General features: G+C 40.7%; 1 long non-coding RNA gene across 4 annotated transcripts; it reads left to right on the forward strand.

The window, feature by feature from the left end:
• Positions 1-4,415: 4,415 nt before the first annotated feature.
• On the forward strand, positions 4,416-60,611 carry LOC139619215 (uncharacterized). 4 transcript variants are annotated; one of them, XR_011690239.1, is made up of 5 exons: positions 4,416-4,781; positions 9,268-9,395; positions 47,955-48,092; positions 50,505-50,592; positions 51,528-59,010. It is a non-coding gene; the product is annotated as an uncharacterized lncRNA (long non-coding RNA). The 4 variants fall into 4 exon arrangements; XR_011690233.1 differs by lacking the exons at positions 50,505-50,592; positions 51,528-59,010 and adding an exon at positions 59,388-60,611 and having other exon boundaries at positions 4,424-4,781; XR_011690227.1 differs by lacking the exon at positions 50,505-50,592 and having other exon boundaries at positions 4,425-4,781.
• Positions 60,612-65,784: the final 5,173 nt, after the last annotated feature.

Here is a 65,784-nt window from a genome sequence, read left to right on the forward strand (position 1 = left end):
AACCCTTCTGTGCTGTCTGCGATACTCAGCTCTCAGCACTTTACATAATTATATTAGTCTTCTGCTACACCACGAAATTGATTGCCCAGGAAAATGAACCTGGCTTTGCTATAAATTTCACCTATGGATCATAAGAAATGTGTTATTTTGTTTAAAATAGTACCTAATATAATTAGAGCTCTAATTCATGGCAAGCTACAAGTGTGCCTATTACAGTAACAGGGTTTGGAATTTAATCTGTCTGCTGGATAAAGAATGATCCTGTGTGGTTTTCATTTGTAATCCCAGACACATTATTTCAGTAAAATAGTCTAGGACTTTTAGATATGAGAGATGGATCGTTGAATGAATAACTATATTCATAAGTTTCAGTATTAAAGTTAACAATTCATCCATGAAAGGAAGTTTCAACATTTAGCCCACAGCCCGTCCCGTAGAACTTTTCTTTTACAGTTAACAGCAGCACTGAAACTGGATCCTGCTTCACTGGAGGTCTTACCTCCGCTGAGGATGTGCGGTAGATCCCAATCAGTGTGACGTACAGGACCTTTACACAAAGACTTACAACAGAATCATTATCTCACTAAAGGAAAAATGATATCTGAGATGAAGACAAAGTCATTTTCAAAATCAGCTGGGCACTGTGGTTTTTAGCAAACGTTACTCAAGTTTGTATAAATATTGCATTTGTTTGGGACTATTTTCATTGACGGATTAATGCACACTAGTGAGGTAGCAGGACTGACTCAGAAAACAACAACAACAACAACAACAAAAACACACACACACACACACACAAATAAGCAAACAAAATACAACAACAACAACAAAAATCAAACTGAAACAACATGTCACCTGGTATTTTTAATAGCAAAATATTATTTTTATGTTATTACTGTATTTTAATCTTAAAAGATAGCCTTGTACCAAAATTCATCTTTGGTCTTAATCCTCTCTGCAAACTGCAAAGTATAGATTGAGTTTGACATCTTTTGCATAGTTAGCAACTTGATACAAATGTAATGTCAGTATCCATTACAGCTCTTTAGAGTTTCACATTTCAACTAGTAGATGGTTGCATAAAGAGGACATAGAGGGAATTTCCCAAGGGCACATTTCTTGGTCAGAATAGAACAGAGTATCATTTATGTACTATTTAACATGAACTTATGTTATTTTATGTAATTATGTTTTTTTCTGTTTATTATCAAATGTACCTTGCTGAGGTTCCAATTCACCTGTTAGGGTGGGTTCGTGCAGACCTTATGCTCATTTTTGAGATCAAATTTCTGGACAGCATGTGAACTGTTTTCTGTTGGTGCCAATCATCATTCTAAGACTGAAATCTCCGTGTGTTAAGCCACAATGTGAAGCCACATTTTTAAAGCACCTCAATTGCAAGGCACATTTCCTACCTCCATTGTTCTCCTTACCTACACACCTCTGCATTGCAATCTCGAATCCAAGAGCTCTGTGGCAGTGTGCGGGGTTAAGTAATTCTGCACCACTGAGAAAGACATTTGATTTCATTTGTAGCATGTCTTGCAGTAGGTGGAGGTGAGCCCACCTTTGGCTGCGGGAGGAGTGAAGCGGCACACATATCTAGTGCTGGGAGACACAAAATTGACAATGCATTTATCTTTGAATAATGTAAATGTCCTGAGAATACGGTGGCAGTGGTCCTGGTGTGTCCACTGAGGGCGCAGGCCTGTCAGACTCTGAGCTCTCTGGCCCTGCTGCAGCATAATGTGGCCTCCGGCTCCCCTGGAGCATCCCGCTGCTCTGCTCCGCTCGGCTCTGCTCTGCCTCAGGCCCACATTCCTGCTTCGGCACACTGCACTAGCTCCCCACTTAATTTACGCTCTGGTAGGAGAGGGAGTTAATGCAGAAAAGCCTGCCAAGAAGAATCTTATCTGCTCTCCCTCTTTAAAGGTGAGGTCGTTTAGAGCACAATATATCGAATAGAGGTGTGGAAGGTGATGGTATTTTTCCAACACATCCTCCCTCCTCATTGGATCTATGCTTTGATCATTACGCATACAATGAAATCAGACATCTGTGTGATGAGAATACACATTTCCAGTCTTGAAATTGCTTTTATTATCTTAAGTAGCTGGCATAATTTAAATGCCCCTTTGAATACCATGAGTTATTGTGTCCAAGAAATGTGCAGCTCAGTGACTAAAACATGTATTGTTTAAAATGGATGGTTCCTGGCAGGCTGACAGTGTTGTTCAGTGAAGCAAAGTGCCAGTAAATTGTTTGTCTTCTGCAGTGCTGCCCTATAATTCTTCTGGGAACCAGTGGCATTGTGTTTGCCAAAGAGAATAATGATAGATGGGACAAAATCAAACTAAAGGATTTTGGGATGCACTCTGACCACCAGGCATAATCTGAATACATTTGTGTCTCTGGGAGCGACGCTGCCAGTTGTTATCCTTGTGTCTTCCCTGCATCTTGTCTGTCCTCAGCCGAAGAGCTGATTTTATATGGGTAATTTTGAGTTTGTGTGATTTGAAAGTAATGATTAATATCCTCACTAATACAATCATTCCTGTTTTGATCTGTTTAATGCCTAGGCTGATGCATTAGCACATCTGTACATTCATGCATTGACAGCTACAGTCTAAGCTGCATCTGTCCTGGACTAAATATGCTGGATGCAACAATGTATGTTATTCTGTGCTGGCTCATAATGTCTCCAGCTCTCAGGCACAAATGTAAATGTGCAATCTGCTTGTTCAAGTGTCCTGTTGGCCCAACAACAGGAGTGCGTCCCCATCTGTTCTCTCTCTGTGGAGTGTGCAGACAATACATTTCCCCCCGCCAGACCTTCCCATTTGCTCGAGCAGAGGTTTCCCAGCCATTTCTAAGGTTACAGGGAGGGTAAGTGCCTCTACCATGTGCTCACAGTTTTCTGATCGGAACAAGTTGGTCCATGCTTGCAGGTAGAATTGGGCTAAATTTTTCTGATGCTGAGTAATATTTAAATGTGCTGTCCTCGGCTTTCAGATTCTTTTGTTGCTGTTGCTGCAGTTCCACAGGAAGCGAGCAGTGAAAAGACAAGCGTGGCTGTCAGTGGAGTGTGATTTGTTGCAAGCCCAGCCTTGCCAACTGTGAGGCACTGAGGTGTGACCACAGAGATGCCTAACATCTCCAGTTGCCTCAGGGCCAGCTAGTCAATTACACTATACTGTCTACCCTGAGCAATGACATGTGCTCAATAATGGACCAAAGGCAAATACACATCTCAGAGCTTTATATGGCCACACCATTATCAGAATAGTGTTGGTCAAATATTTTCTCATTATGTCACATAGTACTGTGGTCAGCTGTGAAAAAGCACAAATATGTGCATCTGTTTGCAAACTAGTGAGATTTTGCATCTGCACTGTAATACACACGTGATAATTTTGTTGCAACTGTACTTGCATAAATATATATATTTTTTCAACAGTTTACCTCAGAAGAGTAACATTTTGGTTAAGTCTGGAGCTCAACTGTTTATGAGGACCATGTGTGGGAAACTCCGAAAGGGTCCTTGTTCAAAGAAAGCTGCCTCTCCTTTGTGAAACACTTTATCGTGTGGATGCAGATGTGCTTTTTGTTGGAACCTTGCACCTCATCCATTACCCTCGGCCTGCCAGAGAGATAGTGGAGAGTGAATCCATTCAAACGGACCATGACAGAGCCTGCTGCTCAGCTGAACTCTCCATGAACTAGGCTCAACAGCGGGATCCATGCATCAAAAAAATAAGTAATTTCTCTTGTGTGCTGCTCTGGCCTGTGTTTCATACAGATTGCTACTATCAACACGTCTGGGATCCTCATGTATCAATCTGTCAATCTGATATTCACTTGAGCGCTGTATTTGTCTCAGAAGATCCAAGTGAGTAGAGACTAGGAACTGGGAATTTTGTGACTATCTTGTCTTGTTGGATCAAGATTTCACTGCACAGCCAGATTGTGTACAGATTTATTTAAAAAAAATATACAGACACAATGATACACAGTGGTTTCAGTGATCTGGAAAAGAGAGTAAAAACAGCTGTGCATTATTATTTTAATTTAAAAACTGAAACCACACATTTTTTTTATAAATACACTGTAATTTTTAGATACTCAAACAGTATGAATGGTCGTTCAATCACAGAAACTGTTTTGTTTTTGCTTTTGGCAAGATTTATTGTTCTACAAGATCATATAAATAAAATGAAAAAACACAAACATTTTAGTAGCTCTGTCCTAAAGCTTTCATTCCCAAATTCAAACACACTTACCCGTTTAAATCAGTCAAAGTAATTCACATCTGAGAGAATTCATTGTGTCATGTTTTAATGAAGACACAATAATACTTAACTCATGATAAAATGTTGTCTTCCCCATTACGTGAAAAGCACATGCTTTCAATTTATTATGTTTTATGCTCGTTTAAGTGTAGTTTCAGTTACAGTTGGTCTCCAGACATGTTTTAAACAATGTTCTGTGATTGATATTTTGTTTTACATGGGTTTCTTCTTAAAAAAAAAAAAAAATAAATAAATAAAATAAAACTGAGATATGAAGCACATCTACACTTCCTCATTGAGAAATTCTGGATTAGGCCTTGTGCCCCGCCCACCACCGCTGATCGCTCTTGTTGCCAGGTGAACGAGAGGCGCTTATCAAGATGGTTAAACATTGGAGAAACTCTGCTACACATTTGAGACCCAGACTGAGGAGTTTGCTTAGGAGTGAAGAGTTGTGCATCAACGTCGACGGCTAGAAAACGTCTCAGAAAGGTAAGCTAGTTTTTTGTTTATGTTTTTTGTGTTAGCTTGGAACTGGCAGCTGCTAACACGGTGTTGGTTGCTGTGCTAATGCAAACTCTTGCTCTGTGCTGACAAGGTTGCAGCGACCTGTGGAAGTGTGTGTCAAGTTGGTTAGTGTTAGAGAAAACACACATTTGAGCCGCAGTCAGACCTAGACTCAGATGAGGAGTCTGTTCTGCACAGATATATCAGAATGGTTAGTGTTGTTAGCATCTTTTGTTTGTTTATGTTGTTTGTCAGCTTGTAACCGGCAGTGGCTGACACAGTGTTAGTGGTTGTGCTAATGCAAACGCTTGTTCTCTGCACTGACAAGTTTTTTTGTTTTTTTTTTCCCGCTTCCCCTCCCCGGTTGGTTCTTCAGGTTGGTGACGTATGAAGCTGTGTGAAGCTGTTTTTGTGAGACTGTCATTGGTTCATTGCAGTTCCAAGGTAGACATAAACAGTCATGGTGTTGACTGTTTATTTAGATCAATATATGTCATGTATGACATAAAAAAGACCATATGGACATGTTATCAAGGTTAAAAACTAGATTTTTATTGGAATGGGTCTTTAACTAGCTATCTACGGCTAGTATTATTTTAATATGCTCACACGTTCTAATGTGTTTAATTCACAAAACCATTCTAATAGAGCGCTACCTTTGGAAACTGACTTAAATAACATACTGTTGTAAGTCTGACTTTGCATTATTAACAGAAATTGTATTGTATTGTGGCCTTCATTATCTTTTAGAGAATAGGCATGTGAAGTGTAAACCTACATTGTAGTATATATCATCCTAATTTACTGAATGCCATTCATATTGAAAGGGTGCAGAAACACACCCTGTAAAATTTGATTGTTGTAAGGCAACTAACATTTTAATTTCACCCATGTGAAAAGACAAGACAAAAATGTGTGCATCATTTTAAAGCCACAGGATGTCATAGCTGGTTGTGACTGGTAGGATTTTTCAGAAAAAGCGAGCAGGTTGAAAAAGACGCAACGTGAGATCAATTTACTTAAATTTCTAATATTACGGTTATTTCATTAGCTTCACAGAAATACATGACATGCCATGTTTTTCTAGCAGATTTACTGACAAAATTAACTTGCTGCTGATGTATGTTCTTACTCTTCATGGGGTCACAAAGAGCTGTTAAAACTGCGAAAGATGCACACTACATACACAGGTACCTTTATTACTAACAACTCAGTGTTAATACAAAGGCTGTTATGTTGATTGTCCTTATGTGATATTTCACAGCTGAAATTGTGCTCTTCTTTTATTAGAAATTGCTCAAGTGTGAGAGTAAGATAAAGGAAACTGAAAGGTTGACATTTGGAGTACAGGCAGAAAGGCTTTTTTTGCCTGCTCAGTAATGGCATTGAGACTCTGGCACTATTGACAAAGACCTTGGGTTGCTATATGAAAAGTCAGTGGACACAATTTAATTTCTGTCAGCAGTCAGGCTCCACAGCCACAATGGATTTTTTTTTTTTTTTTTTTTAATGCCCCAGCCTCTGACTCTCAGCGAGCATCTGTGTGAGCGGGAAACACAGATTCTGTTGAACCCCTTCCTCTCCTCCACCCACTGCCTCTGCCCTTAAGGTGCATTTCATCCACATAGAAAATGAAGTTATATCTGAACTTCAACCAATGGTCTTGCTTGCCCTGGGGAAAGCACTGTAAGGAGCTCGCCTAAGTATGAGCAGGCAGCACAGACCACATAGGGCTGCACAAGTTCATCAATCTCCTTCAGTTCTACAGAATCTCTAATGACTGCATGCATAGCATAACCTCCCCCTCTATCTGAAAACTTTTGCTGATATGTAATGGGCTATGCTTTAGAAAAAAGGTAGAAATTATGTTAATTTTTTCTAGACTTACTGTGTATAGATTGCTTTACCTATTGCTGTAAATGCTTCTAGCTTTCTATTTTCACAGCTGCAATAACTTAAGTCATAAGGTTCCCACATGGTGTTACATCCTCAGACCTCTTGTCCTAAAGCCACATGTTGAAGGCTTGGATTATCTCCAGAAGGCTGCGAGTACAGCTCCCTCATGAAAAATATGTTGCTAACAACCTGGGCGCAGCACTAACTCTAGAAAATGTGACTGTTTCCGATCTTAATGGTATGTAGCAGAGCAGTGTGTTCATAGCTCTCTTGCTCATGGTGACTGACAGCACTCTCGTCGTGTCTGACTGACAGGAAAATAAATGACATGATTTTCTTCTTGGGAAGCGCTGACATTAGACTTCTTTTGTCAAGGGCTGGAGGAATGGGATTTTTCTACTAATGTGACTCAGAGCTGTTCCCTCATCGTCACTATGTGCACAGAGCAAAGCCACATAATATTTTGTCTCATTGAGCATAAGTATATCACATGCAGTGTATTGAGAATCTGACCTGCTTATATTCCCAAAGAGGCCAACCGAGTGTGTGTCTCTGGCTTTTTACATATGAAATCAGCAAAAAACACTACTTAGTAAAAGTATGCAAGAAGCATTTTTAACATCTTCATAACTGTTTTTTTTTACTTAAAGCAGCTGTAATTCATATTTTTTACATGGACAATGACTCAGGTGACTGCATGTGATGTGAAGGGGTCGCTCGTAGTGAACTCTGAAGATCCCCTCAGGTCTGCTAAGCTTTAGGCTGGAGACACACTGGATGTGTCGCCTGTGCGTGGTGGCTGTGGAACGTCTTGGTTGTCATTCTGGCGCCCAGCGGGTTAGACCATAAACACTGTCTGCGTGAGTCTCTAGTATCGCGACTGCATCGTGTGATCTACAAGTTCGGCGTCTTGCCTATTTTTCATGTGACACAAGCGGCATGCAGCAAAAACAGACAGTGTCTAGGAGTCTCTGTCTAGGCTGAATTTGAACATGTCATTGACATGAAAAAATATAAATATATATTTTTATTTATAACCATTTTAGCAGTTGCATGTGGAGACAGTGGCATTCTAGAGGCATTTTCTGTCAAAAATAAATAAAAAATTAATTAAAAATGAAGAGAAATCCAAGATTCAAGTATCCTGCAAACTCTGTGTAGACCGATAGAGCTGGCAGCAGCAGCAACGGAGCCGACATGCAGCTGGTGTGAACACACATGCCTGTTTTTCCACAGTAGATCACGGCACACACACCATGGATCCAGTGTGTCTCTGGCGTTAGAGCGCCTTTCAGCTCATTGTTTTGGTTTTATGCCTGTCGACTTTACTGTTTTAGTTCACTCTCACTGCTCTCGTGTTGTTTACTGAGGCAGCAAGAAGGAGTTTTCAGTGAACTAGCTCGGATAAACCCACTATGCACTTACTGACAGCACCAAACAGCAGACAGATAAAGTGAGCAACAGGCTGCTGAGCATAGTGGAGCATTTAGCAGCTAAAGAGACAGACTTTCCCCTCAGGAGTTGGTGCAGAGTAAACCAGAGGCAAAAGGAGAATGAATATTGAACTTACATTCATCAGATGGCCACAAGAGATGAGTTATACAAGAAAAGAACTGTTTCACTTTATGCAATGATATATCAGCATGTACAGCTTGTTGCCCTTGACCCAAAATGACCGAAAGAGTTTTCAGTATCACTCTCATGTGATGCAAGCTATTGATGATCAATATAAAGATATTACTGAAGTAATATATAAACTGGGAATAACAACATAGGGTGCCTATTTACTGTGGCACTGTGAAGTCTCATTAAGGACATGATGCTAACCTTTTCTCATTCCCATCATTAATCACACCACCTGCCAGCATGCTGTTACCTCACACAACTATTACAACCACCCCAGTTTTTGCTGTTTTAGTTTGAGGTGTCTTTATGTACAGCTCAGTGAGAAACAAATTTATTGCCATCCATTAGCAGGTCAGCAGCATTTCCTCCCTCTCTCTGTGTCCAGCTGGTTGTCATGTGATGTGGGAAAGCAACCTAAGAGATAGTATACTCTCTCAGATCGTTTGTCTTTGTTAAATTTTAATGAAACGTGGCTCTCTGTACCATCGTGTCTTGCAGCTCATAAATGAAACATTTTACTTTGTAGCATTACTCACACAGTGCTCTGCACATTGTTCATTTTAGCCTGTTACAACAAATGCTAAAGCCACTACAGTAGCATAAGGGCTTTATCAATACCTTTGAAAACAGCGCTGGCTGTATTAATGAAGCTTTTGAAATCAAGGGATAATAGTTTTTTAGGACTGTTGCACTGTGGTAGTAATGAATTATGTAGGCTATTTTGATACTATATTTGTTTTTGTCACAAGTTTCTTTTGTTCTCTGGTACCCAAGCACGCAGACAGACACAGCCCAAATTTAGTTTGAAGATAGTAACAGTTTATTACTACAAGATTTGGTTTAAAATCAACAGCTCAGCTGGAGTTAGGGAACACAGTTAGTAGAGTCTTTTAATTGCAGACCAAAACACAGTCTTTAATAGTGTCTGAATCCCCTCTTTTCACATTAGTTACAGGGGTGATGTCTGGGAGAGGAGGATGCGCGTGGAGGGAGCCAGCTGCAACCCTCTTAATGCACTGACACAGGCTGCTTGGTCCAACAAGCCGGCTCTGGGTTTACCTCAGGGGGAAGGAGAAGGTAAAACACAGACACTACCCACACAGCAGGGCATTAAACAAATCCATCCAGAGTTTTTCTTGCCTCCCATCCTTGAGCATGACGCTCCACCCAGCAATCGGGTCTTTCCTCTGTCTGGAGCGCCATTCCGCATCTGTTCTTTCTCCACTGGGCCTGCTCCTCTGCAGCCCTGCTCTGGGCCAGTCCTACCAAATGCTGCTTGGAAATATTTTTATTACCTTGTTGCTGGTGTGCTAGGTCCATGCAGGGGAGGTCCTGTAGACACTCAGGAGATAAACACTTCAATCTAGTGAACTGAATTAACACACAACCACTGCAAACACTGAAGCAATATCATGCAACTGTGTAAAACCAATATCTCTTGGTCACTTTCTGACATTGTCTCCCATACTTTAAACAACCACTCTTATTGCCTCAGATGTGCAACTAAGGGTCACTTAGGGTCATTCTGTCACTTTGAACACACTGCTGAGGATGACCATCACTGCTGTTGTTAAATAGAGAGCCTTCAGCTTCAGGCAAGCTAGTTCCACTAGCCTCTGCAACTCACTGAGTATTTCTTTTATTTGTCTTTCTGAAAAAACTGAAAGGTTTTCCTGAGGTTTCTATCCATATTATTGATAAATTAGCTTAATTATTAGTTAATACGAAGTTAATACCGTTGTCATTTTAACAAAGTTAAGTGACAGTTAATTAGTTAGCATGTTAACATACAACAAAAACAAACAAACAAAAAATGCTAGAACTGCCTAAAAAATTAACCAGTATGCCAGCACAGGTACTTACTGCCTTTGCAACTTGGTTTCTTCCATATCTATAATATCCATCAACACTCTGTTACCTTTCCAACTCTTTAATCTCTGCTGTGTAAAAAACATCGTCCAGCCTGTTATTACATACATGTAGACATGCCCACTATAATCAAACTTATACCATGAGCACTCTCCATGGGCAAAACAGTAACTGTGCTAAAATTGTAAGTAATTTATTTTCAGTCATTTAAACCCTTTATTTATCTTTATTATTTTTTTCACTGGTAAAGGTTTGTTCAGTATGCTGAATGAAGATGATCACTGAGGTGTCTGTGCAGGCTATTTGCAGATTTGTTGCCCCAGTCAGCCAATGTACAGACCGTACATCTGTAGTGATCTACATACATACTAGATACACGTTGACCGAGTGTCAGCGTGTGCAGAGTGGCTGTATTTGTATTTGTATGTGAAAGATGAGAACTTACCAGTACTTTCTATTCTCTGCTGTTTTACTCCAGCTTCTCTCCTTTTTCCTGTTGTCCCTGAAATGTCATGATGTGGATTCACACAGCCTCAGGACAGGCACAGATTTTTCTCTCATACACTGTGAAAAAACAACATTGTTTTAACTTAAAAAGTTAGTGTCCAGGCTGTCTTAAAATTTTATGTTGACTGAATCTGAGAAGACAAGTTGAGGTAATTTCGAAACAATTCAAAGCAAATAAACTTTTCTAGTTAAATTTACTTCACTCATTCAACTCATCATTTCAACTAAAAGACCTCAAGTTGGAAAAACTCATGTTTTTACTGTAAGTTCAAAGATAAGATAAGATCGCCTTTATTAGTCCCACAGTAGGGAAATTCACAGTGTTACAGCAGCAAAGTGGCAGTGCAGAGAAACGAAAGCTGCAAAGAAACTGCAATAACAGATATTTAAGAAAGATAAATAATAAGAATATAATAATATACAAATTATATATAGTGTACAAAATTACATATTACATACCAAAACATTTGGTCTGAATATATTATGAGAAAAGATTCATGCCATTAAAGTCCTGTATGATTTTTAATACAGTGTATTGTTAATTTCTTTAATTTCTTTCTGTTTGCCTCTAATTGATAATAACCTGGTAAGTCTACATGCCTTTAAATTCACTTCATGTGTATCTAAATGCACCTTAAGAGTCATCTAAACCCTTAGAAAGCAGAAACTGTAGGAAGTACTGTTGCTATGGATACTGGCACACACGGGAGAGGGGCGGTAGAAAACAGGAAAAAACAAGAGTGACTCCTGGTGAGGAGGTTATTAGGAGGAGTTATTCTTGTGCTGCAAACTGCCCAAAAATAGTTTGTGGCATCTTGAAAATGTTGAAGATCCCACAAAGAAAATCTCTCTGCCAGCTCAAAGTGCTTTCATAGACATTAGCTGCTAGTGATGTGGTCAGTGTCGCAGATTAGATAAAGTAGGGGATAGTTTTTCTCTTGAAATGGGTGATGAAGAAACTCCTGTGTTAAGGTGAGGCACCTCATACTGTTACACTGTGTCTTTGGTGGTTTGATAAATACTGTGATGGCTCATCAGACTCTGTGATCAGTGCTCTCGCAATCAGTTTGACATTAGTTTCACACTTTGTGTCACAATGTGTGACTTAGTAACAGCTGCGGCAGATTGGATGTAACATATATCATGCTGTTATGCTTCTAACATTTCAGAAAAAAAACAACCTGTGTAGGTAATAAATGAAATACTTCACTTCCTGCTCTGACACAGTTTGTTATGAGTCAGTCTCTGCCTCTGTACACAGTACTCTACATGATGGGAGTGCATTGTTCACTGTAGCTAACTTTAATAAAGCTTCTGGAGATGCACACATACTTTATCAGTAATGCCAGGCTCTTTTCACCTCGGTCTGACATTAGCATGAGCCTCAGATAACTTGTTAAAGTGGCCTGAAATTTTCACAGCTTTATGCTGCATTGTTCATCAATAGAGCAGTAAAAGCCACACTGCGACTAATTTCTTGTTTGGATGGCGAAGATGAGTTTGTTTCATAATGTGCGCAGCCCTTACGGGTGGTCAGCAAAAATGTGTAACTCCATCTGATTTAACTGTAAGAAACCACCTAGTAGCACAGCTGGGTACTTCAGGCACGTGCACTGCACATCCTCATCTTCTGCATTGTCAGTCAGCAATTAATCAATAATCCATTAATCACTGACATCCCTAGTAGATATACTACTTACCAGCATGTTGCTTCATTTCTAAATGCTGACAATGTCCATATAATAGCTGTCATGACATTGTGGCTGTGTGTTTTTGTCTGTCTGTTCGCCTACTGATTTAGAGCAGTGGTAAAACAGCTAAGCAGAACTATGTTTGAGGAGTGACATATTAATCAGACAGCATTATCCATGACCATTGGGGTATATAATTTATAAGATTTTAATGTTTTCATATATTCTATTCAAGTGTTTTACATGACAAATTACAAATGTTTATGGACCAACACTCACTCACTCTCATTTTTACTGTAGTTTTAAATTCATCGATGTAACCTAAGATGATGAATTCTCAGATGGAAGAACTTTTATGAGGTGCAAATTACAGGTGAGGGTCATTAGGGATGATTAAGGTTGATCTAATGAGTTTAATCCCCACCTTTGTCTAATATTGGGCTTTTACCTTCCTCCCAACTAGCTTTTTAATGTTCTTGCCTTAGAGCTTTTAACACAAATTAGCTAAACTTAACCTGACCTCAATATCTCTGTGTTCCTGCTTTAATTTGCAGTTGACAGACCTTCAACGAATAGCTGTGCACAATAGCTGCTAGCTGGTTCACAGCACTGTTGTATGCTTGTAACATGCACACATCAGGTCTACCATTTGCTCTAACTTTGTGGATAACATTAATACAGCATCTGAACTCTTTTACCTTCATTTTATACTATCCTGATTTTTTATTATAGATTACATATTTGTGCATTTGTTTGTATCTAAAAAAGTGACACTTTTTGGAGATGTGAAAAAGTTGTTAGTACAGCTGAACCAACTGGAAATCAACACATGCAGATTGTTTTGTTTTGTGATTATTCAGATCCCCTAGTCCTCAGAAATCACTGTCTGTAGATTTAAGTAAACCAGATGTCAGACACCAGATACCATCTTCAGCAGTTTATAGTGAATCATGTCTCTGTTACAGACTGATTTGGGCATAGTGTTGAAGAAACACAGCCATGTCAATTGTACACTTCAACATTTGCTGTACCACTCCTAGTAATGGCTCACTCACATAAGAACGACTTCCATGTGTGTTTGAAAGTTGTTAATGTGTTTCAAACCTGGTACAGTCATGTTTCCACTGTACAAAACAGGCTTAGCTGTTGTGATAGCATGCAGGAAGTAACCATTGCTAAAGAGCATCCATGAGTTAAACTGAGGTGTGAAGTGGAATTATCACTGTTTACCTTTATTGAATAGAAATATGCAACAGAAATTTCAACATTTACAGATGAAATCATCTACACTGTATATTTTAAATACAAGAGCCAGTGGTGTCTTTGTCACTTGTTGCTGAAATGTTGCCAGATTTGCCTTTTTAAGGTAATTGTAATGAAGTCAATATCAATAGTGAGTTATTAACAATAAGTTGATGTAGACTTATAAGTCCAAGCATGATATGGCCTTGGTGGTAAATCATCATCATTTTAACTGTGCTGCCTTGCAGCTGAAGGGCGATCAGTTGATATGAGTCACAAGGAATACTTTATATGACATGTCCACTGTCTACTGATACTGTTGTCATGTTTTTTTGGACAATGGCATAAAGGAGGTGGAACCAAAAGGCAGCTTTCATGTCTGTCCTCTTTGAGTTTCATGGCACATGATGAACTGGGCGGAGATCCCCCCTTTGAAGTGCATCAGCTGTGTCTTAGTGCTTTCTTATGCACAGTGGCAGCAGACACGACCTCAGGAGTAGATCCCTTGTTCCTTCATTTCATTTACTTTCAGGAAGGGTGAAGGGTAAAGCCACCGGAATGATGAAATACGGCTACCCAACTCTCATTGTTTTTAAGGGGAGCCTGTATGCATTCACGTTTCTCTTTAACTCTGAGCGCAGGGGGAAATTATAATTAATCTGTTAATGACAGTCGGGGCTGTCATAAGCTCAGGGAGTGTATAATAAATTGCTGTAATAAAAATTAAGATTGCATGCATCATTGAGGCCTTCAGAGGGTTTGTTTAATGTAGTTACAAAAATGGTAGCAGCTGATGTGGCGTCCACTGCTCTACCAGGAGAACGCTAATTTCTGAGTGACACTTAACCTGCTGTAGCTCAACCACGGCTGAGGGAGGTGAGGGGAAACCTAATGAGTTTTTCCTTCGTCCCATTTTGAGAACCACTGAACTGGATGGCCTGGTTTGTTTCCGAAAGGCAAAAAAAAAAAAAAAAGAACTTGCATTGTTCATGGGAAATTAATTACACCCTCTGAAAATCTACCCAATTCCAAATTCAAGTAAAAGAATTCATTATGGTCCACTGCTCTGGACAGTGATTGGTCATCATTTCTGAGGGCACAAACTTTAGACAAATCACCACATGCTCTGAGAAGTCATGTGCGGGTTAAAGGTTGAGTTGTTCACTCGTCCCTCTTCCCCTTAGCTGGAACATGAAAGATGCTGCATCGTGTGTAACATGCATTCAGAGGGGCTTGACGTCGTTACAGCAGCAGAGGACTTCCTTCTCTTTGATGAGAGACAAAGCTTCCTCTGTGGTGCAGTGTCCCATTAGGAGAGAGCCCTCGACTTCTGCCCTGGAGGAACAAAAGGAGCAAATCTTAAGCGTCGTCGTGCATTAGAGGATTATCACTTCAGCTGATGTACTCCTAGTGGTAGAACTGCCTAACAAGGATACTCCTTCAAGTGTCTTTTCTGCTTTCCCATGTTCATGCACGCTCTCCACTTCAACTGTGATCTGCTGCTGTACAGGGCAGAGGCCGACGGACTGGTTTCCTGTCTAGTCACCATGGCTGTGTCACCTCTTCTGGCCCTTTCAACCAGAAATATTTGTCAAGGAGGAGACTTGGAACCTTATCTTTGGTTGTGCTGTTTGGGACACAAGGGGCCTCGTTTGAGCTTTAGCCTGCGGGCAAGCTGGTATATTGCACTCGTAGCCTGACACCAGTTGACACAGCATAGTTGCCCAGGTCACCCTACAAAAACATTGCTCTCTCTCTGGATGAAGCCACCGAACAATGGAGATATTTTTGTTGACAGACAGCCCATGGTGCTCTAATTGAGACTAAGCTCACTTGGCTGGATTTTGTGGTGAACTTTAAAGCAATGACATCCTTCCTGTCCTGATGTTCAACTCAGAAAAAGCCCCGTTCGGTGAGAAGATTTGTCAGGTCACATTGTCTCTTCATAGGAGCTCAGTTATTCGACAGAAGTAGTTGGATGAGTAAATAAAAATTACACTATAATATTTTTTAAATATGCTCAGCGAAGGTCAGTTTAATTTGAAATATCTGTCACGGTTGAAGTCTGGGCTTTCTCAGCTGTAACCAGGAGTCTGTGGCTGAAACATAAAGCTTGTGAGCCAAGTCTAATAGGGCCTCAGTGGAAACTAGACTGCAGCAGCCGATCCTCCACCATGATTCATCTCTATTGTTTTGCTGGTTTGTTACCTTTCTCTCAAAGAGCCTATTGCTCCCATGGCTCCCACAACAATTATCACCCACTTGTCTCTCAGCTTGTCTGAACACCATGTTGTTGTCTAGGCTTCTTTGCCACCGTCCTCCTCATCTTTGTATTTATCTTTACGTTTGCGCCGTAGCAGTCATATATAAACCTGTTATGCACCACCTACCAGCCATGAAAGATAATTACAGACCAAAAGGAGCAATGGGCTTAATTTTCCAAATTAAGTGAAACTTAATAATACTTGCTTAAATCTTGGCAGTGATTAATGGCTGGCAGAGGACCAGGCAAAAATGTTATGTACATCCAGGTTAGCTGCTTTGCATGGCAGATAAACAAAGCATTATTTTTATGAACATTATTGGATATGAAAAGAAACATTAACCACCACTACATGGATGAAGATTATGATGAGGAAAGAGAATAGTACGGATATATTTTATGTTTGCTGTAATTCCAGTGCATTTCCATCAAAGCGCATATGAGAAACAAATAGGCATTGTACACAGTATATAACACTAAAGCAGCTAGCACCACCCCAGTGGACCATCCACTTTTTCATACATTTAGGGAAAATATAATCATTCTTTTTAATTACTGCACCTAGGCACTCTATTAAAATTCTAATTCACCTCATCCACCTCGATTGATCTGTTCACAGTGGGTGGCTGTGGTGAAATGCACTGTATAATATTCATGCTGGTACGCCTTGGTTGTGCTGTGTGTCAGAAGCCATCTTGCAGCGAATCCCTCACCCACCTTGGAGCGCAGCCTGTGGAACTGATGAGGTGAAGAGCATTGCTCTGCAGCTCCATGCTAGTAATCACGGGACTGAAGAAACACATACATCATCTGCCACACAGGTTGGCATGGCGAGTGAAAAGCCTTCACATCACGTAAGATGTTGGACAAATGATGGCCATACGTGTGTTTGTCTCCTCACAGATGGCTGTGCATCTTCAGTCAGGAAAAAGCTGAGCCTGGCACTTATTCCCCTCCCCCAATCCACTCCTCTTGCTCCCTCTTCCTCTCTTCCTCCATCAGTCTTTTGTAGCACGTCCCTTTTTTTCCGCCTCTCCTCTGCAGGAGGTTTGATATTGGCAACACAGTTAGTGCCCTCCACGGAAATAACAGTGGAAAAAATGACATAAATTATTTGCCAATTGTTTGACACATGCAGGGCATTGTCCTTGCTATAATCATCAGCACTCTGTCACCTGAAGGTATGAACGGTGCCACTGCTGCTTTGTGTCTCTCTGCTAAGCCTCTTGGGCTGTTCAGGGCTCCTGCTCTCTTCAGTAAAAAAGATAAGATGAGCGTTTCCTCCAAACAGCAACCACGTAGGACGGTGGAATAAATCACATTGTGATTTTAAAATGTAGGGCTTCTGCACTGGCATTTGCAGATGTGTAAAAACAACATCAGGCCAGTGCTGTATTTAAACAAAAATGTGCAGCAGTGACACCTTATTGGCTGACTGACACATCATCTTTTCAAGTATCAGCCAAGTTGCACTGATTGAAGTTGCACTTTTGGAAATACCACCATATAACTACTAGTACTGGTGAAAATGTAATATCATGAACTCAAGAGAAGCAGCAGGATCAGATTGCCACAAGGCCACAGGTGATGTTAAAATAAGCATTTTTAATGGCCCCCCACAGTCTCCAAAGTTATAAAATGGCCATAAATATATATATTTCAGAACAATCGTAAAAAGCTATTTAATTGAAATTCTGTGGTTGACTAACCGTGAGGAAGAATCACTAAGTGTAGAATCAGATTCTGTACATTCTCTTGTGGAATTATTAATTAAAAGATTAGTCAGATAGTGCCAGCCTTTTTCAGACAGTAGGGCTGAAAATGCTTCTAAATGGTGTAAAAACCATATTATATGCCATTAGAGAGAAGCTAAAATCACACCAGACAGTGATGAATCTGTCCAGGCCTGCTCAACAGTTCACAATCAGCAGTGAATGGCATCAAACATTGAAACAGAGTTTTCCACTTGTATTTGCCCAGACAAGGAAATTATACTCAGCAGTCTATGCTATTCCATTAACAGTGGGAGCTGCATGTGTGTGAGAAAGTGAGTAAGAGACTGAGAGAAAACAATGTTAGTTTATGTGCCTGAGTGTTTGGTTTATTTTCAAAGAGCTTCCCAACGTCAATATGAAACACATTTTAGTTAGCCTGTGTAAAGACTATTGTTATTAAATTGTGGGTGGTGATGCATTGCATTTCATACAGCATGTAGCATCCATAGAAAACAAGAAGATCTCCAAGTGGCTCAGGCACATTGCTTGCACAGTGCACAACATATTATAGTGCATGAATATGAGATATGGTGCTGGATCAATACATGATTTAGCTAGATGAAGAATGATGTGCGGCCCAGAACAGGAAAATACAACAAGAGACGAAAATGGTCCCTCCTCATGAAAAATGCTCATTATCAATGGGGGAGGTGTTTTGTCTAGATGTAATGAGATACTGTCATGCTGTGGCACAGTGCAGAACAAGCAGAGCCACCCCTATGCAGCCTGTACCATTCTATAATGTCCTTGCCCTTGATCAGTTCCCGCTGCCTTCAATTGCACTGAAACCCATTATAAATTAATCACCTCGTCTTGCAATTTGCATAAAACACACACAGCACCATTTCCATTCACCTCTATCTATGAACTGGATTAGGAGAAACTGCATTAAATGGCACATTAAAGAAGAGGAAGCCGATCTGTATAGCGAAAAGCGGTAATTCGGTGACAATGGCAGCGGAGCGATTCCTGCGAGCGGTATAATTAATGTGCGCCTTGCAACCATACATGGGGAACAACTCAGTGGCATTCGGGAACAGAAAGAGAGAAATTTCTCCCATGAGTCCTCCAATTCCCTCTTGCTTTCTGTAACTTCTTCAGCATGATACAATATGATTTTGCTGCCATATATTTTATGTTTTGACAAAGCTCTGCATACAGAATTACACTGAGATTTCAAGGAATTTGCAGGTTTTATATTTATTTTGGCTGCACAAGGCAGTGAGATGGCACCTGCTTGCTCAAATGATAACAGATTTGCCCCACAGTGAGGAGGTAATCGGCTATCTGAAAATGCCTAGCGATTACTCAAACGACGAGGAGCCAGTCACGACAATAAACTTAACTGAAAGACTGAAGATTGATCACAGAGTTCTTATTTAGACAAACACGACTTTGAGAAAAAGGCAATACATCTGATCTGTCCTGCTGTATTTTCCCTGTGAATCAGCAAAAACAGAGAGGCCATCCCTGACTCAGAGCAGAAAAAAGAGCATAAATCATGTAATTACGTTGTCAAAACAACATCTGATCTTTGCACACACACTTTTGTTTACCTATAAAAAAAAAGTACTTTAATCTTTATGCTCTGCTTAGATGTTCCTAATTAATGTAGTTTTCACACTCACCACACGCTCCCTGAATTATAAGCAGACCATGAACTTTGCAACCAAAACAAATAGTCTGTTGCATTCACAGATGTTAAAGCCATTTGATGTGAAATTACAGTCTAATGCGCAGTATCTGCCCAGTGTAATATTTTTCTAATGTCTTTTAATGTTTTACTGTAGTTCCCAATGCATTTACAATGCACTGGCATAATCCAGTTGGTAATTCCTTTGTCATAAAACAATTAACAATCTAGAGGACAGTATATTGAAAAAAAAAGAAACGTGCATGCAGTTCAATTACAAAATGGTCCGGCTGTGTAATGGACATCAGGCTTGTAGAGCTGACTGCCCAACAATCTAGTTTGGCAGTGAGGAGCCCATATTAACAACACAACAGTAGTTATTCTCCCAGTGCTTTCCTAAATGTCACAGTTTGCATTTGTCAGATTGCAATGTATCACTTAGAGGGGGGTGATGGGAAACCCTCCAAGAGTAACCTTGAATGGCAGCCAATCGGCACGGGACCAATGGCCTCCCATTCCTCTGCTTCACTGTGCTGCACTGGTGCTGCGCTCTACAGTATATTTAAACACACGCCGACACCCAAGAGGAGGAGAAATAGCACCTGACCCCTTGAAACTGATACCCTCGCAAGCAAGGGAGAGGGGAAATTGTTTAATGAAGATGGATCACAGTGATGGCTTTACATTTCATTTCTTAACAGCGGGCATACGGCTTTATTACAGCCAGTCCTCACCTTTGTCCTCTCCCTCTCAGACGAGGCACTCAGGAGGCTCTGTATACTCACTTTAGTTTTGGTTTTAGTGCTTTTTTTGGGAGGTGTGTGTGTGTGTGTGTGTGTGTGTGTGTGGTGTCTGTTGCCTCCTGAATGAAAAACTCAGCCTGCATTGTAGAACTTGCTTAGCTGGCTAGTCAACAGGGAAATGTTGACAATTCAGCCCGGTTCCATCTGGCCACATTCTTCCTGGTCTAGCTGCTCTGTGAGGTCTCCTGTGAAATGATGTCCTCTATCAGCACTGAATGTCACAAGCCCTACACCATTATTGCAGAACAGGATCCCCACAGACTGTACAGAAGGAAAGGGCTTCAACATTTCTTTTTGTACCTTATTCGAGTCATTCCCTCCCCCATATACAGGAGGTAAAAAGATTCAATACAGGAGGAGCATTTTAATGCTAAAAGATGCACCTACAGTAGAATCATGAATGAATGTAAGCTGATGGTGGAAATAGAGATTTAAAAGATGTGTTCATTTAGATTAGAGTGTAAGTATGCTTTAAACCAACTGGTTCATACAATGTGTTGTCTGACTACATCAGAAGACAGAGCAGAGCAGTCTATAGCTGTATCAAATGGCCACACCTGAAGGTGAAAAGCCTGTCATCGCAGATAGAGATGCGATGAATTGATTAAATATGGGGATGATGACCAACACTGTGCGGGAGAGTTTTCCCTGGAGGGCAGTCATAGTGTTGCACTCAATTGTATGCAAAATGTGAGGTATGGTGGATGGGTGAACAAAATGTGGGACCATAGCAGACTGCTGTTCAATTCCTCTTTCCTGAAACCAGTTAATGTTTGTTTCTCGTGACAGTGACCACGATTGTTCCCTCACTTTAATGAATTATAACTTTAACTATAAGTATAACAAATCTCAACTTCAGTGGTGTCACACTGTACAACAGATTCATATAGTGATTTGTAACCATTTTAGAAGGAGCAGACAAATAAGGTCGTCCTGCCAATAAGGGCGTCAGGTCAGAAGAGACTTGTTGGTTCAACAGTCTGCGGGGCACCTTGGTTGGAGCGTATTGATGCCTTTAGATTCCATTAGATTTGCTTTGATGTCAGATTTCTCTTTTTTTTCCCACATCATGAGGCAAACACTGGTGCACATAAAGAAAACTATATTATCAAGCAGCATTTCATCCACAGTCAGATTCTGTATTGCAAACACACAGCTTCATCTCATGCTTCAACACTCAGTGTTTGACCTACATAGGTAAAACACACTTGGTGGGTGCATTACATCAGATTCTGATGCCATGTCATGAAGGACCTTCACAAAATCTTAGCGATTGAAGGGGTACTGTAGTCTGTTCAGTCTAGCCTGGAAGAGTTGCTGGAAGTTGTCTTCTTTTGTGTTCGCTGCAATCTGCTCGTAGCTCTGAGCAGCTGACTGAACTCACATCCTCTTGAGTTGTCACAGGCTTCTGTGTCATCAAGTTCAACCAGTCTAAAAGGGGCCATGTAAAAGGAACCAGCCGTATTTTGCTATAAATAACAGCAGCTCTGCAGTGACTGCTGTTGTGTTTGGGGCTGGCTAAGGCTCAGTCTAACTGCATGCTGAGTGTTCTCCTGAACAGGCTTGGATCCAGCCTACAAATATATAGCCTGCCTAACATTTTGATTATTCTGCAAGTATGGCAATAAATTTAATCATACCTGTGATCAGCTAATTTGCATACAGAGCAATGCTGTGTCATGTCTGCATGGAGCAGAGTCTGCACCTCTGGACCCAGGACCAAAGGCCAAGGGTTCAAATGAACAACAGTGCCCTCAGGCAGAAGATCTGAACCCTTCTCACCTTAGGTGACAGGACTAAAGTGCATCAGCAGTGCAGTATTTGCTGAAACTGAGGAACCCAGTAGTTGTATTGAATATTTTTACATCATGGAGAGATTTTAATCCACTTATGGCACCAAACATTCTGAGCATTTGAGGCTGCGCTGCAACAAATTCAATTTAGCACCACAGGTAATTCATTTTTGTCCAGCATATCGAGATATAGATGGACATGGAGGTATGGTAGTTCCTTATACAGTAGCTAGTGAATTTTAAATTAAAGTTAATGGAAGTTTCAGTCAACAAAAAACTCTGAACTTGCTCTGGTCATAAACCAAGGGGAGCATTTGTCTGGTATAACAAAGATATATGAGTCTTGCAGTACACAGCTCACTAGTCTTAATTAGGTAGCTACCATCAAATGGGAATTGTATCATCACATTGGTAAGTGTACCACAACATGCTTGCCCATAACCTTATACATTTATGAATTTCAATATTAACGGGGACATAGAATACTTAGAGGAATAATTAATGCTGGACTAAATTGAGTTTGAAAAGCCTGTGGTTTACCGTGTCATTGGTGCACACTGTCAGCCAATTGCAGAGGCTGAGGGATTGGGAGGGTCAATGTGTAATGTCCATGCGATGAGTAGTGCTGTTTTACGACTTCCATTTGCTCCAGTGCGGGCAGCCTTCCCACTGGTCTTCACTAATGACGCCTCTCTAATGCTGCATGCAAGAGCAGAGGAGGGTAATGTAAGTGGAGATAGGGGAGCCACTAGGGTAAAAATTAAAACGCGATAATTGATAATATTTCAATGTAGCTTAACGGAATTGCTCCATATCATGTTCAAGAGGATTATCAATGAATAATTAATAAAACATTAACATTTCATAATTGAAAGATATGTGCATTGGTTGTTGGGCTGCAGTGCGTGGAGGTAATGGCCAACATACAGTATGAAACTGCAAATGCTGACAATGAAAATATTGTTATAATTATGAGCGCTTTAAGTGAACGCTTAGCACACATGTACAGTAATTCTCCAGCAATGAGGAACTGAGTTTGTTGTATTTGCTGCCTCGGTGAATTAAAGGTATCAGTGTTGTGTTTTGGTTACGGTGTCTGTTTCTCTACATCTTCCTCCTTATTACCACAGTGGCTTGTGATTGGAAGACTCCCATCTCGTTAACATGTTCAGCCACAGCACCTGAGTGCTTACATCGCACACATTGCTCCCCTCATACATACATAATGCCCTACTCTGTATCCTAGTGTCTGAAACATACGCCCTTTTTAACCTCCATGTCATTAGCTTTGTTTTGCATAGGTGTGCTGTTTTATCTGTGCGCTACAGTGAAGGTAATGGGTTAATCAGCAGTGGGAGCCCAGCACCACAAACTACGTCCTCTAAAATGGTCAGTCTGCTGAATCAACACCTCTTTCACACAGTTTCATTGAAAACAGAACATTGAAACGTTCATGACGGGGGGATTTATTGCAGGGCTGATGAGTTAGTTTTAGCTAGGTGTCCCTAATAAACTGACAAAAGTATTAGCAATACTAAAATATACTTAAAGTATCAGTAAAAGTGCCTATTATGTAGAATGACCCCTTTCAGAATATCATATTATTATTTGAATTATATTTGATTATCTTTGATTACTATTATTATCATGTAGCTGTACAGTAATTTTACCAATGTGCTATGGCAGTGGTCAGCCAGATTATTTTGATTATATGTGTTTTTTTACAATATTGAACTGACAGCCCCACATTAAGCTGTAGCTAATGTCGAAATAGAAAATTTCCTCCCACCTGAAGATGCTTATTATACTTTTATCCACATTGAGAGTGAATGACAGACACAGCAGTGTCACATCAGGAGCAGCACACAGCGCCTGGTTCCACAGTAGCTCTCTGTCATAGCAGTAACAGTCACTCACAAAATCACTTCCCCTTTAGCGATTTTGTCTACAAAATAAAAGTGAAATAATGTTCATTTTTTTCTGCAATTCTATAGTCCAAACAAACTTATAGATTTTATTATGAAAAGTTCTGACAGGAAGTTCCAAAGGTTCTGTCGCTTGCTTGATAGAGCTCTGAAATTGCGGACTAATGACGTGATATAAAAAAATAACACCAGTTCAATGAATCAGTCAAGCGTATATATGTGACTGTGGCCACACAATAAAGTAAATTTAAGTTGCATTTTTATCAATCATTAAAATTAGCCTTTGATTATGTTCTGGCCTGCCATGTAATGGGTAAAGAGAAAATTGGCCAGAGGCCAAAATTACTTGCTGACCCCTGTCCTATGGTTTTGGTTTTTCTCAGTTTTCTATTATTTTAAACTAAAATGAATATTTTATTATAACTTTTTTTAACAGCACATACTGAAAATATGTAAGTAAAGCAAAAGTACCTCCGATTTGTACTGAAGTACAGTGGTTGAATACATGTACTGAGCACAGGGGTTAACAGTTGTCTATACCCCACTACAGATGAACGGGAGGAGTCATTAGAGTTAACCCACAGTGTCATGGTGCTATAGGCTCTGATGGTGTTCTGTTTGGAAGTAAAATAATTGCAGGAAGCGAGCGACCCAGATAAATCATGCTAGTCTCAGGGAGAGAGGGCAGCAGACAGGAGCTGGACTATTCACCCGTGATGCCTATAAGTGCATTTCCTTTGCCGTGCCCCCTCTGATCCAGCTGTCCCTTATATCAAAGATGCTCTGTTTATGTTTGGAAATCGATTGATATTGTGCATGATGGATGAGCTGTTGGCAGACCTGCCCTCTCTTTGGAGTGGAGTCAGAGGTGGCCCGATTTAATGGATAGCTTGTCGGCTTCGAAACTAAATGTGCAACTATACTGCAACATAAAATATACAGTTGGTGGAAGGCGGCGTTTGCTTACTGATATGTCATGATATCTATAGTGAATATGAAATCTATGAGTTGTGTGACATATTCCCTTCTTCAACTCAAACTGCTCTCAGAAGGGATATATTTCAGTCCATGCCTCGTAAAATGTCTTGTCTGGAATCTGTAGATATGTAGATAGATTTAGATGTGAAAACAGAAGTAAATACGTTTTGTGACTTGTAGCACAGAGGCGCCTTATTCTCCACACATTATAAATTCAGACTCATGCACCTCACAAATATTGCTTCATTAGACAGATAAGTTTAAGGCATATAATAGGTGGCTTATTAGGAGCTGAAGTGCTTTTTAATGGAGCCGCTGGTGCTTCTGCTTTCAGATAGTCTGGGAAGTATAAGACAGATAGGTGGCCTAGATTAGATAAAGCTGTGTGTGTGTCTTCCCAGTCTTATACAAATAGGGAGAGCCCAGCAATAGCCATCGTCTGAACGTACACTTTCATCCTTGTGCTTTTTCTTGCCTCCAGCGATGGGAGTGGATGACCTTTTACTGTCAACTTCGAACATGACAAATTACAGAGGCTGGATGACCGTGTTTTTTAGGAATGCAAGAGTTCACTGCCTGGTCAGGCCGCTAGCAGGGCAGCGGACCCCTACAATGGAGACAGATGTATTAATTGATAGATAATAGTCATAGATATATTGACTGGGGGCTCCATATTTTGAGGCCAGAAATGCGATAGCCAAGGAAGCCTTTAAAGGGTTTCGATACTCCCTCCCCACAGGGTCTGCCTGAGACCTGCACAGAAACGAGATCATGTACCCAACATCAGAGCAGATGACTCCTGAGATGAACCTCCACAGTGCCTCCAATGTGGCTTGGTCTGAATATAAAGACAAAATTAGGTGCAACCATTTCTTCTGTGCTGCTTGTGTGTGTGTGTGTGTGTGTCTGTGTGTGTGTGTTCCATAATGGGCTGGTGGTGAAAGCCAAGAGGGTGTGTGTGACATGTCTTGGCGAGTGATCCAGAGGTGGCTCACGTGGTCTGCTCTGGTGTATGATGTCAAGGCCCTGTTTAATTGAAGATCAGCTGGGCCAAATGCAGCAAGAGCTTTGCTTTCTGACCTCATCAGACCGATCTCTGCCATCCATTCAGCCCACTCGCTTGCAACCACATCAGTCACTGGCCTGTCAGTTTGCACAAACAGCCAGTAAGTATTTACTGATTATGTGTGCTGCACTGATCTGCCAGGGACCGGTCTTGTAAGATGCACACCTGATGCTTTTCTAATTTACAGCACTTCCTGCCAATCGCTGTAGTGAGGTCATTGATAGGTTTAGTGCTGACCACACTGGCGACTGTACGATCAGGGTCATTCATAAGACACAGTGAGGGCTTTTGTTCCTCTCGTCAGATGTGCAGCCATGTGGAAATCATTACATATTTACTTGCAGTGTTCATTCTGTCCCACACAGATTGGATCATTACATATTCCTCATTTGTTTAACAACGCTACTGTATTATGCAAATGCTTATTGTAATGGATTTAGTCCCATAGACCAAATATTACTGGTGTAGTTATCACATATTGCAGTGTAGCCAACAGTTAGTGAGCTGAGAAAATGAAACAGAAATTGCCCAACATCCCATCCACAGTTATGGAACTGAGCACTCTGCATTGTGGGAAAAAGTGATTATTTCATCCCTAGGGTTTTGAAACACTCGTAAACAATCACACAGCTTTCCACGCAAGCAGAAATAATGTTGGCTATGATATTAACTCAGGTTCTTTTGGGCTTCAGTACAGTTATTCCATAAGAATTAATTATACTCAGTACATACAGCAAGTATTTTGTGTGTTAAACATAAGTGTTCATTTTATTTTTCTCATTTTCTCATCATAGTCAGCTTTGCAACAAATGGAAAAAGTAAAAGCCTATATTTTTTGTTACAGAAGTAAAATTTAGCATTTTACTAAAATAAAACATCATAAAAAACACAATTCCAGGAACACAATAAAAACTGCATACACATCTGTTTGTTATTTTCACCATTGAACTGGAAAGACATAGTCCCGGGTGCTTTTAGTATGGAGAAACAAATGTTTGGCTAATAAAATCTCTCATGCAGACTGAGGGGCTCAACCTCACTGTGGCAATATCACTGAAGGCTACCTAGATTCATGGCTAGTCCTCCAATAAAATAAACAGCCAATAAAACATCGAGCTGGGACTCCCCTGACAGCACTTTAACATCATTACACTTTCAACAGGCTTTCATTGAAAACTTGAATATATATTTGACTGTTCCCTATTACTTGTAGTCAACCACATGGGTCCAGACATGGTTTTATGGCCGTCTACTTAATATCACATATCTCAATGCTCTGTGTGAAGTGCTGTAAGCTCAGTGAGTGTGAGCATCTTGTGGGGAGATCTGGGGCTGATTTGCGCTCACCATTGCTTACATAAACTCCACTTCCACCTAATCACTCTGCCTTGACATCAGTAGCCACAGAGCATATGGAGCATATACTGTTTCCATCCACACAGGAATTCACAGGGACTTTACCGCCACACAGGGAATTATATTACAGGAATTAAAAAATAATAGTAGTCATAATAATATGATTACGCAGTGATAGAATATTATGAGAGAAAAAGCTCATTCATTAACCAGAAAAAAAGAAACATTAAAATGTGATTATGCACAAATAAAGAGTATCACTGTTTGCATTATGTTTTGTTATGATGGTGCTCTTTTAATATATGATGGAAAATCAAATTTTGGAACAGTATCATTTATCTCTATGATTTTGTGCATAATTCAAGTGCAACACAATATGAGAGACAAATCGTCTATGTAATACGCAGCAGAATAATGTAATGGCCAACCTCAATGAGCATGATTGAAATCTGTACCATGTTACATGCAGTAGAGCCAAGAGATATATTTGCACTAACTACACTTTCTATTTTTTTTTTTTTTTTTTTGGAAACACCATCAGATCAGTTTCTCTGAGGTTAATCCCTTTGACCTTTGCTGTTACTGCAGTATTTAACCTGCTGTGTATGCATGGATTTTCAAGAGGATTACAGAGGTCCTTAATGGGGGATTAGCGAAATCCTCATGTTGTCTGTCCCAAATTCTGTTACACTCAGGGATTAGACCATCAACAATCGCTGAAGGCAGCTGGGTTAAGAGGGTGATGTTTAAGACGTGTTGCCCTCTTCATTTTAATTAGACTTAAATGGCTTGTAAGCTTCACAACATGGTGTAAAATTAAAGGGCTGTGTGCAACATTACACTTAAACAGAGGAGAGGTGTGAAAGACGTCACACCAGCACAAAATGAAGAACTGTTTTCTTTCTCTCTTTTTAAAACTCTGAGATCTTGCTCGTTGAAGTTTGTAATTACAAGCTGATGACAGGATTGCACATTCCACCAGTGTGTGGTCCTTTTCTTTTTTTTTTTCCCCCTGTTTGTGTGTGTGTGTGTGTGTGTGTGTGTGTGTGTGTGTGTGTGTGTGTGTGTGTGTGTGTGTGTGTATGTGTGTGTGTGTGTGTGTCTTCCTGACACAGAGAGGTGATGTCAGGCTCCCCCCATAGGATGCCTGAGGTACTTCAGTGAGGGCTGGAGACTGAACAAGCATTTCAACCAGAAAATCATAAATAAGCTGAGTTTTATTTATATATTGCTCATAATATTTTTGTCTTCTTCATTTGTATCAACCGTCACACAGTGTTATGTGTCGTTTTGGTTCAGTACTGTTTACATTGTACAGCAAATTGTTAGTTCTACCTGTTTGGAATAGGGCTTCTTAATATGACATATACACTCAATTGCCAGTATATTAGATACACCCAGATAAAATTAATGCTGTGTCATACGTCAGTCTTGTAATAAATCCCAACTTCATGAAGGTTATAATGTACAATGCTTTTATTGAAACTCATTCACCTTTATTGTCATTTTGAAGGCAACATCTTGTGGTACTTTAGAATTTCCTTTCATCATATTGACAGGTCTGTCTAATATTTTGTTCACCCCATTTATATGGATGACAGTAGATATTAGAGCTAGCTATTTAATAGTATTTAGTCTAACTTTATTGATATGAATGGGCTGGACAAAATATTAGAAATACCTCCTTTTATACAATATATACAATAGAGATCAACAGTATAAAGTTGAATCAGCACCTCTTTCTTGAAGGCTTCATGAGGGCAGGACTTATTGCAGGACTGTGGTATAAGACTGTATGAGTTTTAGGTAGGTATTCCTAATAAACAGCCAACTGAGTGTACTTCCCATTTTATGTTGTGCAATGTAATTCAAGAAAAACATCACAAGAAGTGATAAAGTTATTGTGATATACCAAAAAATTGCAACAACTGAATGAGACATAAAGTAATAGATAGAAATCAGCATATTAAAGTAATCCATAGCGCATATGCTTGATCTCAAAGAATTGTGTCAGACTGCATTAGTTTTAGGTAGGTGTGCTAATAACTGGAAACTCAGTCCATGTTTAGATGGCAGTGATATTTATGATACCACTCAGCAAAGCACATGCAGACTCAGTTATCACACCGACACCATCACCTCTAAACAGTGAGACACTGACCAGCCACGTTACATTCAGTTCAGCCTGTACTGTTTGTTTGTTTGTGTGTGTGTGTGTGTTCGCTGTCGAGCCAGAGGTGTAGCCAATGGCCAGCACACTCCTCCCCACTCCAGATCATGTCCTTCATTGTTTACTCCTCAAGAAACACAAATAACTCAATTTGTTTGCGACTTATGTTTTAAGGCATCCCCGCTTGTCGACTGATATTCATGGAATTTTTCAGCGAGGGCTTCACAGTGAGCCTTAGCAGAGACGCAGGGAGGCTGACAGCGCTAATGGCTATAAAGATAAGTAGAAGAATGTTGACGCTTGAGAAAGCCACAGGCAATGGAAGAGGATGAAAGAGAGAGTTCACCACTTAGACCGCTCCCTCACAATGGGGGGACACAACTAGTATTTATCAGCTCTTACACTTCAAATTACTGCCTTTAAATGCTGCTTATAAGAGTGAATAAACAAAGCCCACTCACAATCCCACAAACCAACATTATATCATATTAGCTCTGCAAATGTTTTTGGCCACTTGCCTGCTGTTTGAATGAGGATTCGCAGAAACATCAAGGCATAAATAAGCACAGAGAGGACAGTGATTGCTGCCTGTTGAGAAATGAGATGTTGAGATTGGCGCTGTCTGCTCGCTCTTCTCTTCCTCTGTCTTTTTATCTCTCTTTTTCTACCCTCGTCTCTGTCTCTCTCTCCCTCTCTCTCTCCTTCCATCTGCCTGTCTCTGAGGCGCAGCCAAAGTAAACACCATGTTCAACGCTCTCAATCACAGGATCTCTCAGAGGAAGAGGGGGCAGTGCCCTGGCACAGTGCTGGTGGCCAGACCTGGAGAGTGGGAGAGGAAGTAGGCCACTGCCTCAGAAACGTTCTATCACTGCAGCGCCAACAGGGAATTCACATCTATCAGAGCATGTGCTCGCATACTTAAGTGTTCCTACTTGACATAAATATTTGCATGACATGGGCTGACATGGGAGATCCTATCATAAGTCATACAAACTCATCATAGCCCATTACAAGCAGCACTCTCAGTGACCACCAAGACAGACAGTGGCTAAGTAGAGAATAATGGCTGACTCCTGGCCCAGCAGCAGCTACAGTTACGGAGACATGGGATCATTCTGTCACCACATTTTTAAACAAAATGTCATCCCGGCTATTAGATTGTCATTTTTAGCTGCTCTGTCAGAGCCCCGCAAAAAGTCCAGTGACAGATAGTTCTCCCGCCGCATGCCTCTTGGCGGTTATGCGCCTGTGCTTTTTCCCACGTACTTCAACCTTAGCCTGACTGCAGCACACATCACTCTCAATTGTGCTTTGTGTTGCAGCACGAGGAAGAGCCTGTTATTTTTGGTGTATGAATGTGTCCATGAGGTGTTGTGTGTGCGAGACAGGCCTATTCATTTTACTTTTGTCCATCATCACCTACTGTATTTGAGAGGAAGCCCCGGCATTCATGCAGCACAGTGGCGAGTTTGTGTCCATGTGAGCATTTCCTTCATTTAGTACAAAAAATACAGGCTCTGTGACAATATCTGGGGCTTGTTTTCCCGCTCAGGCTACTCCTCTGATTCAAACTGTGTGTTACAGATAGCTTTGGCTGGGAACCAGCACAGTTTGCCAAGCAGGTTATCCCGCTGTGCTCTTAAACATAAATCTGCTGCTAAATAGTAACTCCTAGACATGCAGACAAGTTGGTCTAAGTAGCCTGAATAAAAAAAATCACTTATAGGATGTTGGATTGGTGTTAGGGACCATAATGTATAAAGCAGATGAAGGAAATGGGTTGAAAATGTTTCTAACATGCATGTAAATCTCAAATGTGTCTTAATCTTATTGAGTCTCTTTACTGTTTCTGTCACATTTCGTGAACGTTTATTATTGTCTACAATCACATCTTAAGTCTGGAAATCCTTAAATCTTTGAACCAGCATCACAGGACTATCAGACCCCACGAAATAATGGATGTTAGTGTGGTCAGTTCACATGACTGTGATCAAGATAAAGATTATTTGCAGGCATTCATGCTGCGACTCTGTAGAGAATGATCACTGTCATCCCAAAACAATGGAGCTGATTTATGAAATATGACAATACTGAGACATTCATGATTATTGATTGGTATTGTTAGCAGCCTTAAAAGAGCCATATGTCTTCATCTTCAGCAATGACATACGTATAACAAATAAGTTTACCACACTGTGTGAGCCCGAAAACCCAAAGGCAACATTTTAGGGTTCTGATACACATCACAGGGTTACTTCATTACATCTCATGTCATGTCATTATAGTGAGATTCGTGCATGAATTAGCAAAATAAATGAATATAAACCTTTTTTCTTGACAAGCACATCCATAAAAAACAAGAGGGAAGAGTTTATTGTTGAAATACAAATGAGTTTCTTATTAGACAGGTGTGCACTTATTGTACTGTAATAAATACAATATCATGATACACTTATAACTCTTACAGTGGAGCTTGGCGAGAGAAACACACTATGCAGTTTCAGGGCCAATGCATCTTAGTCAAGTGTGATTCCTCTTGGAAATGTGTTTATGAAAATAATCTATTCTCTATTTGTTTTGAATTGTCACAGACAGGTGAATGTTGCTTCCTCTCAAGGTTAGCGAAGTTGCTCAGATGAATGGTTGTTTGAGGCTGCACTCATATGTCAATGTTTACCCCATTAGTGACAGCTCCGAGGCAGTAGGCCACTTAATATTGTCTGTGTAGCCCTGACCGTCCCCACACGCCGGTTCAAAAGTTCAGCCACTTCCTCAAGGGTCTCATCACATTCTCGCCACATCTTGATTTTCAAAGCTTCACAGAGAGACTCGACCTGTCAAGAGAGATACCACAAAAAACACAATGATGAAACACAGGTTTGGAGCCAGGGCCTGTCAGGCCAACAAAGCTGCCTCTTGGCTCTCTGGTTAGGAGGCCTGGACTGTGGAGCTCATATTAAAGGCTGTGTAGTGGTCCAGCGAGCGGCTGCCTGCATCTTGCTGGAGGAGCAATTGATTGTTCTGGAAACTGATGAAGCTCGGGCACAATTAGATTGCAAGGCAGTGCTGTGAGGTGAGAGAGCACCCTGCCTGCCTCACTCTTGATTGATGGTAAAATAATAACCACTGCGTATTAACTATAGAGTTCACCATCAGGTTAAGGTGGGCCAAAAATTGCTGCTCTTATTAGATTCCGATATGACTTGCGATGTTAAAAGATTATTTTCATTGTGACAGTGGACAGTCGTTTCGCATGCAGCAAGGTGGTTCCTTACAGTATGTTGCTGTCGTATACCCACATGAGAGTTTTGAATCAGGAGGGCACTGGGTCAGGAGTCACACCAGGACATAAGCCAATGTTATTCTGACATTCCAGCCTGCCAAAACAGATGGGAAGCTTATTCACTCACGCTGAAGGTCACATAGGGTCCCTTTATGTTTCACTGTTTCCTCATATCTCCTGCACTGCATCAATGTCCACTCAAAAATGTTGCTCCGAAAACGCTGGGGGAGCATCAGTTCATCATATTACTGGACTTCAAGATGAATATCCTCTTTCATGCACATGTCAAAGAGCCAAAGCAGTGAGTGCACAGCCATATCATAATGTATGAGTAAAGAAATATGCTGCTTGTGGACAGAGGTAGTTTCACTGAGCGATCTATCCATGGTTTAGATAAGGATTAGGGAGGCCAAACAGTCAAACAGCGCTTCCTCAACGTGTGCTTACAAAACAATTTTCCCTCCTCCTCAAAGTGTGTAATCCTGCTGGTCATTTGTTAGCTGGTGCAGCTCCCATGTGGAGGCGAGGCCGCTGGCAGAGTGCTGGGCTATAGAGGAGGTGAAAGCTTATAGTCGCATATCAGAGCTCAGGGATTCACACTCATTTATCTCCATTTCTCACACACGGTGTCTAGTAATAAAGGCTCAAGTGAAAATGGTGTTTATCATTGGAATGACAACATCTCCCAGATGCTGCAGAAGAAATCTAGAAAATAGATAACGCATTACAATAACAAGTCCTTACTCTGTGGAGAATCGAATTAAGAGAGCCTTACATCATGATAATCAAGCGGAGGTGGACTGGTTCATTTAGACCGCTGGATAACAGAGCAGAGGGAGGTCTGGTCCGGGGGACCAGGGTTAGTTGCAGTTAGACCTGCTGCATACATCAGCAGACATCTAGTGTGGGGAGCTTTACCCCCTAGTGGTTTAGTGCAGGAGTGCACCCTGAGCCGCTTGAATACACAGAATGGAAAATGTGTTTTAAGTGTTTTAATGCTTATTGCTGCAGTACAGTGAAAACACCCACTAATAACTGGAGGCTAGAGTTGAGCTGATTCACAGCGAAACAATACGAATTGTGGGGTTTGTATGGGATTATATATTTGTTTATATGTGCAGATGTTCATATGTGCATTTGTGAGGAACAACTGTGATGGTGGGACATGTTGTGTTGTTGTGGAGAGTGTGTCTGTTCTGGTGTGCTGCTTTCCTGCTGCTCAGCATTTCACAGGGCCTCGGGGGGACATGGAGAGGGGGGCATATGACTGGGCCATGCAAAGCTGAGCTAGTCACTCCTATCGTTCCGCAACAGAGACATCCCTTTGGCGTCCTTCTGTCTCTTCATTGTCATCCCACTTCTCAGCACAGCGGCAGACGAAGCGTCGAGCCTGATGTGCCTCTCCATGTTGGTTTGCAGCTTCAGATCCTGTTCGTTTCAAAGCTGGTGACTGCAGAGCAGGTGCACATGTTGCCACAAGGGCAAAATGGACATCTCTGCACTCCTCTCTCAGCAAAGCTCTATGCTGACATGATAATTTACCACCCACCAGCACATACTATGTTTGGCTCACTCTCTTAACATTCGCATGACCATGCAGTGATTTATTGTTGCTTTGATAATTCTTCAAGGATGCAAGGTATGCTCTAACATATAAGAGATTGAGATAACTGATGGTGACATGTTAAATTTCTGTCTCATTATAACAGCTGCAATATTATATATATATATAACATATAGCAAACAATGTGTGTATATATATATATATATATATATATATATATATATATATATATATATATATATATATATATATATATATACACACACACACAAGAAACTAAAGTTTTTTATGCATATAATAACACAACACATAAACACATAATTCTATATAAAGGTAGATGAAATGTAAGCAAATATATGAATAATGCAGAGACATCTTAGTCATTCAACATGTTCACTTCACTAAACGTCACTAAACACATCTGATTATCGAGTCCATCCAGGGTAAATCAATGTGCCATTTTAAAGGTAAGATTTCATTAATTGATTCCCAGTGGCAAAGTTAGTATGTTACAGCAGACTAACAGAGTTGAAAAGGGATAAAGATCTATTATAAATGATGTAAATACAGTCAAATAAAATTAGACATTAAGAAAATAACATTCAAAGTTATGTATATTGCTTGAATTATAACACCTATATTATACATATCATAGTTAGCTTTTATTTATACTGTACATTTGCATATTGCAATGTTTATTTTGTATATTTTACATTATACTATTATTATACAGTTACATCCCTCCTTCTGTTCACCATCCCATGTGTTTATCAATCATTACATTTGTAATTACATTACATTTATATATTTCTATATGCACTTTGCTACTGTTTGCAGTATCTGGTTACATGCAAAACTGTGTTTTGTTGTACTGTGTGCAACAACAGTAAAGTTGAATTTAATCAAGTTGTGCAAATGGCTGTTCAAATAAATATGTAATAGTCTAGTAGTGCAGCTGCGGGCCTTATTAAGGTATTGTGAGTCAAATTCACTTGTTGTGAAGATGCACACGGAAGTTTTGGTAGGTATATATTGTGTACGCTGAATACATAACATAAACATGATTACTGTAGAAAGGAATTTACATACATAATATCTCATTCCGGTTTCTGTATGGCACATACAAAATAAACTGATGTTGAATGAGTGTATTTGAGGAAAAAGCAAAAACTGCATGAGAACCGCATGAATACTCCATGGATGAAAAAAAATATCATGAAAATGTGTTTTGCATAATTACACTCGGGCTCATATGGGCAGCCTGTGCTGACTGTCTTCTCTCTGTGCTGTAGGAAAAGCAGTGCATTGTTTGTGATGAGCACGAGTGCCGACCTCTGCCCTCTCTGGTGGCCTCTGCAACCCCCCTGAAAGTTCACAGGAGGGTCAGAGAGTCCTTGTGCCTCTGCAGACACTGTGTTGATGGAACCCCCCTGCCCCCTTTGCCCCATCTTACCACTGCACCCCACCCACCCCCACCTCCCTGCAAGTCTGTCTGTCTGTCACAGTCAGACACAAACATACACAAACAAACCAACCAAACAAAACCTGGTCACGATGTGAGCATGAGATTGAGAAAATATTTCAGGTCTGACAGTGTTTGGCCATTAGTTCATGTCAGGACTGAGCTTGAAATATATGGGGTCAACAGCCTCTACTGATTAAAACTAGATTATCAGATTAAATGATTTATATTATGTATTGTGGACAGACTAAAATCTTAACTTATCTGCACACATTTAAAAAAATGAGGCCTATTGTGTTTTTGCACAGTGATCAATGATGCCTGCTTATTGTGAGTGTCACGGTGAGGCTTTCAGGGCCTCAGCTGCTGGGACAGATTCATGCATTTTACTATGCTATGTGGCTTCAAGCACGACCATTGGCAAATGGGGTTGATGCTCATCACATGAGGTATCACATGCTGCTAGGCAGAACATCCACCATGTCCTGTACATGAGATATGCTGCTGTAACATGGAGATCATTTTCATCTGGGGAAGCCATTAATACCACAGATCTCACAGACCTACTGATTTCAGAGCGTAAATTATTTTATGCAAGTCCAGAGCATGGCAGAGGGCTCTGGGATTGCTGCAATAGTTTGTTTAGGGATCAGATTAGGCCCCATGTCATTTCATGCTAGAGATGATAATAATGGCTGCCACTGCCGAGATGACTGTTGACATCATTACTCATGTGTTCTGCCACACGCATCAATCATCCCAAGCTGTACAGACGCTCCTGAGGTGAATGAATTTTTCACTTTGGGGTTCAGCGCGGGGTCACACAGACACATACCCTCACGTATGAGATGAGCACAGCAGGTAAACCAAAGGACTTACTCCACTCATTTTTCTTTTCTTCTCTTTTTTTTTTTTGTCCAAAGTATCAGGTTACCTGGGCTTTGTTTAATTCCTTCCACTCAGCAGACTGATGTCTTACTGTACATGTTTTCAGGAACGTTTCTTATCCAAAACACAGATGTATGATGTTATCAAGTGCAAGGACACGCTGGGCCGCAGATATACATAATATGTGGAAAAACTGTCAGCTGGTTTGAAGTTTTGTTACCTTTCAACACAAATTTTATTAATTACATGGCTAAGTCCTTCATAGGATCATGAGTGGCACATGGGTAATAATATCTGTAACCTTGCAATTTTAGTGCCATGTTCAACCCACTGGGCTTTAGAGGATAAGTAAAGATAATCCCAAATGAAAGATAAGGCCTCCACAAAGCTGCAGATCAGTTTGTAAGATCCGTCTTCTCCTTTTCGGATCTCTGGAAGCCATGAGGACAATACAGATGTAGATGTGATGGTGTATCATGTTTTAACAGAGGTGTACTCCAATGTCAGGAAGAGTGAAGGTGTAAGAAAGGCAGGATTTACCCTCCTAAACTGTGTGCTGTCATCTTTACAAAGTATGTTCAGGGGGTGTGAAAAGGATCATTAGTTGTGTGGCAGCGGAAGCAGCCGTGTTGTCAGCTACCTGCTATTTACTTCCCCTCATTACTGTACGCTGCCTGGCGCTGGTGGGAGTGTCAACATCATTAACATGACTGTCATTAGTCCTGTCCCACACTGCATGGAGAAGTTAGTCCTGCGGAGAAAAATGAAGCGTCTTCCACCACCAACCTCTCTGCTTCTGCAGCTACGGCGCCGTGAACACCTCCATTCAGTTGGACTTAATAGTGAATATGCTGCCTGAGAGGAAGGAGCAAGAGCTCTGCACAGTGAATTGAAATATCTCCCAGCTAGGTGCTAGATCATCTGTGCAGTTGATGAAATCTAAGAGAAAACGATATGATTTAGAATAACATAAAAATATAGAATGATACAGTATGATACAGCACAATAAACTGGAGAGATGCTCAAAGTGTCAAAGTGTGACAGAGTTAGCTGAGTATAAAATCTGATACATGTGCAACAGTCAAAATAGCACCAATAATCCCTGTATATTCACAGTTGTTACAGATGTGGAACTGTAAAAAACAAAAAACATCCTCATTTTGCCCAGAGGTCCCTGATTTAGAACATGAACTCATGCATGTTGTTATTATGACTTGAATTAATGATGGAAAAAAATAATAATCTCTGGATTGCACCTCTGTTGTTGTATTTACCCACAGCATCACAGTTTTGAATTGGCACCTACAGCAGGATTAAAACAAACAGGCTCTCTCACACCTTGTCATCTGCCTGACTTGGCTGGATGTTATTGTAGCCAACTTCAAGGCCTCAGCAGCAGCTGCAATCACTTATGGTAGTCTGCCTCAGTGCTCAGCCCCTTCATGCCCCCATCTAGCTTCCCATCAGCCTTGAGGGGGTAGAGCTCCTCGCACTCAGTTTCAACCCTCCTGCTCTCTGTCTTGCCTCGCTGAGACCTCCTCGACCTCTGCAGAGGTGACTGGGGAGGTGGAACAACCAAGAGCACAGCAGTGCAAAGCATGTCCCAATGCAAACTGATTCTAAGTGGATCCACATACTGTGTTTCCATATGCCTTTTGTACAAGCCTCAAGTCCACAGTGGGCTGGGCTTTCAGAGGCACAGTGTCGTCCAATGGCAGCACCGGGATCGCTGTGTGGCTCGTCTGATTTACGGTACATCATTAAGTCAGCGCATTCCTTCTCCCTGTGGCCCAGGTGGCTGTGGGGCCTGAGGCCCAGACTCACAGGAGCAGAGCGGGTCTCTCTGTGGAGCACAGCACAGCCAAGGGGAGCAGCACATAACACAGAGGAGCAGCTGCACACCAGCGAATCCAGCCTCCATACCACAGCCATGCCACATCCCTCCATTACAGGAAGCACTTAATACAATACATCTCAGCACCTCCTGTGTCTATGACGGATATATGTTGTCTTATTCTTAGGTCCACAATCCTGTTTTCATTCAACTTCAAGTGTGCAACAACTGAGACCTAGATTAAGAACTGCAAAAGCAAAAGGGTGCCCTGACCTGTATCCTATGCACCAGCAGGATCTACTCCCAACGGGCAGGTGCATTTCACTTTAAAATAAAAATGAGCCACCGTGCAGTTGTAATGTAAAGGTCTTATTGAGGAAAATGCATTGGCTCGTTCCTGTAACAAACTTTCATTTTACTGAGGATTTATGAGTTATTTTATTACATGTTGTAATTAGTCATTTACATCCTAGTGAATGAATGATCTGCCGACATCATTTTTTTTCACGTCCAATATCTCAGCCATCGCAAACAACTGAGGGTGGCATGAGTCACGGGAGATTTTTGGAGCTGCTTTGCCCTCTAGTGGTAACACACAGTGTCAGAGTCCTCATAGACATGAACCCCCACCTCCACCAACACACCACCAGGCAGCCACTGCATGAACCACAGCCTACAGTTACAACTCTTTGAACATGTAATAAGATTGCTTGTCAATCTGCACAGGATTTCACATCAACAGCTTTGTAATTTTCTGCAGACCGATAGTAAAAGAAATGAGCTTTTAGAGATTTCAGCACTTTATGAAACTTTACAAGCAGACTTTAATATTTACAAGGCTACTAAAAACCCTGGCAGGCCTTTCAGCTCTGACCTACGCATTAGTGACATACTGTGGTTTATGTTGGGGAAAGAGGCGGCTTACAGAGACTGGCTGTACAACTGTTTGATTTATCAGTTTTATGGTTTGTTATATAACTTCAATATACATGTGTAAGTGAAGAAGAAACTTAGCAGCAGACAGGACATCCAAACTGTCCCACTTCAACATAATCATGATCAAACAAACTGTTTAGCAGTGAAAGGTTTTTATACAGAGCATGTGTGGTTTAATTTAATGTTTGCTGATGTGTGTGTGTGTGTGTGTGTGTGTGTGTGTGTGTGTTTAAGAGAGAGAGAGACATGCACAAAGAGTGATATTTTATTCACTATGAACTATGAGTTCATTCAGGAGGGAAAAACATTGTGGTTGTTTCAGCTCTTGGCTGCAGCTCTGGGAAATCGAAACAGTGTGGTGATGAGGTACTTCCTGCACACTGTTCCTTCGTGTGTATGTATGTGTGTGTGGAGCCACTCAGAAATTGGCGCTGGTGTTGGTGAAAAGCTGCTCGGCTCCCTCGCTGACAGTGGTAACGCGAGACAGACAGTGTGCCATTTGCTGTGTGTCTGACTTGGATGTCTTGACCTGGCCAACTGGAGAGGTCTGCCTTTCAGCTCTGGCTTATCTCGCTGGCACAGCATTGGTCACTTCACACCCAGCCACTTGATCAGCCACATTTAAATGGGATCACTGAAACAGAGGCTGGTCAGTCTGCAGCATTTTGTAACGATGTGGTTACAGAACATAAACCTGAAGTTTAAATATCAGTCTTTACAACAAGTTAAGTATTAATTTGTTCGTTCATTTGTTGTTTCAGGACTAGACTAAACTATTCCAAACTAAACCCAGATTTTAATATTAATGCTCAACCTCCAATGTAATATCTACTCACATATACCCTTTGTTAGGAACATCTGTAAAATCTAATGAAATCCAATGCACCAGCACAACCATAAATTCCACCTTTACAAAGATAATAATGTTCAGTTTTGGTTGACACTGTCAGAGAGGTGTTAGTTATAGTACATGTTTATTACTGAGGTTGCAAACAGGGGTAAGTGTTGTGCTGGACCACATTATACTGAAATGTGTTTCTAATATTACCCTTATGTTTGTAAATGAGCTGGGCTCCTCTCAGTCTAATGCAGCCCAGTTCAACACAGCTGCAGCCTCAATAATAAACATATAGTTAAATCACCATCTCTGAGACACTGTCCATCAAAACTGAATATTATTGTCTTTGTAAGTGTAGATTTTATAGCTGAGCTGTTGTATTGGATTATATTTACTTTACCCGTGTACCAAATAAAGTGGCCACTCAGTGTAATAGCACATTTACCCATATATGCAAACATTCCTACAGACCTCATACTTATTCAACATATGCTACATATTGAAATAGCTTAGTATTAAGAATGAGGCTACTGTCACTGTGACATGTTAGTATACATGTGATTATTCACAAATCAAAGTTATTGTCTTGTGGCTACTGAAACATGATTATACACACTGTGTGCAGTGGCGCACTATTTTGCAGTAAAGCTCATGACCTCTGAGCTAACACTGTCATATACTGCAATTCTGTTTCTAAAACGTTGTATTTGACGGCACAGAAACATAGTCCTCAGGCTCGCTCACTTCAGACTCATCTTCATTTTCTTAGTTACTGTCATTAGTGTCAAAATGTTGCTCTCAATGAACCTGTCAAATCATCACTGCAATGTGTTGCTGCTTAACTTCTTCCTCCTTGTTTCTGCATTAATTCATCGTATCGGTGACAGAAATGAGGCAAAACAAGAAAACACATTACCTGCTACCTGCATTTCATGAAAAAAGAAAATGACTTGAGGGCTCAACTGAATAAAGTGAATGAATTAGACATGGTGTAACATGGTATTTGATTGAGGCTTAAATACAATTGAAAACTGTGCCCATGATATGTATGGAGACATGATAATGCTCAAGAAATCTCACAAGTCTGCAACGAGCAACCATTAAAACTTCCAGCAAGAAAAATACTTTGGCATCCAGGTAACACCCACACACAAAGCCCGAGCCTGTTTGCTGACACAGTAAGCCTACACCCGTCACACAAAATAAATGTTCTGCCCAATAGGAAAGCAATTTTGCAATGCATCACTTTAAGTGAGTGGACCTCTGTGCCACAACCAGTGTCTCTTAACCTTTCCTTAATTTGTCTTGTCTTGTTATGAGCTCACAAGAACAACAACGTCCTTTCACTATCAAGTCGTACGAAGCACTCAGCCCGCACAGAGCTGGGCCACGTCAGGCTCAACATGAGAGTCGAGGGCAATGCTGAAGTCAGATTTTGTTGTATTGCTCCTTGCTAGAGTCCATGCAGCTGCCGCCCCCCCCTCTGCACCCCTTCATTTGGGCTTTGAAGACGCACAGAAATACTGCATCGCAACATGAATCCAACACTCTGGCCCGCGCATTGCTTCCTGTTGTCAGAGTGCCATCATTAGTGCGTTCAAATGAGAGGTTAATAAAGAATAAGTTACAGCTTCAACTTTCACTACGCTCGTGATTTAATACCGCCACCTTTCTGCAGCACACAAACATCAAACACTTCGTTTCAACACAGAGCTGATAAGGAAATGTTATCTCAGTGTGAAGGAGGCGGCGACCTCCCCTCTGGCTTGTAAGAGGTTGCAGGAAAACATTTGCAGCATTGTCCAGCATTAGCATCCTCTGAGAGCCAAGGATAACAATTAACAGCTCGTTTACCACGACTGTAGCGTGTGAGGTGAAAATATGCACATGGAGGGAGAGAGTACTGCGTGGCTTTATGCGAGTCAGCATTGAGAGCAGAATCACAGTACAATGCTTCGGTTTCTTTTCAGTATGGCATAAAACGAGCGCCTTGTCTAGGGAGTGCAGCTTTTCCACTTGTGCGGGACATCATCGCTCTTGTTCAACAACCTGACACATATTTTGGTAGGATTGTCGCCACAAGAAGGAAGTTGTAAACCAGAGAGGCTCCCAGTGCAGGAAGCCTCCTTTCATTGTTGATAATGTCACCTTGAAAACATGGTGATCCTCAGTAGACCCTACACAGAGCTCACAGTAAGACAGGGAACAATGTGTGCCAAGGATACTCTTTGGACTTACATACCAGAAAATAACAGAATGAGAGAACCTGATCACAAAGTGTATCAAAAAATGTCCATCTTGTCTGGAACAGTTGCAAACAACATGTTTCAGATTGGCAAGTTTAATTTTTAGGACTTGTTTATGTGTTGTGTTTATTCCCTCTCATTCCCTGGACACTTTGGTAACTCCAACCCTTCATTAAGCCTTATTACGCACACCACTCACTCAACATCTGGCTTGGGGCTCCCAGAATGGCTCATTTGCCGTGCCTTTTATTGCAGTCATATAGTTGGAGTTGTAAATGCCTGTGTGGCTGTGTATTGTTTTCTGTTGCGGGGAATCACACAGTATTCTCAGCAGTGACATGGAGTGTTAATGTGCAGAAGTTACGGTCTCGCAGCCCCATGCAAACCTCTCAACAAGTCTTGGTAAAGCTTTTATCTGCAGGTGGGAAAACGTTTTTGAACCAAAAACAGTAGTGTCATTTTTGAATTATAGCTTTATTAGAAAATGCCATCAGCACGGACAGTATTTAGACTTTAGTGGAAGTGGGTTTTTCAATTTGGCCCTCGGCCTGTGATTGGGTGAATGTCAGCAGAGTAAGTGCCACGAAGTGGAGGGATTGGCAGCTCTATAACTCCCTCGGACAGGTTTGTCATCTGTGTCAATGACCCACCAGGGAGCTGGCCCTATTATCAAACCCAGTGCTGATGGATGACCACAGTTCCAGCTGTTAAAGCACTGTCAGAAACAGGTTCCTCCATGGCCCGTCACCCAGTTTATGTGTGTGTGTGTGTTGATGGGGATGAAAAGCCATGGTCAACCTTGGTTTCCTCAGTCTGTGGGCACTGGTGAAAATCAGAGCTGGAGCAGTCATCATTAACCTGCAGGGCCAAGTCTGTAACAATGCAGTTTTCTTTGGCTTTGGAAGGAACATTCACATCAAATTGGTTTTGTTTTTTTTTTTTCCACACAATAATGTTGCATTTTCATTATTTTCTAGTCTCACAGATTTCCTCTCGCTACAAATACAACTACTTCAGTTAGTAGGTTTTAAACAGGGAAAAACTTTTTGTTCACTTGACAATATTCCCACAACTTCTCAAGGTTTTCATCAATTTGTGATAGAGGCTGAATAATCTGTTAGTCAAGAAGTCAAAACTCTAAATTCCAGCACGAAATGTTGGATATAATTAAATCAAATCTTTTCTTTTAATATACTGGACACATCCATGAGTTAGAAAAGTGGATTCTTTTCAAACTGGTTTTGTAAAGTTCACTGTGTGACAAGAGAAAAATATATAATGCAATTTAATTGTTATTCTATTTAATTTGTCTAGAATACATCTACATCAATATTTACAGTCTTTTGAACATGAACAGGGGATTTTAGATTTTAGATTGTGATTTAATTGCCCTAATTCTGATGCATCAGCATCAAAATTACATAAATATCTCATGAATCCCTCACTCAGTGGGATGTAAGGTTTGAATTACTGATAAAGGTGAAAGTGATTAATACTGAAGGACATTATGGAGGTGTTACAAACCACATGTCAAGTGTTACTGCCTCAAACTGACACCCCTCTCTACACAGCCTCATTGTTCTGCCTCGCTTCTCTCAGAAAATGTGGTTCGTAGTGGCTCATGTGTAAACTACAGTACATCGCAGGAAGGAAGAGGGACCTGGTGGTGGGGGTTGGGAGCAGGATCCCAGACCATAAAACCTGGCAACCGCCCTCCTGCATTGTTCACCACCACCAGTCCAGCCCAGTTTCACTGTTCTCTCCCTGTGCTCTGTGTATCCTGTCCTTTTTAGAGGTAGTAAATGTTGTCGTTCAGCAGACAAACATGAATCCAGAGCAGGCTGCTCATCTTGCCTTTGTTGCTACCATGAAGACTCCTGCAGGCAGGAAGACAGTTGTGCTTAAAAAGCAAATAAATAGCCTGGTTATAAAGTATAACACAGGCTCATATGGGTCGAATCACAGAAATATCAGATTGCATGCAGCATGCATTACAATGTAGTAAGAGCGCAATAAATACATAAATACAATTCCCGCCTCTCAGCTTGATGTCAACACATCCAAATCTCCTCTTAGAGCACCACCTTGTGGCTGGACTCCTCTACATCCTGGAGAGCACACACTGCTGCAGTGTCATGTGTCAGCAGAAAGAGACCGTGATTCAAAGTGGACACAATATTTGACTTGATTTGATTCCTTTTGATTCTGATTTCTCTTTTACTCTGCTAATATACAATAATTTTTGCAGTACATTTTTATTGTCATAATGCTAATATGAATGATACTTTCCAAATTATTTTTAAAGCAAAGAATAGAGTACAGAATAAAAAATAAAAAATAAATTGAGAATAATCATATAATAAATGTCCTTGCATCACGCTGGTTGTTCTTCAAATTAATAATCCCTACCTACTATTTCTATAATGTTACCACAAACTGTGTCTATTAAACTGTGTAAAAACTTCACTCACTTAACCTGGTTCCCCTGCTTTCATGCGCACCACGAAACATTCAACAAGACTGCAGCAGGACCGTACAACTTTTGTGGAATGCAGATGCTTCTCTCTCAGTCTATTTATGTGATTTAGGGCTGTCAGGGAAGCCAAACAGCAGGGCCCAGACAGGAGGCTGGACATGACAATGAAGCTGAGGTGCTGCAGAAACTGCTCCCTCTGCTGGCGGGGCACAGAGCCATCTGCCTGAAAACACTGCAGGGAACATGATCTGCACTGAAACTCTTCACCTTGTTCTTTGCTTATGTTTCTGTGTGTTTGTATCCTGCAGACTATGCTAACGTGGATACATGTCACATGTCATTTGGGAATGATGAAATGTTACACACATTTTCTTTATTTTTAGGTATTCTGGGTCAGTTGTCACATTTTTCTCAAAGACATCAGTCATACTGACACATTAATCTTGATTTCTTTAAATATTATGTCCCAATTTCCTCACACACATTTACTCCCAGTTGATCTAATAACCACATGACCACTTGTTCTCCTACAGTGTCAATCCCTCTGCTTGTTTCGCTCCTCTTGGCACAACCAGAACTGTAAACACAGGGCAGAAAACAGCTCTGTGATCCCAGCTGCAAATAGAAAGCTGAGGACACAGCAACATTTTTTACAAACCACTATACACTCCACACTAAATGCTGCCTTTTTCTGAGATCAGAAGGACTGATGAAGCCTGTCATAATCATTTCTATGCTACATTAACAGAAGCAACACTGTAGTTTGCCTTGGCAGATGCAAGTGTTGCTGCACGGCCAGAAGCATTTATAAACTCCAACCTCCACTCCTGCTGAAGTGAAGGGTCAATGTCTGTCTGAGTTTAAGAAGTTTCACATCAAGAACACTTAGAGCTGCTTTTCTGATTTTCTACTTTTGCTCTGTGGAAAAAGTAAATATTCATTCAATGTTTGTGGAAGTGTGAGACCACTTTCATTTTCTCCCTCAAATCCAGGGCTTATCCAAAAAATAAAAAATGAAAGCCTGCAAGCCTATCAAAATGTCAGGGTCTTTATTGGAGTGTATATTTCGTATCCAAGATGTTTTGTTATTTGGGATAACTACATTTTATAGTCCTTTATCAGATCAGAGAGCCCATGGGAAGCCCACAGTTCCCAGGCACATGGTCTGTATTTTCAAAATCAATTTCTGTCTCACAGTTGGTTGCAGTGCCACTGAAGTCATCAGGGTCACGCACCTCCCTCCGTAGTCGTTTGCCAGCCGCTTCCAGCTGAAAAATGGTGCTTTCTGGACTGGAGGGGTATATGTACAGAGATAGCTTGACACAACCATTTGTTTGGCTCAGGTGAATACAGCCAGACAGCAACACAGTCCCTGCTCTGCAGCAGGGCTTGCACTATGGCCAGATCCTACTGGACACTCATTCCTCAAAGATGCTCTGAAGCTCTGCTGAGATACCCTGCTGCTTCACTGTACCATATGTGAAGAGACACAGCCATGGATCTAAATTTAATAGTCAAGAGTTTAGCTGAGAATGAGTGGCAGGAGTTGTCGGTAAAAAGCTTTTTTATGTGGAGAATATACGCTTTAAAGTCAAATAAGGTGATGCCAAATAAATGTATCATCTTTCTGTTTTAGAGTGTGTAATCTTAGTGAGTCCTTAAAAAGTCTTACTTATGTAAAAGAAAGGTGGTATTAACACAGGATTTTGCTTTTATGAGACTTCTTCTTTCACAGCATCATTCTTCATGTTTTAAAAGCCCTTCTTTTTTTTCTTTTACATATTATTAATCCATTCACCTCAATATACAAGTTTCTACTGTCACCGTAAAAAGAAAATACTGCACCAAGTATACATTTGTGAATTTCAGGGGCAAGAATGGCCATGGTGATAAATACAATCAATAATAAATAATAATTACAGCCAGACTCTGCTGATAATCATGCTATCATGCACAGATTCATTTCTCTGCTCTTTATGAACAGTGTCCTGTGCCTTCACATTAAGAGTTCTGCTGTAACTATTGTGTCGGCTGTCACAACTTCTGGGCCTGCAGTAATATTCATGGCTGCAAACGACAGAAACAGCTGGGCACCTTGGGTCTAATGAATTTGATTCAGTATTAGTCGGGGTTACTGCTCGGCCCTGCAGGAAATGAATTGCCCTTTATTTAACATTACAAATTACAGGTGACCCACCGTGAGCAGAACTGTGAGTTTGAGTGGTGCGACAAATAGATTTAGAGGGGCAATGATTCCCTCCTAGATTCCTGTTGTGTAAATGCAAGAGATTAGATGACAGAGGATATTAGGAAATAATTTGTGATTCCCACTGTGATACACCTAATGTGGTTAAGAAGCAATGAATATGTCTGTTTTTTGTCACAATTAAATCAAATCAGGTATTAGATTACATTATATTGATTTGTTGTATAGCAAATTGTCATGTTGAAGGTGCTAGCTGAAAGCTAATGAGGATACAAGGTTAGCATTGCTGCAGGGGTGGATTTGTTGAGGTTACAATGTGCTGGTGTAAGTGCTACAGGTCTGGGCCGACCAACACCCTCATTAGACATCCTGCACCCTGTGGTAAGGATTAAATCCTCACTCCTTACTCAGTATAGTCTTTTGCCAACATGGGTGCCAGTATGTAATAACCAAGCTAAGTGCTGTACTGTAAAATCCAGTTGTCAGCATGGAGGCTGAGTCATGCAACAGCCACTTCTAACTTTGTTCTCTCAGAGATTACTCAGCCCAGATCGGCCACATCAGTCGTGTGTTAAGATCATATTACCTCAGAGATAAATCCATCAGTCCCCTTGTGCATGTATCGAGGCAAATGTGCTCAAACCGCGCTTTACACCATCTTAGGCTGTCTCTCCAGCCAGTGATTCGGCCTGTTGAGTAATGAAGTGTTGGAGTTCAGTAATGAGACTGTTTACAGGGCGTGCTTGTTTCACATGAATCAAGCCCAGTGTGTGGTTAGATAAATACCAGCTTGGCCCTGCACGAAGCCAGTCAAACCTTCTCCTCTGCTCAGGAAATGGCAGCCAAATTCCTGTGGAATGAATGAAGAGGAAATCTGCGAGTGGCAGCCTACCACGAGATCACTCTGAAAGGAGAGGGTGGAAAAGCGGTGGCCCTTCCTCTGGCGTGGACCTGGGCCAGGGCTCACTAGGTGAGACTGATGGAATAATAATACACATCCTGAGTGTTCTTTTCATTAGCAGCACGGTTTCATGTTTTTCATCATCCTGCTGAGAGAAATGTAGAGACCCTTATTTCTGAGCTGGACAAATTACCCTTTCCCCTCTGGGAGATGCAGCTGCATTCAATATTGTGTGTGTGTGTGTGTGTGTGTGTGTGTGTGTGTTTCTGTGTCAGTGTGTTTTAAGCAGGGGCTATGGCTGGATACAAGGATTTCCTGTGGAAATAATAATTAACCAAAACATGCACACAGGGCCGGCGATAAAGGCACGGCCGTCTCACTAAATATTGTCTTTTACAAGTAACCGGGTACCTGGATTAATCTCATTTCCTACATGAGATTTCAATGTGAAGCAAACATCCATTAGGATATAAAGAGTATTAGTTTAAATCCATGACCTCAATCTGTCAGTTGTGTAAACCTCAGTCCAGGCTGTGTGAACTAAAGTGACAGCATGGCCGTCCGTATTTTGAACACATTATCCGTGATTCATATTCGCCCTTAACCAAAGCAATCCCTCCATTAACTCCACCTGCAAACACCTCATATCCCAAGTGACCTATTTTCCCAATTACCAGTGCCATTACTCTGCACTTCACTTCCACACTAGCCATCAGCAGACATCCAGATTAGAGCAGATTTCATAGAAACTCCTCCGACGGTTACATTAGTGTACATTTTTCTGCACTTATTACAGAGCACAGAGACGTAGAGTTACAGCACCTCTCAAATGAAACGGGCTTGAGTGATAAATCTCTAGCACTAATGCACATGCTTAAGAGTTTTTGACTGTAAATAAAGTCATGGGAGACATGCTGTACTTACACAGGGAGAGCCTAAAGGAAATGGTTTCCCCCTTGAAAGAACATATGGGTGTGTATGTCTGCAGCCAATCAGAATGCATGTTGCAAAAGCCTTTTTTCTCTCTCTCTCTTGGAGCCCCCCACCAAGGCCTCAGTGCTGCTTTGTTGTGTGATGTAATGCAATATTTGACAAATTATGACCTAATGACACTTGACTCATATTGATAGAAATAATCACTTGTTGCATTTGTTGGTTGTGTCAATTTCTCCCCAAAAAAATAACGAGCTATGGTCACATTTTCAACAATAAAGCAAGCGGAGCAAACAGCTGTGTGAATGTTAGTCAGATAAGCGGGATGACAGTTCATTCTGGGTCAATATATAGCTTTTCATCATGATCATCAAAGCGTCATCCATCTCTCTGTGCAAACACTGGTGACACCTTAATTGCCTTTGATAATACATTCATCCTGTCAAAACGAGCCGATAATCAAGTCGTTTCCACAGCAGCCATCGATGTCTCTGCTAAACCTGTTACAGTAAGATACCTCAGGGGATAATCATCCCATCTCTCATTTTTTTGTTGCTGCAAGATGTTCATTCTTTTTTTTTTTTCAAAATGTTACACTAAATATAAACTGCAAGCTGTACCAACATTGCATATGTTTAATGAGTGAAAAGGAGCAAGGGAAGAAGGGAAGTCTTAAAATAAGTAGCCTGATGGAAATGGTCGACCACAGAACATCCTCTTATGATGATGCTGGTCGATACCGATATCAGTATCTGAGAGCTTTAAAAATTAAATTTTTGCTTTATTGTTGGTTTGCGTCTTTGTTTTTTGTTGTGACTTGTTTTTGTTCTGTTGTGTTTTCCTTGTTACATACAAAAATGATTTAAAAAGAGTTTACATAAAACATAAACACATGATATAAACAAACGTGGATCCCATAGATTTGAGATACTCACTAATCTTCACCTTTTGCTGTTGAAAATTCCTCTAAATGATCTCAAACTAATTCAGTATTTCTTGTTACTTATCAGGGAGCATTTATACAGATACTGATATATCTGAAATAAGTTCATGTCTCCCAAACCCTACGCAAACATCAAAACTTACGCAAATACAACCAATGACATAAACGAGAGTGGACTTTACTAGTAAAGTTCTCGTATGCCTTTTGTAAAAGACAGGTTCACAGTCTTAGAACAAAGGATTTTCTTGTTGTGATTATTCTTCCTGTTCTCGCTGGCTGCTAAGAGATTTCCTAATGCACTTCCAATGTAAATGATTGGGGACAAAATCCACAGTCCTTGTTCTGTGCAGAAACATATTCTCAAGTTCATCAGAAGCTAATATGAGGCTTCAACACTAAATTAGACAAGTCATCATGTTCTTGTTTAAAGTTATAGACCTTTCATTACCATCGTGCCTCTTTTTGTTACTAGCCCTCCCACACAGATCAGCCTGGAAACAAGACTTGGACTGCTGAAGCCTGACATTAACTTCAGGCAAACCATGGACTGTATTTTTGTACAGAATGAGGACTTTAGCTTTTGTCTCCCTCTCTTGTATTGGAAGTGTATTAGGAGGACATCTCTTCACGGCCAGCACGAACAGCGGGGATGATTGCAGCAAACAAAACCAGTTTCAGTTGACATATGGGCATGTAAGTATTGTTTCAAGACAGACCCTATCCTTTAAATTCAATAATAGTTCAATTTGAATTATTAACATCTGAAATAATAAAAAAAAATGCATATGCACACAACCTGAATGATCAATAATTTTGTTATTGTTATAAAGTTTAGAGAGTAAACAACTTATAATACAGCATATTTAACACACACCACTGCTCGTGTGAGAGTTTCACTTTGAATTTCTTTGCACTTAAACTCAAAGATCTGCCGGCTGGAGATGTATTGACTATTTAGTTTAGCTTTCACTGGAGCGGAAACCACCTTCACGCAGACCATCAAGTGCTAATTGGTTAGGAATGGACCAAAAGTATCAAGGAACAGACTCCAGATGACACTCCAGTGATGGAAACATCCTTTAAGTAGATGTAGCAGTCGGCTCCAGCACACAGCACCGTGCTTCATCTGCTTGTGATGTCTGATTACACAAGCAGTGAGTGCCAGCTGAAGCACAGGGTTCCTCTGTAGCATCCACTTCTCCTTAATGAAGTGCACTGCTGCCGTGGGGTCTGTGTGGAACCTATCTGCTCGGCCTACGTGGGAAAGTTATGTGAGGCGGCGATGTACCGATGGGATACAGTACAGATGGAGCAATTAAAGGCGAGCCACAACAATCGTCCTTTCTGAGCCAGACATATTGGAGAATGAGCAGGAACAATGCATCCCGTTTAGAATATTTTACTGAAGTTCACAGACAACAATATAACTAGCCACAGGAGGACAGAGAATGTGAGGCTGCAGTGAAAATAGCCAGCAAGTCTGTGTTGCTTAGGGATTTCTTTATTTCGCTGTTACATGCGTCTACACATTGTTAATATTTGTTTCCTCTGTTCTATATGTTAAAACAGGCCACAATGAATACATTTCATCATCAACCACTGCATTATTTTACCTTTTTACTCCTCAGTGATTCCCAGTTCTACAAAAGCCAAAATCCTACACTGGTTGAAGCCTAATGAGAGGATTGGTGCACCACATGTTCCAAAAGAGGACGACCTTGTTCCCTAGTCTGTCAGAAACCCTTTTGAAGATCAGACCCGGCTGCCATGGCGCCCTCTAATAGGCTCCTCAGTCTCCTCAGCTCAGTGGGAGAGGGACAACAGCAGGAGGGAGTTGTTGGGAATTATATTTTCTCTCTCATCATGTGGTCTTCCCTTGACTCGCTGTGCTCTGGAGGTGTCAGGACACTGAGCCGAGGTTGATGATATCAGGCTATAATTAATACAGAAATTAAATTTCACCCACTTTGCGTCCTCCCACATTTGATTATTTTTGTGTTGATTAACATCATAAAGCACCATCTCCTCCCTACGAAACATTTTAAACTGTTTACTGTCTGTGCGTCACCAACTGAAAATAGACACATTCGGCTTTTAAAGACACTATCTTATGTCCTTTCTCAATCATTTCAGCAATATTTCAGTTAACGCCTTTGTTTTTTTCTTTATGCAGCCGGTTTTCTCTCAGATGTGTCTCTCAGATTTTATATATATCAGACTGGTAATAAAAATTATTTTTGCAACAGTGTGAGTTACCTCTCTGATGTTCTGCGGTGGAGGTGTGTTGCTACAGCAGGAACACAGATGGCTCTCACACCAGACACTCTGCACATCATTCTATTATGGCAATTAAAAGAGGGAGACCTGGGGTGCAGAAATGGAAAGTAACCTGCTTGGCTGTACAGTACAGCTGAGAGCTATTTGGTCAGCAAGTTCCTATCAAGGCCTCCAAGCTGTAACTGAGTCATATCCATGTATCCTTTCCTGTAGTGGGACTTCAATTTTGATAAGCAGCCAAACTCCTAGCCTCAATTGTGTCCTCAGCACTGCATACATTACTTCATGATTCAGGCACATAGTGTTTTCTAATTAAACCTTAGGAGAAAAAGCTAATTTTTTTTTTAACCTGTTATCTCACAGTGGGTTGTATCTTCAAAGGTACTTTCATGGTCCCACAGATGTATTCTGTCTGTCTGAAAGATGAAATATTTCCACAAGCTAGACTAGTAATAGGTTACATTTGGGAAAATATGCTTACTTACAGTCTTTCGCATCTGTACCGTAAATAAAAAGCTACAGCCAGCAGACAGTTAGCCAACATAAAGACTGCAAACAGTGGGAAACAGCTAGCCTGGCTCTTTTTCCCGGTATTTTGTTCTCTGAGTGTTTGGATTTTCTGTTTTTTTGCTCCTGCGTTGTTCCTGTTGAGTTTCCTAGTGCTTCTGTTTTTGTTCCTGCATGGCTTTTTGGATTAGTTTCTTAGTCTATTTTGTTATTGAAACATAATTTTTCCACCAAACCCTTTTTGTTCTGTCTGCATTTAGGTCCAGCAATCTCTAAATGTAAGTGAACAAACTGACCCAGCAGACACGCTTTTCCTCAGTTTGCCTTTTTCTTGGGCAGATTTTAATGTGATTACAGACACTGACTTTGCCCAAGAGGTGGTTTTCTTCAGGTGGAAGTTCAACGCCAGCCCTGCTCCATGGCCTCTAGTTACTGACTCTGTTACTTCAACCACCTGTTCAGTCAAGCCTCAATCCTCCCAGCCAGAAACCCAGTCAGCTAGCTTCCGGCCTGCTAGCCGCAAGCCTGTTTCCCAGTCATCTAACCTTTGACCTGCTAGCTCATCAGACATTTTCCGTGTCAGCTAACAGTGAGCCTGGAGTCTTGAGGCCTCTTTGCATGTTGGCTGATCCCATGTCTGATTCTGGCCTAGAGGAGCCTGAGGAGTCTCCTTTCAGGGGAACTTGCCTGGGCATTTTTCTGCGGTTCCGAAGACATTGAAGACATTATGGTTCTAATCACCACAGGAAGACTCAACGTAAGCCCCAACCAGCCAGATGTCCCATCTGTTCCTTAGCTGGTGTCCTGGGCAACATCTCACCTGTTCCTGCGTCAGAGGTTCCAGTACAAGTCTCGCCTGTTCCTGAGTTGGTGGTTCTGGGCATCCGTTCCTGCATCAAGGGTCCTGGTCAGAGTCACACCTCTTCCTGTGTTGGCCATCTTGGACAACGCCTCCTCTGGTCCGGTGTCAATCACACCGGATAATGTCTCACCTGTTCCTCAGTCTGTTCCTGAATCGACTTCCATGGCTGATGCATTAGGTGTTCCCGGTCGACAATTTGCCAGCTCCTTTTGTCCTGTCGTCTCCAGTCGCCGGTCCGCTCAGCATCGGCTCCTGGTTCCCAATCGGCAGTCTGGTCAACCCCTGCATTTACTCTCTAGTCGGCAGTCCTGCTGCCTCCTGGACATGATCTCCTGTTTGAGGTCTGGCCACCTCCAGCTCATGATTCCCAGTTGCTGCTCCAACATCAGCTCCTGGTATCCATTCAGTGGCCCAGCTATCTCATGCACCTGACCATCTGTTGTCAGTCCGCCCACCTCCTGCCTGGTTTTTCGGATTGGTTTTGTAATTTTTTTTTCATTATTAAAACAACAAACCCCTTTATGTATGTCTGTATTTGGGTCCCGCAATTTCTAAACATAACACAGACATGTAAACACCTGCCAAAGTGCTCAAAACCACCTCTGTGGTAGTGCAGTACTGTGTCTCCAGGATCACATTTGCCATGATGACACATTTTGCCCCAGACAGACATCATCATTGCAGGTAGACAGTGAGATTACACAAATACATATGAAAATGCAATTTGTGTCTGGATAACAGGTAACTCTATGTGACGAATCACGTGGCAATGTACAAAACGCTGAGGTCACAGATGGGGTTAATAAATGCATGTGAACATTTAAAACATCCTGAAGTAGTTTTCATGCTCTTATGCACATCATTAGCCTCATACCAAGTGCTTTACTTCTGCCAGTGCTGCAATCAGTTTCTGATTATGTTATAAAGACTGTTTCCATAAGAATACTACACTAAACAGTTGGTTGTGTATTAGATGGCCAAGCTCTTTCTTAGAAATAAGATGACACACTTATGTTTTTGTTTAATAATGAAAAACTGAGACAGTGTAGTACTGATCTGCATTCATCATGATGAGAAGAAGTTACTTGTTGCTTCTCAGCTCTGGTTCAAACTGTAATGGGCACAGCAGCAGATTTTACAAAGACCTGCCTAATGAACACTGAATTGTGTCTGTGGAAAAATGCAGACAAAGAGCTCAAAAGTTGTGAAACAACAGTGAGTTCTAGTTGCAACAGATTCACAGTCTGAGCTGGAGTAAAGATATAGATCACGGTTTGACAAATGATTATGATGATTTTGATATTACCCGCAGACAATTCTATTTTTTCATTTCCTGGTAAATTGTCTCAGCTCCAGTCCTGTCCTGGTGGGCTTCTCTCCCAGTGCTGTCTCCGCTCCATGGTTTTTATTAAAGCTAACATTTGTCAGCAGGAAGATGGTTGATATGCAAAGTGTGGAGCGGCGCACACCTCACGCTTTAGTAATTCTGGCTGTTTGAGAAATGAGATATGAGGAATGCCCTGCTACGACACAACAGATAAGAGACATGAGTAATGTTCAGAAGATTTTGGTGTTATTACTCTTTATTCTGTGTTTTTTTGTTTGTACCTGAGTGTGTTTTGAAGAATGATGTTACTAAAGAGAAATCACTGCGCTCTGATAGTGATTGTGAAAGAATGTTATTAACAATTTAAAAGCAATTTGGATGCTTAAATAAGGATTTTATAAGAATAATATTGGATAAACTTTTTTTTCTTGTGGAATATGCATTGAGAATTTGTTAATGTACTTAATGATGGATCTACTTCATGCATCTACTGTATTTTTTTTCTTTTTCTTTTTTTTTGGCATGGGAATTTAATAATCTCAAAATTTAAATGAAAAGAGGAGTTTGCTGTAATGCAATAGATAATGTTTACCGCAGTGTTCACTGGAGTGTGAATTAATTTGCAGCATTCAGCCACAATATTAATGAACAATTATTTATCACAAATCTGCACCATTCATACTTTTGCAGTCTGTCACACAGTGTAATTGCAGCCCAAATGTCAATATATTCTAGGTGTCACATGATTCCACGGAAATTAAATTAACCCAACACCTTTGTGCTGGTGATGAGATGAATTCCGGAGGACTCATTGTTTCTAGATTTCAGAGGCTATTACTTTCCATTTTTGTGTTTAATTTGTTTAGAAGAATGATTAAAATGTTCAGACTTTTCAGTGTGATGTTGATGAGACCAGAGGATATTTTAGGTTGAGGAAATAATATAAAACTGGTTAGATTTCTCATAAATGTATATTAAGTTGTGACTCAGACATATAGTACATGTTTGTCTATGGTAACAGTTCGGCTCCTGAATTATTATGTATCATCAAATTAAAGGGACAGATCTTTTTTCTCCCCTGATTTTGTTGTCATTCTAGATCTGTGACACAATAAGGTACAAAATGCTATATTTTGAAAGTGAGGCGGGCAACATGAAGCGAAAGAGCCATGCTGTGTGAGGAAATTGTTCTGCTAAGTGACTCTTCCCCTCACATTGCCAAGCAGCGTCTCTCCATATAAATGGCCATCCAGGCTATTTGTCAGGAACACACATCAATCTTTGTGTGTACAGCCACAGAGCCAGGAGGCGAGTCGGTGAAGGCTGCTGTTACCAGTCAGAAATGTGTTGAGCTTGTCTCCTCAGGCCATCCTCGTTCTGTACAGTATAGAAGCACAAAGCTGGAGCCACTGTTCTGAAGACTGGTCACTTTCATTAGGGAAGTCATTAAAGGAATTACAGGAGACTGCTCATAGATTTTTCTTGGATTATTGTACTTGGATTTAGCTCTGTTCATCAAGCATATAACTGAAACGCTGCAGCAGTTGTTGTAAAAGTGTTTGACTGTGTGTCTCTGTGTGTGAGAAAAGAGGAGTGCAATTTTTATTTTTGTATCACTCTTCTTTGCATCTGTGACTTGCTGATTTCCATGTGGCCTCCTTAATTATACCAAGAGGAAATATGAATCCGGTCAGGAGAAGAGTGACTACAAGATTTGACAATCACTCTGCACTTGGTTGGGTTGTCCCCCAGAACAGACTGATTTCTTCCAAGAAAGCATTTAACAAGGTGCCGACAACCTTTTAGTTCATCCTGGTGCAGTCATTCATTCTACACCACATCAAGGTGCTGTCTCTGGTTAAGATCTCACAGCTGTGCAGAAAACTAGTGCAAACTAAAGTCTTGATATGTTCCTGCAAACATGATGAGATCAAATGATACATCTCACGCTATTCTATATCATTTTAACTGTCACCAAATTGTCACTGTCACCAGTGTGTTGATCCTACCAACAAGTCTTGCCTGTTTAGTCAAAGCCTGATATAGCTTCTTCCTGTGAGCCACAGATTTCTGTTGTTGTCCTGTCAGTGACACCATCGCACTGGGTGACATGATCCTTTGTTATGATGAACTTGAACACAGTAGTTTATTTTGAGTTAGCATCAAATACAGTATCTTGCTGTAAATACTCATTAACACATACATTTGTATTAATCCACAGTAGAAAGTAGTTCCCCACAAATGCATTATTTACTTCTGTTTTAGTGGTGTTTGCTAAAAAGCACAGTGCCCAGCTGTTTTAGGAAACTTTCATATATATTGTTTTACAAAATGAAACTATATGTGTGACCTGCTTTCAAAGATTAACATCATCAGTAGGAACGTATAGGCCTCTGGCTGAAACATAACTGTTATGCACACAGCAATAGCAGAAAAGAGAGTTAATGTGCCCAGAACGTGACCTAACCTGTTGTGCAATGTGTGTACAAAGTCTGCACGACTAAACACAGCAAAGAGTTTGCATCAACAAGGTGATATCCAAATGAAATCAATCACATGGAGTTATTGACAAAATATCCTCTACACAAGGTCCATTCATGGGCTCTTCTGGAGCTTTCGATCAAATAACACAGTCTTCCACAGCAGATGAACTCACCTAGTTGTCATAGAAATGTAGATGCTTATATTTTTATTCCTCCCTCTACTTTATGGGGTTGGGGAGTTATTGTTGTTGAAAATTAGCTTATAGGATGGACAGAATTGGTATGGAGGGTCAGGCACAATTTCACAAAGACTTTCAGGAGAAATTTTCTTTGTTTTGATCATTTAAAATAAAACGTAACAGAATGAAATTTAGTTTCTCTGCAACTGCACCTTTCCACTGAGATGAGTGAGCCATCAGAAACATAATTTATAGATCCTCACCATCCAACAGAGACCTTTATGAGGGAGTTTCAGAAATGTGCGGTATTAATGAAAGTAAAATGTCTGTAAGCCCAGAGTTTCTACTGAGCTAATACAGAGAAATGTTGTCGTACCGTGGGATATGCACCTCCAAATAGCTGAAATACAACATATTCTCCCACAATTCTTTATCATTTGACTGATGCATTGATATTTAGTTAAATCAAAAAGCCTTTCAAATTAGAGCCTACACATTTCTCAAATCTTCCCGTTTTGTCTCATCAGATTTCCTGCATGCAGTGTGAAAACACAGAAACATTCACATCTGTCTTCAATGTGGTTATTTTTTAAGGTTTTGTCATCTGATAATAATCAGTTATCATAAAAGTGGCATATCTATATGTGGATTTCCACCAGTTTCCCCCTCCATTCATTTTTCATGCTTATATTGTCATGACCTAGAAGAGAGTGTGTATTCAAGGGGATGTTTCTGATCCCGTGTCCTGAGCTGTGGAATAATGTAAGAGCACTGGTGTGTTGCTGCTGCGGCTGGGGGAGCGTGTTGCCATAAAATATTAACGACTTGGAAGCCACAGCCACATGACAAGATGAATGTAATTGGCCCTCGCAGCTCTATCTGTGCATGTTAATGAGATGGGATGGTATTTAAATCAGTCGCGCCCCAGACACTGTGGCTGCAGTCTAGAAAACCACAAACAAAGACGCAGTGAGAGAGCAACGGATGCAGTGAGATAGATACAGAAAATGTCACTTATTATTCAGTTTTGGTGGCCTGCTACGAGCATCTCTTTATATTATTATTGTTTTTTGTTTATTTAAGCAGAACATTATTCGCAGCTCAGCCTCTGAATGACTTTGGATTGAAATAATAGGAACTAACACTGAGTTAAATTAGTTTTTCAGAAGATTTGAAGTGTGAAACTCACAGACAGGAGATGCTGAGGAATCCAGAGAACCTGTGGACAAAAGCTAGATATAAAGCTGAGATAAAGATGTGCACCTGCACCTGCGCAGCACCTGTCCTGCCAAGGCGCTGGGGTCGAGCCCTGGCTGTCATTAGCGGTCTGGAACAAAGCTGTAGTCCCTCAAACTAAATGTGACCACCTCAGGAGAAAACACGGGGCTGTGGTAACTGGAAACAACAGCTTCAGTCTGCTCTCCCAGGGGGCAGGACTCCAGAAATGTACCAGGTAGCAGTAATATACCCTAAATCTTAGAGGGAAAGAAGGCCAGCCTGTTTTCAGCGATGAAGCCCAGTTAAAGTGTGGATGAGAGATTGTGTGTGTGTGCGTTTATGTGTGTGTGTGAGTCTCAGATTTCCGGAAAACTGAATGAATAAAAAAGTCAGCAGATGGGAAACTGTGTCACTTTACTTTCATTATTCTGACAACATTTACCTTTTATGTGACAGTGCTGTGGTCATCCTCACCAGCACCTCGTAAAACTACACTCATGTCCCTTTGCTGCAGTCACGTGACACTCGACGGACAAAGGTGTGATGCATCAAAGCCCCAGACAAAAATCTTGGCATGCTGTGTTTGTATCTGTGTGTTTGTGTGTGTGTGTGTGTGTGTGTGTGTGTGTGTGCAGACAGGGAGAGACCTGACGCCAAAGGGTGGGGGAAGTGCAGGCAGGAGGACAGATGGTCTCCCTCATGGTGGCTGAAATAAAAGAGGGAATTAGAGGACTCCAAGGTGTACACTCTGACGGCAATTACAGCAAATAGATTGGAAGTGGACCTCCAGGCACCCGGGGAGGCAGCTCTGTGGGGGAGAGCTCCACCTCACCACATCTGGTTCGTACACCCTGAAACCAGCCAAGAAAAAGCCACACACCCTGTCTCTCCTTCAGCTGAGGTAGGCCTCACTGACCATTAGCATACCACTGTATATTAGAATAGGTGTTAGACCATAAAAAAAAAACAGAAAATAAACTTCATATGCGCTGTAGAGTTTGAAATGGATTTCTATATTACCATTTTTCTTTAGTTTGGATATGTGGCTGAAGGATTTGCAAAACCAATTTCAGACATCCCTGGGAGATGTTTTGGTTAGTTATTCCGCTGCCTGCAGGAGTTTGAAAACAGTCAATTATTTTTGTCTTGCTTGCTTCCGCCCATTGATTCTCAAACGATTTTCACTGCCCCTCCAAGTAAGGATATGCAACAATTGAATTAAATAAGCCCACCCAATCGATATAAAATACGTAACACATCCACACTTCTCTTTCATAGCTTCTGGAAACTGAGAATTCATTGCCGATGAAAATGCAAACAAAGTCAAAGACACATTTATGGACCTATGAAAGCTGTTATGAAGTTTACTGATAGCCATCAGATATTTTAAATATAACATATTTAATCCATTACTTCTGCAAAAAAATATTTATGCACAGAATCTCAAACAGAATTTGGGCTGCTTGTCTTACTTTTCCGAAGCTATTTAGAGCAGTCAGGATCAGCAGATTCCATTAGCCCTGCCCTGTGGCTGAATGAGTGAAATACCATTTAGAGAATAAGTGTCTCTAACCCCAAAACCTCATGTTCCCATCAATGCATAAATGATAAAGACACAGTCTAATGAAACAAAAGGCTCCCTGCCAAAGTCGGCCATAAAAGTAACATTTGGGCGCGAAAGACCTTAAGCTCATTCATTAACCTCAGGACAGTGTCTTCACTGTTACTCCCACACTGTACACTCTGCGGTGCCAGAGCAACTGATATACACACAAGACATCAGTAATAAAAACTCAAGTGAGTCAACTGCATCACTTTATACTTCAGAAAGTAGTAAGTTCCAGTGGTCACATGCAGCCAAAATCAAGATTTAAGGTGATATGTTTTATGAAAAATAGGGCTTTTGAGTCAAACTTACAGTCACTATAAGAAACATGCATTACATCATTACTGATGTTTTAATAGATGCAGGAGCACAGAAAATAGATACTGCAGATGTTCCTTGTTGGTTACTAATTCAGAGTCGTCCACTATCGTCGGCGTCATGTGTTCCCATGAAGATTTACACACCAGGCTTAAAACAAAATGAGAAATCAGGTTTGTATTGTATACAATGTAAATAAGGCCGACTTTTGGCCTATGAGTTATAGCCTCCGGAACTGGCTGCTTTTCCCTTGTTGCATAAATTCATGAACAGTAAATCACTTGCTTCTGAAAAGGCAAAAAGGAAAAAAAAAGGAAAAAGAAACCAATATATAAAAGATAATTAGGTAGCGAACATATGTAACCAATCAAATATGTTTTTTTGTATGAGTTTTTACCCAAATTATAAGAAGATACTAAGAGAGAAACTCCAAACAACACCAAATACAAACGTGTTTTGTATCCCAAAAAGCTTTTGCTTGCATAAGTGAATTATTTTATTGATGCTTCAGTGAATGGAAACACACAAGAAACAGCTGACAAATGTAAGGAGTGCTTAAGCTAATCTGCAGATGTGCAACATGTTTCAAGCTCAGTGCTCTTTGTAAATGTAGGATGACCCCAGATATTAGAGAAACAGCAGAAAGGAAAGAAGTGGTGTGTCAATTGAAGTGGACAGAATTATGATCAATTTTGTGTTGAATAATCAGGGACCAAATTATGGAAGAGAGCAGAGAGCAAGATTAACAAAAACTCACAGAGAAATCATGTTGGTCATGTCGTCATTTGGGGATTTCATGCACAGAAGCTAGCTGCAGTTTTGATCCTCCTCGTGGTTCAGACTTGTATCTCTGTGAATGAATGAGTCAAGAGTTTGTACTCTAGGAAATGTTCAGCAAGTTCAAATCCTTGGTGTTAACGTCACTCTGTCGCTGTGTTCGGCGATGCTGGTCCTAAAAATACCCAGTGTCTCACAACCGTATCATTTAAGACAAGAACAGCTGGGTCAAAAGTAGAGAGGGATTTTACCTTTTAACATCTTCATTATCTTTTGAAGTTTAGAAATTCCCTGAGCATGAGGGTAAAAAGGCAGACGTGTCAGTGTCCACCATGCTGGAATGAACAGTACATTTGCATTGTGGCTATCAGTCTCATGTTTATGTTGTGTGTGGATCTGTATCATGTCACATTGCTCCCGATTTCTCTCTTCTGTCTTGCTTTTGATGTCCTCTTCCCTTCACCTTCATTACTGAGCTGAAACAACTGCAGATCTGCATGTATCATGTGATGACAGCCACTGTAATGTTTTTAGATGCTTCTACCGCACCGGTATAAATCTTGAATCAGTCTTTTTTTTAACTTTAGATTACTCCACCACTTTCCACTTTGAGATGTATACCTAACTAATAGAAGTTTATAGTACACACAATGTGATTTTGGAATTTGAGTCATATTGCAGCAGCTCAATGCAGAGGATGTAAAACATCAAACCTTCACTGAGCATGAGTCCAGTGTTTGTGTTGGAACAGAGTCTGAGAATCATAGTAAGGAAATCTGCTGGACTCAGCCTGGACACATGTGGTCATAAATCATGCACAATATTTTTCCAAATAAATGCAAATCTGATGAAATGCTAAAATACACGGAAATGAAAATTGAAACACGGTAATTTCTGTATTTTTTTTAATTTATTTATTGATTTTATTTTTTGGTAGTACTTAAAAATGAACCCCAGTTATATTATGGCTAAAAAAAGTAATTCAGCGACAGCTCTGTTTTTCAGAGAAAATAGTGCTGTTGATGCCGTGATGAAATGCTGAAAATAACCCTAAATTAAAGTAACTAATATATAAATAAATAAAACAGTGGCGTCAGCAGACAATGACGATTCAGTGCAGTTCAAGAAAGAACATTAGATCACTGTGTCATCACTCCACATAGTGATTCCTGTATGTTTCATCTTCACCCTCCACCAGAGGTTTGTCTCTCTGAAGTGTCAGCAGGTTGACTTGGATCCCATCACCGCTGTGAACAAACAGCAGCTGCAGGAAACTCCCCGCCTGGCAGAGCAAACACGCTCGGCTTAATTGGGATACTGAAACAAAAACATGCTTTTGCAATGATTCAAACAACCTCTTGTGTCTGACTGTAGTTCATAAATTAAATGAAACCTAACTTCCCCCAGCCAGAGCCAACTCAAACATGTTGAGGGGGGCGTTACCATGTTAGTCAGATTTATATTCAGGAAGAAAAGCAAAAGAATTCTTTAATAATTGTATGTCGAGTTTGATCTCACACAGTTTTCATCACAACATTTGAATGTGAATGACGACAGTGCATCTCACTGAACTGATAATTGACCTACTGACGGTATTGTTGTATAAATACCATGTGATTGCAGACAGAGATTCATGTTTTCCCGCAAACAAACACATCACACGCCAAACTAATAACTAAACGCGGTCTGCGCTTTCGTCTGAAATGTAATCATCATAAAAAACATTTAATCAAATGAAAATAAATCTTATCAGATATTTGAAGTCTTTAAAGAACTATTCAATATCCTCCATGAATGATTTTAATAGAGTGAGTCATATTTCAGGTGGCCTGCTTTTCAGATTGTATCACTGCTCAACATTTGTCACCTGTCAAATTATTTTCCCCCTGCATGTCATGTTCATTTGTCAAAACAGCCTTGTTCAAAGTTGCCTACTGCTTCACAACCAACCAAATCAGATTTGGGGGGGGGGGGGGGATTTTTATTTGGATGTCATATTTATGATAATGTTAGGATAATAAAATTGTGAACAATTCTAAATGTCATTTATCTAAGTCTTGATGTATTTAAGCAAATATTAGGACTAATGACTGAACCATAAAGTGAGAATGAGCAGTTGAATTTTTCAGGGAGAACATATTTAATCAGTCTCCAGAATACATACGGTAATTTCGCAGAAACAGCTGCTGCAGACACTAGTCTTTCCTGAATGAGTCGCCTGCCAAAAAGAAACAATTGCAGTCCTGTTGGCGACAGGGAAAAAAAAGTGTTAAATTCAAAACTACCTGATTTTTGAAAGCGCATTTAACCTCCTCACATTAATTAGACCTGGACTTGGCCAGAGTCCAGACCACCAGAGGCCATGGCTGCTCCCAGGTAGAGATGTAATTCTGCCTCTTACCAGGATTTCAACACGTTAATATTTCTGCACTGTCTGATCAATGCCAGAGAAAACCATTTCTTATCATTCTTCCAACTACTTAGAGCCACATCTGAATTACGGTTGCTGTATCCGATGCACATTTATTCTTCCCTCCTGACAGTTTTATGGAGCTCATTATCCGCTTTGTGGCCGTGGCTGTGAATGGAGAACCTGTGGGGGTTTTATGTGTAGTCAGTAGCTCCTCCACTGACCACATTTAATGTCCTCTCTGAAACAAAAAAAAAAAACAGGCGGGTCAAGGGGGTGCATCCAAGCCCTTCTGACAACAGCAGCAAGCTCTGCTCACACACAGAGTGCCAGTGTTGGATCTGATGATGTGAGGGTGAGGGAGAAGAGGGAGAGCCAGAACAGGGTTTTATTTACCTCAGGTGCAACGGCTCATTATAATGGTGTTAATGAGGAGCAGATGTAGCTGAGTGAAGGAGGAGGAGGAGGAGGAGCGGGGTGGGCAGGCGGCTGGAGGAGCGAGGTGTGGCCTGTCCAGGGCAAGCCTACATGGAGGTCCTGTCCGGGGATTCCCAAATCCCCTTCTCACAAAAACCAATACACCCGCTTTTCATGTGTTAATATCCACTCAGCAAGTGCTATTAGCAAACACTGAAAACTGCCAACTGCAGTGATTTAGTGAGCCCCTCTAAGCTTGGCTATGCTGAAAGGTTATTGGGATATTACTGTAGTCATAAATGATTTGGAGCATTTTTTTAATGTTGTGGAGGCTTTTGGGAGATAAAGTCTTTAAACACAGGATTTTACTGCCAACGTCATGAAAACACCAAAACCAACACTGAACTGACCCCACTATAAAGTATTATCTGTGAATCCAAAGCCCTATATGAATTATTCCTCTGTGCCACTGACTGCTATTGTTGTCCAACAACTATACCATGAGCCTCACACACAAACACAGACACTGACTTCTCATAAGTAGACACAAAATGTGCATTTATCTGTAGCTGAAAATAGCCCCCAACAAAAGCACTATTTACTCCTGATATAATCGATATAACATTTCCCCAAAACTACAGTGCCCAGCTGTTTTAGGAAATGAGCAAGCCTTTTTTTAAAAAAATGATTGTGTATATGAATATGTTTGTGACATTTTCTTACAGGGGAGTCAGAAACTATTGGGAAATGGACTAACACATTGTTGGTTTTGAAGACAGTAACAAAAATCCTTTAAAAAAGATCTGTTTTTTATGTTTGGCCTGTACTTCACTGACATAACAACTACTGTTTAATCATAAGTGGCTAATTGATACAAGGCAAAGGCATCAATCTGAGTCAGACCACTGTTGCTACAGTTCACAGAACCAGAAACATTTTAATAAAGAGTACTATTCCAAACTCAAAGTAATTTTTCAGGACCTAAACATAGATATTTTCATAAAGTTTTGATGCGGCTGATGAGCTGTCCCATAAAGGATCAGGCTGCAATAATCTGTATTTTATCTTAATTAAAATATCTATGTTCTAAACTTGAGAGATCTTATTCCTCTGTGCCGTAGGGCTGTTGACCAGAAGATATTACAAACACATCAGTGAACTAAATTGTTGCAGTGGGCTGCATATTTCTTTATGAAATTACATACATACATCCTGGTTCTATAAAATACTCACTAGGATGATGAGGATCAAATGTGTATCAGTCCATGGCTGAAAATAGTCCCCAACAAATTCACTATTTTGTCCTGTTTGAGAAACTTCTGTTAAAACCTACAGTGCCCAGTTATTTTATGAATTTAGATAGCCTTTAAAAAAACTAAATCATATTTCTGTGAACTGTTTTTAAAGATTTACAACTTCAGTAGGAATGTGGTCTATTCTAGACTTGATAAAAAAAATTACTGAATATCTCGCCTGTGCTTCACTCAATAGCTGTTGTGTAATT

Source organism: Trachinotus anak, unplaced genomic scaffold (genome assembly GCF_046630095.1).
Source record: "Trachinotus anak isolate AG129_WGS33_773 ecotype Australia unplaced genomic scaffold, CSIRO_AGI_Tana_v1 ptg000001l, whole genome shotgun sequence".
Lineage (NCBI taxonomy): Eukaryota > Metazoa > Chordata > Actinopteri > Carangiformes > Carangidae > Trachinotus > Trachinotus anak.